This window comes from Panicum virgatum, chromosome 2N, assembly GCF_016808335.1.
Source record: "Panicum virgatum strain AP13 chromosome 2N, P.virgatum_v5, whole genome shotgun sequence".
NCBI classification, from domain to species: domain Eukaryota; kingdom Viridiplantae; phylum Streptophyta; class Magnoliopsida; order Poales; family Poaceae; genus Panicum; species Panicum virgatum.
This window is the reverse complement of record NC_053146.1, coordinates 48,191,286-48,263,225: the sequence shown is the minus strand read 5'-3', so window position 1 is coordinate 48,263,225 and position 71,940 is coordinate 48,191,286. Positions and strand designations below refer to the sequence as shown.

The following is a 71,940-nucleotide window of genomic DNA, read 5'->3' as shown; positions in this document are numbered from 1 at the left end:
CGGATGCTGGAAGGCACCGTGTCCCCACCGGAGCCGCGCGTCGAGGCGCTCGGGTTCCTCCGCCTCTACGGCAGAGGCTACGCCGCCGGAAGAAGCGCGCCGACCTCATCCCTGCTCGCCATGGCCGGAACGTCGGGCTCAGCGGGCACGCCGTCGTCGACGGCTGGCGCGTCGCAGCTGACCGACTCGCTGCAGGGCGTGTGAGCGCAAAGATAGCAGCACTAGACGATTCAGCTCCTGCCACGTGGCACGGATCACCGATCATGGCGCCGCGCCGGACTAGTGTGCGTGGTCACGGTGATGACATACCAACTGATTTTTTAGACGGGAGGGACACGACAGGTACAACAGCACAGAATAATGGTCGTAGCAGAGAATAAACTAGTTGACAGTGGGGTTAAACTAAGATTAGGTATGTTGGTGGCTTGCGGTGTGCCGACCTCCAATTATTGTATGCTTTGCTTTGCTTGCATTTGCTCAGTACACTTGATTGGCGAGATGGAGAAGGTCGGTCGATGTAGAGATGTATATAATCGGTTGAAAAAACAAACAAAGAAACATGGGGAAAAACCATGGGAGCTGTGCATCGTCGATCACAGGATACGACTGCTCAGGCTCTTGTATTCTGGGACGGCGCGGTATGGGGCATGCTTTGTCAGCTTTGGACAATGGGCGTTCAGCCCTCTGTTGTGACATATGACTTTCAAGATCCAACATGTGAAGCAGGTTCCAACTTGACATCTGCCATGAATGTGAACGAGCCATACCATAAAAATGGACTCACAATCTAGTTTGGCTTTTGCTGATTCAATGATGTTTTCTGTGCTCCTATATTTTTTTCTGAATAATTTGTTAAGGATGCACTGCCTGCAATACTTTCTCCTTTTCCTTGACTTGGGAATAATTTAGCAACCTTCTGTATATCTGTGTGATTGGTCGAGGGACCCATGGCCAAGCGGGCCCACTTAAATAATTAACCCGAACAGAGCCTGAACTCTCTTTGGAAAACTTTCTCACTCCTGAGCTTGTAACTCTCAATCCTTTGAGCACTGGGCTCAAGCAATACAGCCTACCTAACCCCAACAGGATGTAGGATATTTAAGTCTGAACCGGCATAAATCTTGAGTCATTGTGTGCTAGATCATATCCGATCTAACACACAACAACACATTTACGAGTAGTTTGGTAGTCGGCCATTTCTAGAACCGACACTGTGGTTCTCAGATACTCCCTCCGTCTTGAAATGCAAGGTATTTTTGTTTGTCCTAGATCAAAATATTCTAAATTTGACTAAGTTTACAGAAAAGTTTAATAATAGAAAAAATTAATAATATTTTGAATGTTAAATAAGAATAATTAGATTTATTATAAAATATATTTTTATAGTTTACTTATTTGATGTGTTTGATGTTAATATTCTTCTCAAATTTAATCAGACTTATATTACTTTGACTTAGGACAAAGAAAAATATCTTATACTTCAGGACGAGGGAGTAGATTTAATAAAGTGCACAGGCAGTTTCTAAACTTGTATGGCATGTTATTATATACATTCTTGAACTATTAATTACAAATTTATGTCAAGTGTTTCCCTTGAGGTCTAAACCTTATTGATCAACACCTAATCACTTAGTACTATGTCATACGCTGACTGTGCCGTCATGAACAACAACTAAATGCCCCCTCTCGTCGAGTTTTTTTTGGAAAAAGTCTAATTTACTCCTCTGAACTATAGCCAAAGTTCAGATAACCCCCTAAACTATTATTTAGTTCATTTTATCCTCCAAACTATGCTCTTAGCTTCAAACTACCCCTAATACAATTTGTCTTTTTCATTTCTTCATGCATAGACAGAGTTTTAAGTTAAAACTTTACAAGATGTTAATACACATCATAACACATGTTAGAAAAAAACATCACAATTTTGATAGGTTAGAATATTTAATAATAAATTAATCATTAAAATTTAAAATTATATGAAAAATAATGATGAAAAAATTATAATAATTTTTTTAGTATGCATTGTGATGTCCACTACTACCATGTAATTTTGAAATTAAACTTCAACTTGTGCATGGAGAAACAAAAAGACAAATTGCATTATGAGGTAAAATGAACTAAATTGCATAGTTTATGGGATAAATTGTACAAAGTTATAGTTTAGCGGGTTATTCACACTTTGGCTATACTTGAAGGGAGTATTGAACTTTTTACTTTTTATATTGTCTTTTCACGTGGGCCTAGTAGTGATATGGATGCTGATTTGGGAACCCTTGAACCACTTACCATGTTTAGGCTGAAAAAATCTAAGTACCTTCGGTGCATTTTACTTATCTAACACTGTCAACCTTAGTAAGTTTCAACCATCAACATGGAGAATGTATACCTGATAATATAATTTTTTTATAACTCTGAAGATTTGCTATATATCTATGTAAATGCCCCCATAATGGAAGATTTGTCATCCAAATTTGTAGCAAAACCTGAACCGTTGAAAAAATTGCCATCAATTTGCACCAAAACTAGAATAGTTGAAATCCACGCATTGAACTAGCTCTTGCTGCAACACATTGTTTTCAGCTCTTTTCAGATTAATCTTTTGACACACCAAATCAACAACCTTTTCCGAAATGAACATTAATCTATACGATATTGTCGTGGTGTACAAACCCACAGCCGGGTGGCGTAGTGCACCCGCCTAAACCCAGAGGGTGAGTACTCGGGGGTTAACTACGATTAGTCCAATCTCAGAGGAAGAACACGATGAACACAGTTGGTTTAGAGTGGTTCGGGCCGCCGGAGCGTAATACCCTACGTCCACTGTGTGTTGTATTGCTTGCGCTCTCCAGCTGAGTCTCGAGAGAGTCTGAGGATCTGTGTGTATGCTCGAGGGAGCTTGTCCTGTGCAGCGAGCGCCTCCCTTTTATATCTCAAGGGAGGCGCGTACATGGCCGTTGGGTCCCCGACAGGTGGGCCCCAAACAATGTAGTATAAGATAACGTACTGTTCATACATTATGGCGTTGCAGATTAAGGAGATCTCATTCCCGGATTTCCCTGGTTTGTCCGTGGGAATCTTCCGACCGGAGTGCTTTGCCCTGTCTTATCGAAATGGCGCCAGGGTGTAGCGTGCGGCGTTGCCTGCAGCGTAGCTGAACGGCCGTGTAGCTTGCGGCGTAGGCGGCATGATGGAAAAGTGTCGTGCCGTCGTATCCATTTAATGCGGCAGACAGGCTCTGCGCGGATGCGGCGCAGGCGGCTGCACTGTGTACCTCGGTAATACGCGGTCTACAGTGTCGACTGACAAAAGCTGCCCCGTGCCCAGAGGCAGCAGAGCCTGCCTCAACCACTCGCACTTAATGCGGGTGGGTGAGGGAGCTTCCAGCGGAAGGCTTGCGCCCGCGTCTGCGTGACACGTGACGGCTCCGGACCCCTCCCGAGCAGCTAGCTGAGCCGAGAGATCACGGGGGTCCGGATAGGCACGTGGAGGTCCCGGACCCACCTGCGGGGGTCCGGGTCCACGGTCACAGGTGCTGAGCATTTCCACCTCTGGAACACGTGGTGACACCGTACCCGTCCCCGAGCGGGAAGCGGGTCCGGGACCGTTGGTCCGGTGAGATGGAGTCGGACCCCAGGAGTCCGGCTGCTCAGCTCCTTAGGGCGTAGTTACGGATAATTACGCGAGTCTTGGCACAGTAGGAGTAGGTACCCCAGCCGCAGGGTATTCTATACGAAAAGGTTGTTAATATTTGATCGGGGTCATGTTACAATATGATATATTATACATAATTCTATACGAGTACATTTACATTAGAGCACAAACTTTAGTGCCATCAAATGACCATACGAGGGCCAATTAAGTACAGCCCAAACAAGTTGCATCCAATACGATTTATCAACTTTATTATGACTTGTAACTTCTATCTTTCCTATTCTGACCTCATAACAGACAGTAGTAACTATTTTGTTCAAAATTACAATCCTTTGGGGGGAAATCTTTATAGTCACCAATGCAATATGGTACCGATGAAAGAAGTACATTTTCTGTTGAAGTTTTGGACCTTTAAGCAGAGGCTTTCAGCTCTGCCAGCCCTTCCATTGGGACAGTAGTTGGAGCAGGCGCTCCACCTGTCGTTGGCCTGCAAAATTTTACCAGTTGTTACAGCGGTCTTGACAAGGCTGGTTAGCCTATAGAAAAGATCGTAGTCAGAAACAGGATCAGATATCTACTTACAGTCCAATCATAACTTTGAAGGAATCATAGATCACCCACTGGGCTCCTGTCAGGGTACCGACCATCAGAATGCGAAGAGGAAGGCCGCGCGTGAAAAGCCCCACTAGGCCAAGGTTCTTGACAGCCTGAGGAATCGAGATGAACAACACAAAGTGATTATCACATCACATATCGCCGGCAGAAGAGCAGTTACAGTGGGTGGGCTTCATCTGCGCTCTGCAATGTGGGCTTACATCTCCGACAGTGGCTCCCTTGGAGTTGTTCAGGAAGGAGACCAAGTTGTCGGCGGGGTGCGAGACGGCGGCGCAGAAGACTCCGGCGACGTAGCCGCTCCCGAAGCTGACTCCGAGCTGGAGCGGTTTGCTGCACTGGTCCTTCGGCGTGGGGATGAGGTGCTTGTAGGTCATCTCCACGATGTTCTCGTATGTCGCGAACTTCATCATGGTGTCTGTGCACGGAGGATGGAGAAGCTCAGTTCGGAAAGACCATATGCAGAGTATGGATGCTGTCTGAAACTGAAAATGCATGTACTTACAAGGAATCTGTCGCCCCCAAAGAGGAACAAGTCCTCTGAACAGCCTGAAAGTTGGCAACTTCATCGATCAGTTTGTCAGCACAGCCCACTCTTTCAAGTTTCAATCAAAGCTCAGAACAACATAAAACAGGCAGCCAGAGCCCTGAGCTGTGGTGTCCGATCCTACTCGTACATACCCTGCATATCCCTCGGACCTGACGATCTTGGGGAAGCCGTCGCGGAGCCCCCTGGCGTACCCGGGCTGCGTCTGCACCCTGACCTTGACGGCCTCCATGGGGCAGAGCGCGACGTCGGCGAACACCTCGGCGGTGGCCGAGCCGGCGAGGTAGATGAGGGTCTTGTACTTGGCGGCGTACTCCGGGCCGGCGAGGTCGGAGTACTTCTTCTTCAAGACCTCGTAGATGCCGTACTTGAACGCGCCCTGCGCGCTGTACCCCAGGAGCGTGGGCGCCCAGCCCCTGAAGAAGCCCCGGAGGCCCTGCTCCCTCATCACCACGCCGAACGCGGACGAGGTGCTCTTGTACTTGGCAGGGTCGATCTGCATACGAGACCATGTTGCATTTCGCCACCTTAGGAATCAGAAGGCTGCTCTCGTTCAAAAAAGGAAAAGGTAAAAAAAAAGATCGAGCAGCAGGGTGTTTAAGCTGCTGTGTTTTTTTAGATGAGATCAGCTAAGCTGCTGTATGTTGCTTAAGGATGTTCAAGCGGGCCGGGCCGGGCAAAGAAACCAATAGGAGAAGCCATTTCGGCCGTGTTCAGCTGGGCCAACTAATGCAAGCAAATTGCCAATCAAGGTCTTGTAACCTCGGCCCAGCGATACTAAACAGTCTCCACCAAATGGGGAGGGAAAGTTTCGCGCACGCACTGACGTCAACTCCTCTATGATGAGGTCCAAGCAAAAACCGTGCAGAACACAACTATTCCTACGCACCTGGATGTTGCACTTGATGACGTCGAGCGGCGTCACGGCGGTGTGCGTGAACCCGCAGGCTGCGGCCCCGCTGACGGCGCACGCCGTGTAGTAGGCCGGCGAGAACATCTCGATCTTCCCGAAGGGAGGCTCGCTCGGCGCCCCCGCCACCACCGCCGGCGCGGGCGGCGCCTCCCTGCCGCCGGTCGCGCCGGACGGCGGCGGCGCGTAGAGGAAGCTCGGGAGCAGCGGCTGCTGCTGCTGCTGGCACGGCGCCATGGCCATGAGCGATGCTGTCGCGTCACGTCGGCGTTGGAGGAGGCTTGGGCGGAGCTCGAGGCAGGCGCGGCGATTTCACGGATGGCTCGTGGCCTCGTGGGTCTCTCCCGGGCGGTTGGAGCGGCCGGCTGCCTGCGCGCCCAGCTGCCATTTTATATGGGGAAGCTCGCGCGACGTTGCGTCCTGAGGTTTGACCCGCGCGACGGCTTGGAAGGCAAGGCGGCCGGCCGGCCGGCGGCGAGGCGTGTGGAACTGGGGCAGCTTGCTGGGTTCTTTCCTTTTTGTTTCTTTTCTTTGTTTAGCGAAATGCTGGGTTCTTTCCTGGAACAGGCCGCATGTACCTGCTCCACTGGGTGCGCACTTGGTTGCATGTTTTTTCAAGTTGTAAACTCTCAACAATCCTTTTGTTTGAAACGGGAAACAACGATTTAGATTCTAGAATCTGGTAACTAATAGTACCTGTTCCTGAATGCGAGGTTTGTTTTGGCTTTTGTCACGTGTGCCTTTGATTCTTCTCGTTGCAAAGCGACCCAAAATACCGGCGAACCATCTATGTTTATAATGGTCTCCAAGCTAAAGGTAGAAACACCCGGCATATTGGACTCTGTCTAGCTACTTTGAAGATGCACGTCTAAATATCTGTTCTATTCGGTCAGCCCGATCGTCATGTTCTGATGTACAAGGTCAACCCAATTGGTTGGGCCACGTAGAAGTGAGGCGGCTGGGCTCAACTCGACTGACCTAGCTATCAACGGATGTTCACATGAAAAGTCCAAACTATGCTGAGGAATTCACTACGTCATGGTATAATTCGATCTATTTGTTAGGGCTCCGGTTTCTTCTATATTGTAGTTGTGGCTCCAACTGTGAAATGATTTTTTAGAGGCTGGATCCTTTTCGAGAAATGTTTGAAAAAAAACTCTTTTACAATGATTGTAAAGTACCAATGGATACTTTCAGGTACTTTTACCTTAAACTTTTTTTCTAGCAATTGATCTACGAAAAATATTTATAAAAATTAAATTAAATTAGTATTCGGTCCCATTTTTTGGTACTTGGTCCCACATTTGAAAGTACCAGGTACTTTCTACCTTCACCACCGTAGGATTTTATCAGTGGCTCCTATTTTTTAATCATTGTAAAATTTCTCTTAAAAAATAGGTTCTCAGTGCATTTTAAGAACAATACTCTAATGATTGGGGGGCAGGGGGGCTGCTTTCACTTTTGTCACGTGTGCCTTTGATTCTTCTCGTTGCAAAACGACCCAAAATACCGCCAAACCATCTGTCCTACTGTTAATAATTGGAGGCTCCTTTTTAAGCTTCCACGTAAAGTTATCTAGAATCCTAAGTGCACACTCTAAAAAAAAAGAGAAATCAATCCGACAACTCTAATCGTAATAATCATTGTATCTATCATCTTTTCTAATAAATTGTTAACCATCTCTGGTATTATGAAAATAGACTAAAGTAACACCCTAAATATGTATCTAAACTACCAACCTCTACCATTATATAAAAAAATTGTAAGTAACCCCTAATCTTCGTATAAATCACCCACCTATGCTGTTATAACAATAATGCAAATAACCCCTAAACTTTCATATAAATTATCCAACTATATTATTATTAAAATTTAAAGTATTCCCTAAATCTGAATCTAAATTATATAATCATAACAAAATATTAAAGTGCACCAACATAAAATTTTAAATTACTATTTCTATCATTATTAATATATTATTTATATTATTGTTTATATAAAAATACTACCCACAATATGTATCACATATGTGTTTCCATTTTTTATATCCCAAAAAAATTCATGAATTTTGTAGGTGATTTGATAGTTGTTAGCCATGAAAAGAGAGAAGGAAGTCCACAAGTTATTGTTTATGTGAGATAACTGACAAAATTGACGTAACTTTCACATAGGGAATGAAAGTTCAACTTAGAGTTAAATAGGGAAGTTAAAAAAAATTCTAGTGCTAAATAAGGAAGCAATATAGGTATTAATGCAAATAAGATATTTTCTCTTTTATCTACCGTGGCCAAATTTTTCATCATGAGTTATATATGACTGCTTTTATCTACGTGCACTTGCGATTGTAGAATATATTGAGTTTTAGGAGTTACTTCCTTTCACAAATGAAAAGATTTTTAGGAGTTTTAGGCAACTTAAGCATGGACGATAAAAATCGTAATAAGCATCTATAAAAGGATACTTTATCATTTTAAATTTTAGATTGTTTTAATTTTTAAATACATAGAATTTGTTATGCATCTAGATATACGCTATGTCTAGATACGTAGCAAAAAATTATCTAGAAAAGCTAAAACAATATATAGAAAGTAATTAATTCCTGCCTATTCACACCATAAAAAAGATACTTTATCCATTTTAAATTGTAGGTTGTTTTGATTTTTCTAAATTGATGAATTTGTTATGCATCTAGATATACGCTATGTCAAGATACGTAGCAAATAATAATCTAGAAAAGTCAAAACAATCTATAGAAAGTAATTAATTCCTGCCTATTCACACAAAGAAAATACCAGTGTTGATAAATCATGCCTATTTAGGCATATTATACATAGATGTACTCGAGTAATTTCAGCCAGCAGTATATAAGTAGGTAAAGGATATATGAATTCGACAAATATCCAGGACACTTTCTGATTTTCTATAGTATATCCATCCCCAGTTACCAATCGAATGGATATGATGAAGATGGGCAAAACAAGGGTTGTGAAGACGATCCTGTCGCTCCTCCTGGTGATCATCCTCATCGCCTGTCGTAAGTCGTGTGTTTGTCCCTCTTGCCTGTTATGACTTTAGGCCCGCGCAACTGACTGACTATCGACCGGGATGGACTTCTATGTTGCAGAGGAGAACATGGGGATGAGCGTTGTGCAAGCGTCATGCCAAATTAATCCAGGTGTTGGAAAATGCATTGCAGCGTGCCTCACACCGGGCCATTGCGATACCTGTTGCAAGAACCTGGGCCACCCCAGAGGCAAGTGCCAGCCGATTTTGGCCTGCGCCTGCTGCAGCTCATAGAATGCTACTATTTGATACTATATATATATGCAGCTAGCGCGCAATTTCTATCACGAGTATATGCAGCACAATGAAAAGACTAAAGGATACTTAGTAGCATGCATGTAATAATGGAGCTGCATGATTGGCTGGAAGATTTTAATATAATTCATGGATGATTCACTCTTGTGTCCTGTACCGTGAGAGCATGACTAATAAGTTGGATAGCTAAAATTAGTACTCCCTCCGTTTTTTTATATGACACCCCTGATTTTTTCTTCAACTTTGACAAACATTATTTAATTAATCGGTTAGTTAAATGAAGTGAAATGATTAACTTTACGTCTATTATCAAGAGTCTCTTGAATCTAACTTGAAGATTTGGCTATTTGCATAAATATTTGTAGAAAAGACGAATACTCAAACGAAGAAAAAAAGTCAATAGTGTCATATATTTAAGAACGGAGGGAGTAAAATTAGAATAAAATCCGCATCTAACCATCTTTGTACCAACTGTCTCTGTATAGTGCTTTCACTTGGTATCCCGCGAGCTATCTTAGCCTCCCCGCTCAGTATCTACTAGGAAGGTTGGCGCGCTAACGCCGCGCCTGATGGGAAAGCGTGGATGGTCTGTGTTGTCACCATATATAATGCCTTATCCGTTTTAAACACACGTCAATTCAAGCAAAAAGAAAAAGAAAAGGCACACGTCAATCTCCATCCAATAGTGATGACACTACCTTTCGGGGAAACACTATGCGCTATATGGACGTCGCGAATCGGTTGGTCGTATCACCAGCACTTCCAATTGATACGAAGACAGCATTTGACGCAGTCAGCGTGGCCGTTGTTGCACTGGGAGCATATCAATGAGCACGCTGCCTGTGCCTAGTGCTGTGTTCCTATTAACCAGAAATGTTGGTGTTGCGACTGGCCGATTGGTGACATCCTTGTACCGCACCGTGTCCCCCCGAAAGGCATTGTCATCACCGCAGGGTCGAGGTTACCGACATATACATTTTCCGAAATAAAGTTTTTTTCTTCTTCTAGATGGTTTCTGGATATTGAAAAGAGTGTTCTCCTAGAACTGAAGGGTGTCAAAATAATTAGGAGTCATCATCCTCTCTTGTTTGATGGTATTTATTATTTGTTTCATGCTCTGTAGTTTGAAATATTTGTGATTTTTAGAAATATATAGAATGAGCGCGATTTCTTTGATTTATGCATGGATTTGAGATGTATAGAATCCATTACTTGAATTTGAAGAAGGTGTATTGGATAGTTTCAATGTGGATAATTTATAGGGATTTTTTTAATTTTTTTCAAGTGGCATGGTTAATTAGTTTGGTATTTGTTATGTATTTAGTTGCATTATTTTAGCACTCTAATGATGTATTTATTCGGGCTCATATGGAAACCATCGAGAAGTTTAAAAAATATATGTTTTGGATCATGAATATGTCGTTAACCTTGATCCTGCAGTGAAAACACTGCTATTCGGGGCTAGCATCGATATCTACGATACGGTGCGGTATATATGAGGACGCGATGAAGGAGTACGATCTTGGTCTCAATTATGAAATCTACACCTTATGAGCCAGTTAAGAATGAAATTATCCAGACCAAGGCCGTACTCCTTCATCTGGTCCTATTGTACCGCACTGTGTCTTGGATGTCAATAGTAGCCCCGAATGTCAGTGTTATCACTGCAGGGTCAAGGTTGACGACATAGACATGTTTTGAAACAAATATTTTTTCTTCTCGATGGTTTTAGAGAAAGTGAGCCTGAAACAAAACTGCGAATATTGATTGCGCATCCCTTATGGCGTGGAACGACGTGTTCGCGTTGAACTGAAGAGTGTCAAAATAATTATAGTTTATAATTTATGTTTTCATTTTAATTCTAATAATTTGTTCAGATTTTTTCAATTTTTTTCAAGTGGCATGGTTAATTAGTTTGGTATTTGTTATGCATTTAGTTGCATTATTTTGTTACTCTAATGATGTATTTATTGGGGCTCATATTGAAAACATCGAGAAGTTTAAAAAATATATGTTTCGGATCATGAATATGTCGTTAACCTTGATCCTTCAGTGAAAACTCTGCTATTTGGGGCTAGCATCGATATCCACGATGCGGTGCGGTATATATGAGGACGCGATGAAGGAGTACGGTCTTGGTCCCAATAATGAAATCCTTCATCGGGTCCTATTGTACCGCACTGTGTCGTGGATGTCAATACTAGCCCCGAATGTCAGTGTCATCACCGCAGGGTCAAGGTTAACGACATAGACATGTTTCGAAACAAACATTTTTTCTTCTCGATGGTTTTAGAGAAAGTGAGTCTGAAACAAAGCCGCGAACATTGATTGCGCATCCCTTATGGTGTGGAACGACGTGTTCGCATTGAACTGAAGAGTGTCAAAATAATTATAGTTTACAATTTATGTTTTCATTTTAATTCTAATAATTTGTTCAGATTTTTATATTTATTTGATTAGTTTACTAAAATTAGTTTTGTTTCTTAATGAGACATATAATTGACATGTTATTAATATTACTTATTAGAAATGACTTTGCAACATGATGCCTTTGAGCGCTGAGCTGCGGCTCAGGCGGCGGTACGCAATCAATTGGAGTGCACCGGTCATTCGCTTGAGTTCCACCCTGCAGAGCATGTTGGTCTTGTTAGCGGTCGTATTCGTCGTTTGATTAAGAAAGCTTTTTATATATTCTCCCTTGGCAAAGAAAGCCGTAAATTTTTTCGTGAATTTAATGTCGAGTTACGTGGTACTGATGATGATCGTGAGTTGATGGCTCTATATAATGCAAGACGTGAAGAGTCGGGGCTGGCGGAATATGACCGTTCCGTGTCAAGACTTCGCGAGGCAGTTCACGAGGCATTGGTCCAAAGATCTCATGATGAGTAGTTTGTATTAGGTAGCTAGCATGTAGTGTAATGTATATATTAATTTGGACTTCTATTTATCATGTTCTATAATTTCAGGATGTAGTGTAATGTATCTATTAATTTGAACTTCTATTAATTTTGTATTTCAATGTTAAATTCGCAAAAATGGCTTTTGTATTTCATTATGTTATGTGCCAATTTAAATGATATGAATACAAGTAAAATAATGTTGTTACTTAATTCAAAATTGTAGATCGATGGACCGACAATGGATGTACGGTGACCGGTGCACCATGACGTGGATTAATGGTCTAAAGTCTTTTCTCGATGCGGCGGAGAACCACAAGTCATCGAAAGGTTTTATGTGTTGTCCGTGCCGCGTTTGCCAAAATAAAAAGGAATACTCTAAGAAGAGCACTCTACACGCCCACATTTATGAAAAGGGTTTCATGGATAACTATACTCTTTGGACCAAGCACGGTGAACCTGGAGTTGTGATGCAAGATGGTGAAGAAGATGATGATCATAATATTGCAGACTGGACTCATCTATTTGAAGCAGGAGCCTTTGAAGATGAACCCATGGACGATGCTGAAGAAATGGACGAGGCTGGAGAAAATGCAGCAGAATACCAACCACCTGATGAATTAGGTCAGGTTCTAGTGGATTCACAAAGAGACTGTGAAACTTTAAAGGAGTCAAAGAAGTTTGAGAAGATGTTGGAGGATCACAAAAAATTATTGTATCCAGATTGCAAGCAGGGGATTAAAAAGTTGGGTACCACATTTGAAATGCTGCAGTGGAAGGCAGCTAATGGTGTCACCGATAAGGGATTTGAGGAGCTACTTGGAATCGTAACGAACATGCTTCCAGAGGGAAATAAACTGCCCTCTACAACATACGAAGCAAAGAAGGTTGTTTGCCCTCTTGGATTGGAGGTACAGAAAATCCACGCATGTCCTAGCGATTGTATTCTCTATCGAGGCGAAGAATATGAGAAACTGGATGCTTGTCCTGTCTGTGATTCAAAACAGTACAAGATCAGGCAAAATGATCCTGGTGAGGTCGACGGGGAGCCCGTCAAGAAAAAAGTTCCCGCTAAGGTGATGTGGTATTTCCCAGTAATACCACGTTTGAAGCGCTTTTTTAGAAATAAATCCAATGCTAAATTGATGCGGTGGCACAAAGAAGAGCGTAAGCAAGATCAGATGCTGAGACACCCTGTGGATGGGTCCCAGTGGAGAAACATGGATAGAGATTTCCCAGATTTTGATAACGACCCAAGGAACATAAGGTTCGGTTTAAGTACGGACGGAATGAATCCATTCGGCGAGTGGGTCAGCAGTCACAGTACACGGCCTGTGACCCTCTGTATGTTCGATCTTCCTTCTTGGCAATGCATGAAGCGGAAGTACATGATGATGCCGGTGCTTATCCAAGGCCCAGAACAACCGGGCAATGATATTGACGTGTACCTAAGACCGTTGGTTGATGAACTTTTGCTGCTGTGGAAGGAGGAAGGTGTACGTGTTTGGAACGAGTACAAATAGGAGAATTTTGACCTGCGAGCATTGCTTTTTGTTACCATAAACGATTGGCCTGCACTTAGCAATCTGTCCGGACAGTCGAATAAGGGATACCAGGCATGCACTCATTGTCTAGAAGAAACCGACAGCTTGTATCTTAAAAATTGTAGGAGGGTCGTGTACATGGGTCATCGTCGATTCCTTCCCCTCAACCACCCCTTAAGAAGAAAATGAAAACATTTCAAAGGGGAACCAGAAACTCGTGCTAAGCCTATATTCCGAAACGGGAAGCGTGTTTTCTTGATGGTGAAGGATGTCCATGTCGTGTTTGGAAAGGGCCGTGGAAGCAAACAAGTTCCGAATGATGAAAATGGCCATGCCCCAATGTGGAAGAAGAAGTCCATACTATGGGAGCTCCCATATTGGGATGTCCTGGAGGTCCGCAACACAATCGATGTGATGCACTTGATGAAGAATCTTTGCGTGAACCTGCTAGGATTCTTTGGTACGTATGGGTAGTCAAAAGATACACTAGAAGTAAGACGTGATTTGAAAGAAACAAAACAACGAGAAGACCTACATCCTGAGAAGACAGAAAATGGACAGCACTACTTACGTCCTGCTAGCTACACTCTCAGCAAAGAGGAGAAGGAAAGCATGTTTGATTGCTTGAATAGTATGAAGGTACCGTCCGGTTACTCCTCGAATATGCAGGGAAGAATTAATATGAAAGAGAAAAAGTTCACAAACCTAAAGTCTCATGATTGCCACATTTTGATGATCCAATTGCTTCCAGTCGCGTTGAGGGGTATTCTACCAGAAAATGTAAGATTAGCAGTGGTGAAGCTATGTGCCTTTCTTAATGAAATTTCGCAGAAGGCAATCGATCCAAATAAGCTCACAAGGCTACAGAATGATGTGGTCCAATATCTTGTCAGTTTTGAGATGGTATTTCCACCTTCGTTCTTTAATATTATGACCCACCTCCTGGTTCATATTGTGAAAGAGATAAACATTTTAGGCCCTATATTCCTACACAATATGTTCCCTTTCGAGAGATACATGGCAGTCTTAAAGAAGTACGTTCGGAATCGTTCTCGGCCAGAAGGATGTATCGCCAAGGGCTATGGAATAGAGGAGGTCATTGAGTTTTGTGTTGATTTCATTGATGAACTTAGTCCGATTGGGTCCCCATGTCACGCTATGATGGACGATTGGAAGGAAAGGGCACAATAGGTAAGAAATCTAATATGCACATCCCTGAAAGTGAAATCCGCAAAGCAAATTTCACCTTTCTACAGAATTCATCCCTCGTGGCCCCATATATGGATGAGCACATCAATATTGTCCGATATGAAAACATAGGGAAGTCTGAGGCATGGATTACATGTCATCACATAGATAGCTTTGCGGTTTGGCTGAGAAGAAAGCTCATAGGTGACAGCACGATTGATGTACAACTATAATGGCTTGCTAGGGGACCATCGGCCACAATCATGCAATACCAAGGATACGAGATCAATGGATATACGTTTTACACAAGAGCCCAAGATGAAAAGAGCACAAACCAAAATAGTGGTGTGCGTATTGATGCAATAGGCCATGATGGAAATAAGGACAGCTACTTTGGTATCATAGAGAAAATATGGGAGCTTGACTATGGCCCCTTGAAGATTCCTTTGTTTCGATGCCAATGGGTGAACCGAGCAGGTGGCGGTGTAACGATAGACCGGTATGGAATGACAATAGTGGACTACAAAAAGATTGGATATAAAGACGAACCATTCGTCCTCGCCAAGGATGTGACGCAGGTTTTCTTTGTGAAGGACATGGCAAGCAAACCTAAGAAAAATCAAGGCAAGTCCGACGACGAGCCAAAACACCACATAGTTCTTCCAGGAAAAAGAAAAATCGTTGGAGTTGAAGACATTTCAGACAAGTCAGAAGACTTTGATCAGTTTTACGACCGTCCTCCATTCTCTGTCGATGTTGACCCTAGCATCCTGTTGTCTAAAGAGGACGCTCCTTACTTACGCCTCGATCATGATCAAGGGACATTCGTAAAAAGAAAGGTTGTCAACATTCCATTAAATAATGATGTGTAATCATTATGTTGTACTTTCATGTTCATGTAACCAAGTGATTGATGTAATATATGGTGTATGAAATAACTTATATTTTAATTTTTATGCATTTATATAATAGTTTGCACAGAAAACACAATTGAAACAGATATAAAAAAATTTAGACTCAATATGATAAATTAATTAAGTGCATACTCAATGTGATAAACATAATTAAAATAGAAAATCTATTTAATTAAGTGCATGCACATATATGATAAAACACCCAAAAAAACAGAAAATCTATTTAATTAAGTGCATGCACATATATGATAAAACACCCAAAAAATAGAAAATATATTTAATTAACTGTTTAATTAACATGTATGAAATAATTGAGATTTAAATTTTTTATGCATTTATATAATAGATTGCACAGAAAACACAATGGAAACAGATATATTAAATTTGGACATAATATGATAAATTAAGTGCATACACATTAAATATATCCAACATAGTGACCTATAATACAGAAATAAAATTTTGCATGGTGAAAACAACATATATTTGTATTTATAATTAATTTATTATGAATAAATAATATGTAAAACACTCAAAAAGAAAACAGAAGAGCTATCTAATTAGCTGTTTAGTACCGGGCTGAATCTTAGCCCGATACTAAAGAGCTACGTGAAAATTTTCCCGCCAGATGGGGCAAGTTAGTACCGGGCGATGCCCTTGACCGGTACTAAATTTTTAATCATTTATTGAATTCATTGCACATAAAACATATTTAAACGAATTGAAATTTGAAATTTAGTGTCAATACTTTGAATTTAGTGCAAAGACTAATACTATTAGGATTAACGTATGTTTAACAATAATAATATAATTTTGCATGGTGAAAATAGTACATATATATATTTTAATCATTTATTAAATTTTATTGCACATAAAACATATTATGAAGAATTACAAAATAATTACAAAACAATTACAAAAGTGAAAAAGACAGAATCATTTTGGGAGTTTAGTACCGGGCCATGATTGTAGCCGGTACTAAACTGCCGCCCAAAATTTTCCCGGCTGTTGGGGACGTTTAGTACCGGCTGTTGCCACGGCCCGGTACTAAACGGGGCAGTTTAGTACCGGCTGGTGCCACCAGCCGGTACTGAACATCGCAGTAGTCAGTTTAGTACTGGGCGCAGCCATGGCCCGGTACTAAATTGCCTCTTCTATATAACCGGGGGGACTTGGCGTTCGTCGCCATCCCCCCACCCCCCGTCGACGCGAGAGACCGAACTGCTGCCGCCCGTCGCCGTCGCCGCCACCGCCGTCCGGCCCCCCGCATGGCGCCTTAGGTCCTCCGCACCGCACTGCACTGCTCGTGTCGGCCCCGCGCCGGCCCCTCCGGAGCCCTCGCGCGCGCGCCGCCACCGCCCGTCGTCGCGTCGTCCCCTCCGGCGCCGGCCTCCTCCGCGCTGCGCCGCCACCCGTGCCTCCGCCGCGCCGCCGCCGGTGCCTCCTCCGGCGCCGAGCCGCCTCCTCCGCCCGCGCTTCCCTCCGTCCTGCCTCGTCCCCGCCGCCGCACCGAACCGGCGCCGCCGCCTCGCGCCTCCACGACGTGAGGCCTCAGGCTGACGTCAGCACGACTATGTGCTGACGTTAGCCATTTTTTTAATTAGTTTAAAGCAGTATTCTATTTTGTAAAAATTTGAAGAAAAGTTGTAGAAATTTTAGAAAATTTGTAGAAATTATATATATTTTTTCAAATTATAGTAAATTTGTTGAATTTTTTTGAAAATTTGTAAGAAATTGGTTGATATATACGTAGAAATAATGAAAATAGTATGAAAATATTAGGAATTGATACGCACTAGTGAAAATTGTAGAAATTTGTAGAAATTTATAGATATTTGTTCAAAATGTAGTAAATTTGTTGAAATTTGTAGAAAATGTATGGAAAATTATGGAAAATGTAGAGGAATTATGAAAAATTATGGAAAATGTAGAGAAATTTTTGAAAATTTTGGAAAATGTATGTAAAATTATGAAAAATGTATGGAAAATTATGGAAAATGTAGAGAAATTAAGGAAAATGTATGGAAAATTATTGCTTAGGTATATTGTACAGAAGTATGTCTTTATATCTTGTAGTAATTTTGGATATTGTACAAAAATATTATGTATTGTAGAAAACTTCATGTCTTTACGAGCTTCACATTTATTGTTTTATTTGGTATTTTTGAATTGTGTATGTTATGAAATGTATATGATGTAAATTTTGTCTTGTACATCTTTATCTATTGAACTTCTAATTTTCTTTGTAAATTTTAGTTTGCTATACTATAAACAGGTGTAATTAGTAGAAAATTCAGGGCACATTTTATAAAATTCCAGGCCACATTGTATATAAGATGTATATGATGTAAATTTTAGAAATTTTGTCCATGTATGCGTTGTGCAGCTTTATCGAAGGTGCACTTGTAATTTTTTTATACATTATTAATTAGTACAAAATTGCATATCAAACATATGTGATTCACATAGGAAACGAAATGGAACCCTTTCGCCGTGATGACGACGAGGCCTTTCTTGCGGACATGATTGGTACGGGCACGCACCACAATGAAGAGGATGCTGCCGAGGACGATGGCAGCCAATACCTTAACGATACTGGCGATGGCAATGATAACCAGACAGAACAAACGACTGTGCAAGATGATAGCGCAGAGGTATATACAATTCATGCTTATATATATAAACATACGCATTAATTTTGTATGTAAGTACAATGCGTACTAAATACATATTTTTTAGGCATCCGGATCGACTAGGAAACCAAAACGGAAACGAGGGTCGAAGAAAATCATGGAGGGGCACACTATTATCACTTCATTGCATCCTGACGGTGAACCAAAGTCTCCGAAGGGTGTGAAGACGACGGTGGTGAATCAATGTGGATGTTATGTCAGGGACCACATTCCCATTAGCTTCAAGCTATGGAAGAAAAATAAAGCCACAGATATCGATGCTAACGTCGTTCCCGAGACCGAGAAAGAAATGTTATGGGCAGATGTCAAACGACACTTCACCTTTCCGGAGGACAAAGAACAGCTGTTTAAGGATTGGGTCATGAAGAAGATGGCTATTGCTTTTCAGACGTTCAAGAAAAATTTGAACAAAGATTATGTTAAAAAGGGACTCACGCCAGACTTCGAGAAAAACTTCAAGAATCAACGTCCTTATTGGGAGGCATTCGTGCAGTACAAGTCGTCCGAGGATAGCGAGAAGAAGACAGCCCAAGCCAAGGAGAATGCGAGCAAAAAGAAGCATTTCCATCATCTTGGGCAAGGAGGATATGCGTCGGCGATTCCGACATGGCAGAAGATGGAAGATGATCTCATTGCCAGAGGAATCGTACCGGCGACTTTCAACTGGCCGTTGCGAGCAAAACATTACTTCTACGCTCATGGAGGCTCATTGAATATGGAAGATGGGTCGTTCATCACTAGCGATGCCATAAGGGAAGTGGCCGACAGGCTCGATGTGGCACTAAAGGCCGTGTCTGAAGGCAGCTTCAAGTCAGACAGAGAGAAAGACGAGTTGACGTATGCTCTTGGCACATCGGAACACACAGGATGTGTACGAGGCATGGGCGTAGTTCCATGGAAGCATGGCTTCAGTGGCGACATAGAGACATATCGAAGCCGACAGAGAAGAAAGGCTGAAGTAGCAGAGAAGGTGCGTGCCCTAGAAGAACGTGTTGCTTAGATCGAAAGTGCACTTACAGCTAGCCAACAGCAGCCACCAGAAGCCAGATCAATGGCTCAGCTGGAGACTAGCCCCGTCGGCTCGCATCGTCGTAGCAGCGTCGCTTCAACGGAACACCCAGCCGCAGATCGAGAGGAAACGGTTGCGGAACATTACCCCGTGGACGACATCGCCGTGAGGACCCCCTGTGAGCTTCTATTTCCGCTAAGGAAAAAACTGAAAGTAGTCGCTCACAGGGTTGCTGAAGTCCCTGTTCAAGGTGGGACAATCCATGGCATGACGATTCGAGAAGGATATGCTAGAGTCATGGTTGACCGTGTCGAGAAAGGATGGGAAGACCTCGACCTCGAGATCCCTGGAGGCGATGGAGAAGAGGAACTAGGACAGGCCCTCCACACTTGGATCTGTTGGAAAAAACAGACATAAAAATTGCAGGAAGGGATCCTAGCCCGTCTCCGAGGTCACCGCCAGCTGGTCAAGGGTCTCCGAGGCCCCGTGTGGATCCATCGTCACCGCCCGCAGCCCAGGACCCCAGCGTTAGTCCATCGCCGTCACCGGCCGCTTCCGGGGTGCCTAGTGTTAGTCCGCCTCCGCCATCTCCTCGCCCTGCAAAGAAGAAGAAATCTGATTGGGTGCCGCCACCGCCACCTCCAAGATATAAGAAGACCCAAGAACGAAAGAAGAAAGAGAAGCCCGCGCCAGAGAAGTCAGGTTACGAAATGACTCCAGAGGAATTGGATGCTTGGGTGCAAGAAGACGTGCGCAAGCAGTTGAAGCCAAAGAAGCCTCCGCCAAAGGAACCAGTGGATCCGGCAGCGAAGAAATTCTATCTATCCATGATGTGCCAACCAAAGCCTCCACTGATGTCGGACTACGACCGCTTGATTACAAAATCATGGGAGAAGAAGAGTAATCGGAGGTACAACCAAGTCCCCCCCCAGCTCGGCGAACAACCCAAACAAAGCGTACCCCCTCTAATAGTGCTTTCAAAAGAGGATGAAGCTACTGCTGAGTTTGTCAAGGAAATGAACCTCATAAAAGCTCAGCTCCTAGGTCAAGAAAAAATCCCGGTTCACCAAGGGGCAGAAAGAAAGCCATTTGTACTGGGGGAACCTCTGATGTGGCCAGAGTTGATTGACACCCTACCAACAAGAATGCGTGAGTTACATCAGTGGTACTTGAAAGCATGTGCAGAGGGGTATATAATGCTAGCTGCTCGAATTAAACATACCCATTTCTATCGGGGAATGGATGACATTTGGATTGATTTTGACCATTTTTTGTTTCTATTCCATCAAGACGCCCTAGACAAGTCCCTCGTCAGTGTATGGTCTATGTAAGTGCTTTTTGTCAATTGTATACTCTAGCTCTACTAAGTTGTTTAGATTTCTCATTCACTTCTTTTATTTGTAATCGTGCAGGATGAAAATGTAAGAATGCCGGAAGAGCGGGATTTACAATGTTGGCTTCATAGATCCGAATGTTATACATGAGGAGTGTGTACACAAATATCCTAATCGGACCGAGAATAATTTAGTCATGTCCTTGGAAGGGCAGCACGATCGCACATTCATTATGTTGCCGTACAACTTCAAGTGAGTCCTTTCACTTTTTGAGTCACTTCAACTAGCCAATAAGTGTATATATCTAACATTTCTTGTATCCATATGTATGTATCAACAATTTCCACTGGATCCTACTTGTGATCGAAATCGATCGGTCCCGAGTTACTGTGTGGGACTCCTTGAATAAGCCACCAGAATTATATCAAAATCAGGTAGACATCATGCAAAGGGCATGGTCTCGGTTCCTCAAAACACAATTAGGAGTCGCGTCAACACCGACTGAGCTTATACAAGCTGGTACGAATATCGCACATCTACTTTCATTTATTCAAACAGCATGAATATTTCATAACATGTATATATGTATATAGTGTTTGAGACAGAAACAAGGAACCAACCTCTGCGGATACTACGTATGTGAGCATATGCACTTTTTTTTTTGCAGAGATACCAAGAGGGAGACACAAGAAAACTTCGAAGTACGTATAACATTAGTAATAATTTCTTGTATCTAATTCCATGCAGGTACTAAATTAAACTATTGGTGTTTATTTGTTGTTGACAGATTTGGAGACTGAAAGAGAACCTCATCGAACCGGAAAGAATCAGGGCAATTCAAGAAGCACTCTGTGGATTCCTGTTGGATGATGTGATAAATCTAAAAGGTGAATTTTATACCGACAACTCTAATCGTAATAGTCATTGTATCTATCATCTTTTCTAATAAATTATTAACCATCTCTGGTATTTTGAAAATAGACTAAAGTAACACCCTAAATATGTATCTAAACTACCAACCTCTACCATTATATAAAAAAATTGTAAGTAACCCCTAATCTTCGTATAAATCACCCACCTATGCTGTTATAACAATAATGCAAATAACCCCTAAACTTTCATATAAATTATCCAACTATATTATTATTAAAATTTAAAGTATTCCCTAAATCTGAATCTAAATTATATAATCATAACAAAATATTAAAGTGCACCAACATAAAATTTTAAATTACTATTTCTATCATTATTAATATATTATTTATATTATTGTTTATATAAAAATACTACCCACAATATGTATCACATATGTGTTTCCATTTTTTATATCCCAAAAAAATTCATGAATTTTACAGGTGATTTGATAGTTGTTAGCCATGAAAAGAGAGAAGGAAGTCCACAAGTTATTGTTTATGTGAGATAACTGACAAAATTGACGTAACTTTCACATAGGGAATGAAAGTTCAACTTAGAGTTAAATAGGGAAGTTAAAAAAATTCTAGTGCTAAATAAGGAAGCAATATAGGTATTAATGCAAATAAGATATTTTCTCTTTTATCTGCCGTGGCCAAATTCTTCATCATGAGTTATATATGACTGCTTTTATCTACGTGCACTTGCGATTGTAGAATATATTGAGTTTTACGGCTAGTTACTTCCTTTCACAAATGAAAAGATTTTCAGGAGTTTTAGGCAACTTAAGCATGGACGATAAAAATCTTAATAAGCATCTATAAAAGGATACTTTATCATTTTAAATTGTAGATTGTTTTAATTTTTTTAAATACATAGAATTTCTTATGCATCTAGATATACGTTATGTCTAGATACGTAGCAAAAAATTATCTAGAAAAGCTAAAACAATATATAGAAAGTAATTAATTCCTGCCTATTCACACCATAAAAAAGATACTTTATCCATTTTAAATTGTAGGTTGTTTTGATTTTTCTAAATTCATGAATTTGTTATGCATCTAGATATACGCTATGTCTAGATACGTAGCAAATAATAATCCAGAAAAGTCAAAAATAATATATAGAAAGTAATTAATTCCTGCCTATTCACACAAAAAATACCAGTGTTGATAAATCATGCCTATTTAGGCATATTATACATAGATGTACTCGAGTAATTTCAGCCAGCAGTATATAAGTAGGTAAAGGATATATGAATTCGACAAATATCCAGGACACTTTCTGATTTTCTATAGTATATCCATCCCCAGTTACCAATCGAATGGATATGATGAAGATGGGCAAAACAAGGGTTGTGAAGACGATCCTGTCGCTCCTCCTGGTGATCATCCTCATCGCCTGTCGTAAGTCGTGTGTTTGTCCCTCTTGCCTGTTATGACTTTAGGCCCGCGCAACTGACTGACTATCGACCAGGATGGACTTCTATGTTGCAGAGGAGAACATGGGGATGAGCGTTGTGCAAGCGTCATGCCAAATTAATCCAGGTGTTGGAAAATGCATTGCAGCGTGCCTCACACCGGGCCATTGCGATACCTGTTGCAAGAACCTGGGCCACCCCAGAGGCAAGTGCCAGCCGATTTTGGCCTGCGCCTGCTGCAGCTCATAGAATGCTACTATTTGATACTATATATATATGCAGCTAGCGCGCAATTTCTATCACGAGTATATGCAGCACAATGAAAAGACTAAAGGATACTTAGTAGCATGCATGTAATAATGGAGCTGCATGATTGGCTGGAAGATTTTAATATAATGCATGGATGATTCACTCTTGTGTCCTGTACCGTGAGAGCATGACTAATAAGTTGGATAGCTAAAATTAGTACTCCCTCCGTTTTTTTATATGACACCCCTGATTTTTTTTCTTCAACTTTGACCAACATTATTTAATTAATCGGTTAGTTAAATGAAGTGAAATGATTAACTTTACGTCTATTATCAAGAGTCTCTTGAATCTAACTTGAAGATTTGGCTATTTGCATAAATATTTGTAGAAAAGACGAATACTCAAACGAAGAAAAAAAATCAATAGTGTCATATATTTAAGAACGGAGGGAGTAAAATTAGAATAAAATCCGCATCTAACCATCTTTGTACCAACTGTCTCTGTATAGTGCTTTCACTTGGTATCCCGCGAGCTATCTTAGCCTCCCCGCTCAGTATCTACTAGGAAGGTTGGCGCGCTAACGCCGCGCCTGATGGGAAAGCGTGGATGGTCTGTGTTGTCACCATATATAATGCCTTATCCGTTTTAAACACACGTCAATTCAAGCAAAAAGAAAAAGAAAAGGCAAGGCCAGCCATTATGAAACAGTCTTATATATAACCATAATGATGCCCAAATTGCCACTTATTCAGATCAGCAAAGGCTATAGAAAGATGTATCAGTTGAGTAAATTGTAATGAGTTATGTGATTACAAAGTATAGACAGAATGTTATGTAGAACATGAAATATTAGCATCTCGTGTTGGCAAGCAAGAGGTTGTAACATATTACAGCCTTCTTTGTGATAATACAATTGAATGTTCACTTCAACCGCACAGTTTCTGCATAATGCAAATGACATCTTACACCTCTTTAAAATCTAATCATATATGAAAGGGTTTCAGTTCACCACAGCTGCAAAAATCAAACAACTAAAAACTAACAATAGCTCCCATATGTGGAAGGTCGAGATGAAGAAGTTTCACTGTACGGCTGCTTCATGAAATTCCTGTATACGGCTGCTTCATGCAATTCCCGTATGTGCCTTCATGTTCTTTTATCGACATCAGTAGCTTGAGCAGGACCTTGAGCACGTCGAACATCTGTAGCTGTCTTGCCTCCTTACATTGTAAAATAATGTCTTAAAATTCAGTCCAGGCCAAAGGTACCAGCTGTTGTTGCAGCCGGTACCGATGGGGTCCATCGGTACCGGCTGCAACAGCAGCTGGTACCTTTGGCCTTGGACCAACCTAGTGGAGGACAATTGGCACGGGTGGTGGTTCCAACCGGTTCCAATGCATCAGCATAGACACCGGTTTGAACCACCACCCGGTACCAAATGATGGCGGCGCTATAGGCACCAGTTGATGGTAATAATCGGTTCCTATGGTGATGAAACGTGGCAGCTGCCAGGAGCTCGGGCCTAAGGCACCGATTGGTGCCTTGACCCGGTGCTATTGAACAAAATTTAGCACCGGGTCAAGGCACCAACTAGTGCCTTTGGCCCGAGCCTATAAATACCCCAGCCCCTCCCCCCCTCAAACTGCCGTGAACTCACTGTTCATGGCAGCTGAGTGAGGTGAGGGGAGGGGAATTTTTGCTTTTTTTTTGAAAAAAGGTTAGTTATTTTTCTTTATAACTTAGCAATTAATTTTTAGAAACAGTTATTACTTGATTTAGTTTATACATGTGATAATTATTTTTATTTGTAGCATCTTATTGTAGTTATATGTGTTATCAATTTATTTGATATTTGAATACTATCAAATTATTGTATTTATATGTTTTATCCATTTATTTGATAAGTGAATAGTATCTATTTATTATAGTTATATGCATTATCAATTATATAAATGTATTGTTATAAATTGGTAGTATGAATGAACTACTTGTACAATACAATGATGTATATAAATGTATTGTGGACCCAGATGAGTCGGCAATGGATGTACATGGCCGACCGGCGTTCAAAGGAGTTCATGGATGGCGTGCATGAATTCATAGAAGCGGCCGAGAAACACAAGTATGGCGGTTTCATTCGTTGTCCATGCAAATTCTGTAAGAATGAGAAGGATTACTCATCATCAAGAACCATCCATAGTCACTTGTTCAATAGTGGTTTCATGCCGAACTACTATGTTTGGACCAAGCATGGCGAAAGAGGAATTGTGCTGGATAATAATGTAGAAGAAGAGGACAGGATTCCTGACATTGCAGCCAATTATAATTCCTTTTTCAATGACACTGCAATGGGTGAGCCTGAAGAAGATACTGAAGGATACGTTGTAGAAGATGATCTTGGTTAGATGCTGCGCGAAGCTGAGGAAGGTTGCGAAATAGAAAATGAATCGAGAGATCTGAAGCGTATGTTGGAGGACTACAGAACATTGTTGTACCCTGATTGCAAACAAGACCAAAAGAAGTTGGGTACCACATTGGATTTATTGCAATGGAAGGCATCAAATGGTTTGTCTGACAAGGGATTCGAGGAGTTGCTGAAACTTATAAAAAACTTACTCCCCGAGGGTAACACCTTGCCGGAGACAACATACGAGGCAAAAAAAGTTGTTTGTCCTTTAGGATTAGAGGCACAGAAGATACATGCTTGTCCTAATGACTGCATCCTATATCAAGGTGAGTATGAAAATTTGGATTCATGCCCTGTATGCAACGCATGCCGGTATAAGATCCCTCGAGATGATCTAGGCGACGTTGAGGGGATGCGTGTCAAGAAGAGGGTGCCTGCCAAGGTGATGTGGTATTTTCCTCTAATACCACGTCTGAAACGTTTGTTCGTGAACAAAACAAATGCTAAATTGATGCGATAGCACAAAGAAGAACGTAAGCAAGACAATATGTTGAGACACCCCGCTGATGGGTCGCAGTGGAGAAAAGTGGACAGAATATTCCCAACATTTGCAAATGATGCGAGGAATATAAGATTCGGCTTAAGTACGGATGGCATGAATCATTTCGGTGAGCAGAGCAGTGGCCATAGTAGCTGGCCTGTGACACTCTGTATATACAACCTTCCTCCCTGGTTGTGTATGAAGCGGAAATTCATTATGATGTCGGTGCTTATCCCCGGCCCGAAGCAACCCGGTAACGATATAGATGTGTATCTGAAACCACTGATTGAGGATCTTCTATTGTTGTGGAAAGAGGAGGGTGTTCGTATGTGGGATGCGCACACAGAGGATCATTTTAACCTTCGTGCATTGCTTTTCGTAACCACCAATGATTGGCCAGCACTAAGTAACCTCTCTGGACGATCCAATAAGGGTTATAGGGCATGAACCCATTATTTAGAAGAAACCGACAGCATGTACCTCAAGCACTGTAGGAAGATCGTGTATATGGGTCATCGTCGATTTCTTCCGATCAAGCACCCATTAAGGAGGAGGCATGCTCACTACGATGGAAAGGTAGATCATCGTACCAAGCCTAGGCACCGTTGTGGGAAAATGGTGTTTGAAATGGTCAAAGTTATAAAAGTAGTATTCGGAAAAGGACCCAACAACAAATCAGTCCAGAGTGATAACGGACGTGCACCTATGTGGAAGAAGAAGAGTATTTTTTGGGAGTTACCTTATTGGGAAGTCTTAGACGTCCGCCACGCAATTGATGTGATGCACCTAATAAAAAATCTTTGTGTGAACCTTCTAGGTTTCCTTGGTGTCTACGGTAAGGCAAAGGATACATTGGAAGCATGGCAAGATCTTCAACGTATGAAACAATGGGCCGCCCTACATCCAGAAAAAAGGGATAAAGGACGTCATTATCTAGGTCCTGCGTGCTACACTCTTAGTAAGGAAGGGAAGCAAAGTATGTTTGATTGTTTGAACAGTATCAAGGTCCCATCAGGCTACTCTTCGAATATAAAGAGGCTACTGAACTTGAAAGAGAAGAAATTCGCACACGTAAAGTCCCATGACTGTCACGTGTTGATGACGCAATTGATTCCAGTTGCACTTAGAGGTATTCTACCACCTAATGTTCGAGCAACAATCATAAAGCTATGCGCCTTTCTCAACACAATTTCTCAGAAGGCAATCGATCCATCGAGTTTAAGCAGGCTACAAGAGGATGTTGTCCAAAGTTTAGTCAGTCTTGAAATGATATTTCCTCCATCATTCTTCAATATTATGACGCATCTTCTAGTTCACCTGGTCAAAGAGATTGGTATTCTCGGTCCTGTTTTCCTTCATAATATGTTCCCTTTTGAACGATACTTTGCAGTCATAAAGAAATACATTAGTAATCGGGCTCGTCCAGAAGGAAGCATTGCGAAGGGTTACGTCACAGAGGAGGTCATTGAGTTTTGTGTTGACTATGTGGAAGAACTCTGCCCAATTGGGATTCCAGTATCACATCATGAGGGGCGGCTGATTGGAAAGGGCACACTTGGAAGAAAATCAGTAAATGCCACAGATCATGCCACGTTGAGCAAAGCACATCTCACAGTTCTGCAACAATCAGCCTTGGTGGCTCCATACATGGAGGAGCACATGCAAATTGTGCGAAACATATACCCTTTGAAGTCTGAGACATGGATTACAAAACATCATAACGATACATTCGCCACCTGGTTGCAGAAGAAAGTCATGGCTAACGATCAAATTCATGAGCAGCTAGCTTGGCTGGCCAGGGGTTCGGCAAATTCAATCTTGATGTACCAAGGATATGAAATTAATGGTTACACATTTTATACAAGAGTCCAAGATAACAAGAGCACCAATCAAAATAGTGGTGTCCGTATAGATGCCACTGACTCTAGTGGCCAAACAAACTCATATTTTGGTTACATTGAAGAGATCTGGGAACTCGATTATGGGCTGTTGAAAATACCTCTATTTCGTTGTCAATGGGTTAAACTCACAGGAAAAGGTGTCGATATCGACGAGTACGGAATGACAATGGTAGACCTCAAAGAGCTTGGCTATCGAGACGAACCATTTGTCCTAGCTAAAGATGTCACTCAAATTTTCTATGTGCAGGACATGTCTAGCAAACCGAGAAAGGACAAGTCCAGGAATAAATCAAGTTTTGTAGGTGCCGGAGATGAACCAAAGCGCCATATTGTTCTGGCAGGAAAAAGGAAAATTGTGGCAGTCGACGATGTCATAGATGAAGAAGAATACAATAAGGTTGAAGATATGACTCCGTTCGCAGTGGAGGTTGACACAAGTATTCTTTTAGCGAAGAGGAGGCTCCGTACGTACGTCATGATCATAATGAAGAGACGATTGTAAAGCGAACCATCGTTAATATTCCCTTAGTTGAATGATTATGTTTTGTAATATTTTCTGTGAACATTATTAGATTTATTGGGCAATTAAATGAGTTTCTAGGCATTTATCAGATTTATTATTCAATTAACTAATTTATTAGATGATCAAATGATAAATTTGATAAATAATATAATTATTGGGAAACTAAATGATTTTCAAGCTGTTTATCAGATTTATTAGGCAATTAAATGATTTATTAGGTAGTTAATAGATTTATTAAGCAATTAACAAATTTATTAAGCATTAATCAGATGTATTATTGAATTAACTAATTTATTAGATCATTAAATGATTTTCTAGGCAATTATCAGATTTATTATGAATTATCAGCCAATTAACAGATTTATAGGGAAAAAATACAAGATTAAGGTACCGGGTTGATTATCCAACTGGTACCAAAATGCAACCTTTGGTACCGGTTGGAAAGTCCACCCGGTGCCTTAAGGTAATTTGGTTTAAAAAATGTGGGGCGCCGCGCAGGAGTCGAACCGTGGCCGCGGCGCCCAAATAACTGCGCGTTACCACTAAGCTAATGAGGAATTCAGTTCAAAGAGGGGGAAAAAAAGCAAGAAAAGCAAAGTTTAAAAAGCCTTAGGTACCGGTTTCCCTAAGCCACCCGGTACCTTAGGGGCTTTTCATTTCCCGCCCGTTGGGACCTAAGGCACTGGGTGGGATGCGACCCGGTACCTTTGGCTGGCGAAGGGTACCGAGTGGATCAGGAACCGGTACCTTTGGCTGGCCTTAGGTACCGGTTTTGTTTTTCACCCGGTACCTTAGGCCCTTCCTATATAACTAGAACCCCTATTCTTCTTCCTCCAGTTCCTCCCCTCCTCGCGATTGCCGGGGACTCTCCACCGCCTCTCCGATCGTCCGCCGCCCCGGCCTGCACCCACCCCGCTGCGCGCCGCCGCCAACTCTTTCACGAGGCCCGCGCCACCGGTCTCCTTCGTCCAGTGGCCCGCGCCCGTGCCCGCACTCCCTCCTCCGTGGCCGCACCGCCCCCTCCGTCGTCGTCGTCGACTGCGGCCCCCGGTGCGCCACGCCGACGTCCCACGCCGACTCCAGCACGCTGTGATCGTCCCCACGCCGACTCCAGCGCCCCCGGCCACCGCCGACTCCAGCGCCCCCGTCCCTACGTCGACTCCAGCGGCCCACGTCGCCGCCGCCGCCGCCGCTTCATCTCCAGGCCGCACCGTACATTGCCCACGCTCCACATTCCTTGCAGGACGTCGCCGCATGCCAGCGCCGCCCCCTGCTCTGCCTGGCCGGCGGCGCCGAGATGATTTTTTTTCATTAATTTTTTAAGTAATTTACCATTTAGTTTACAAATTTAGTTTTTTTCTCATGTGAATTAGATTTTTAGGTAATTTAGCATTTAGTTTACAAATTTCAATTTTTTCTCATGAGAATTAGATATTTATATAATTTAACATTTAGTTTAAAAATTTAGTTAACAAATTTAGATTTTTTATGTAATTGCCCAATAACTTTTAGATTGCAATTATGGAATACATTACCAAGAATATAAATTCTCATCTCTAGGGTTTAGAAAATTTAATATAAATTACCAATTTTGATATTTAAACTTTATATTTAGTTTGTTTTTTCTAGTTGAGTTAATTATTCCTAAGCAGTATTTCTTATCATTTATGTACATGTATAAATTCCAAAGTAGTATTTCTTATCATTTTGTTGGAAAGTAGTATAATTTCTTATCATTTACCATTTATGTACATGTATAAATTCCAAAGTAGTATTTCTTATTATTTTGTAAGTGTATTATAATTTTTCTCAAGAATTACATGTACATGTATTATGTTGAAATACTTTGTACTATTAAATTTCATAAAATTTTAAATGTACATGTTACACACACTCACACACACTAACACACTAACACTTTTACTCACACACACACTAACACTCACACACACATTTATTGTATTCAAAGACTTCAATTTATTGTAAATATTATGTAGGTGCATAACTAATTATTTAATGTATTATGCAATTAAAATGATTAGTTATGCACCTCTAACTCACTAACACACTAACACTTTTACTCACACACACACTAACACACTAACACGACGACGAGTAATGACGACGAGTAATAATTTTATGTACAATTCTTGATTACATGTATTGCATTTGTAATTTTGATTGATTTAAATTAATTCTCGAGCTCGGACCCGTTCGTATTCGCTCTCTAACTCACTCACGCATTCGCCGTCCCTCGACTCTCGACCTCGACCCCGACTCTCAACCCCATCCCTCGACTCTCGACCTCGACCCTCAACCCTAGACCTCGACCCTCAACCCTGAACCCCGTTCCTCGACCCGGTTCCTCGACCCCGTTCCACGACACACACACACACACACACACACACACCCACTAACACACACACAGACACACTCCCACTAACACACCCACACACACACTAACTCACACACACACACACTCACTAACACTCTCTCTCTTTCTATGTCCCTCTAACATACACACACACTCTCTCTCTCTTTCAAACACACATATTCGTTCAAAGAATTGAATTCTCCTGCTTCATTTAAGGATGGACACATACTCTAACATAGTTTTACAGTTTCAGTTAAGGATGGACCCCCTCGGTGATGACGAGGCCGCCAGGCAATACATGTTGGATGCAATAAACGAAGATACAAGGGCCAACACCACCCAGCCAATCGGTGAAGAAGATGCTCGGACAGCTGATTCGTTCCTGAATATGTCTGGAGATGCCGATGAAGAAGATGATGACTTTGCGCTACCGCCCAATCAACAGCAGCATGTTCCAGTACGAATCTTAAAACTATATGCATGGTGACTTCGGTAGATTAGTTTTGCGATTAACATATATATCCGCAGTTATCATTGGATTTTAATCATACTTTCCGTAGAGACCGGCAATCTTATAGTCTTTGACTCAATGAGAAATCCAATGTCCGCAATCCAACATATCATAGACCCCTTGAACAGGTAAGTTCAGTTTGCACAATCAAATCTTTTTTCTGTTAATAACAATTTCTGAATATCAAACTTAACTTTGAGCGCAGGGTTTGGAAAAAATTTGTGAAAAATAACAAAGGACGTGGTCAATGAAGGCCCGAACTGAACGTTAACATGGATTATCCGGTATGTTGATTCATAAAGATTTGTCTAGTTAAGTATATAATCCCAAATTATTCTAAATTGAGTAATTTATTTGTTTATCCTTAAGTGTGCGAGACAACAACAAAAAACTGATTGGTGCTAGTACTACGTATGCGACTACTTGCACATCATGACTCCATGCGGGAAGGTTACTGATGAAGACACGAGAGTACGTCCAAACCATTCACTAGTATATTTTCATAATTGTACTAACGCACATGATGTTAATCCTTTTTTTCTAAATGATAGATGTTTCAAATGGGGGATGAATGTTACTCTACTGATCGAATCAATGCTGTTATAACAATTGTATCTAAATGGGGGATGTATCTAAACTACCAACCTCTACCATTATATAAAAAAATTGTAAGTAACCCCTAATCTTCGTATAAATCACCCACCTATGCTGTTATAACAATAATGCAAATAACCCCTAAACTTTCATATAAATTATCCAACTATATTATTATTAAAATTTAAAGTATTCCCTAAATCTGAATCTAAATTATATAATCATAACAAAATATTAAAGTGCACCAACATAAAATTTTAAATTACTATTTCTATCATTATTAATATATTATTTATATTATTGTTTATATAAAAATACTACCCACAATATGTATCACATATGTGTTTCCATTTTTTATATCCCAAAAAAAATTCATGAATTTTGCAGGTGATTTGATAGTTGTTAGCCATGAAAAGAGAGAAGGAAGTCCACAAGTTATTGTTTATGTGAGATAACTGACAAAATTGACGTAACTTTCACATAGGGAATGAAAGTTCAACTTAGAGTTAAATAGGGAAGTTAAAAAAATTCTAGTGCTAAATAAGGAAGCAATATAGGTATTAATGCAAATAAGATATTTTCTCTTTTATCTGCCGTGGCCAAATTCTTCATCATGAGTTATATATGACTGCTTTTATCTACGTGCACTTGCGATTGTAGAATATATTGAGTTTTACGGCTAGTTACTTCCTTTCACAAATGAAAAGATTTTCAGGAGTTTTAGGCAACTTAAGCATGGACGATAAAAATCTTAATAAGCATCTATAAAAGGATACTTTATCATTTTAAATTGTAGATTGTTTTAATTTTTTTAAATACATAGAATTTCTTATGCATCTAGATATACGTTATGTCTAGATACGTAGCAAAAAATTATCTAGAAAAGCTAAAACAATATATAGAAAGTAATTAATTCCTGCCTATTCACACCATAAAAAAGATACTTTATCCATTTTAAATTGTAGGTTGTTTTGATTTTTCTAAATTCATGAATTTGTTATGCATCTAGATATACGCTATGTCTAGATACGTAGCAAATAATAATCTAGAAAAGTCAAAAATAATATATAGAAAGTAATTAATTCCTGCCTATTCACACAAAAAATACCAGTGTTGATAAATCATGCCTATTTAGGCATATTATACATAGATGTACTCGAGTAATTTCAGCCAGCAGTATATAAGTAGGTAAAGGATATATGAATTCGACAAATATCCAGGACACTTTCTGATTTTCTATAGTATATCCATCCCCAGTTACCAATCGAATGGATATGATGAAGATGGGCAAAACAAGGGTTGTGAAGACGATCCTGTCGCTCCTCCTGGTGATCATCCTCATCGCCTGTCGTAAGTCGTGTGTTTGTCCCTCTTGCCTGTTATGACTTTAGGCCCGCGCAACTGACTGACTATCGACCGGGATGGACTTCTATGTTGCAGAGGAGAACATGGGGATGAGCGTTGTGCAAGCGTCATGCCAAATTAATCCAGGTGTTGGAAAATGCATTGCAGCGTGCCTCACACCGGGCCATTGCGATACCTGTTGCAAGAACCTGGGCCACCCCAGAGGCAAGTGCCAGCCGATTTTGGCCTGCGCCTGCTGCAGCTCATAGAATGCTACTATTTGATACTATATATATATGCAGCTAGCGCGCAATTTCTATCACGAGTATATGCAGCACAATGAAAAGACTAAAGGATACTTAGTAGCATGCATGTAATAATGGAGCTGCATGATTGGCTGGAAGATTTTAATATAATTCATGGATGATTCACTCTTGTGTCCTGTACCGTGAGAGCATGACTAATAAGTTGGATAGCTAAAATTAGTACTCCCTCCGTTTTTTTATATGACACCCCTGATTTTTTCTTCAACTTTGACAAACATTATTTAATTAATCGGTTAGTTAAATGAAGTGAAATGATTAACTTTACGTCTATTATCAAGAGTCTCTTGAATCTAACTTGAAGATTTGGCTATTTGCATAAATATTTGTAGAAAAGACGAATACTCAAACGAAGAAAAAAAGTCAATAGTGTCATATATTTAAGAACGGAGGGAGTAAAATTAGAATAAAATCCGCATCTAACCATCTTTGTACCAACTGTCTCTGTATAGTGCTTTCACTTGGTATCCCGCGAGCTATCTTAGCCTCCCCGCTCAGTATCTACTAGGAAGGTTGGCGCGCTAACGCCGCGCCTGATGGGAAAGCGTGGATGGTCTGTGTTGTCACCATATATAATGCCTTATCCGTTTTAAACACACGTCAATTCAAGCAAAAAGAAAAAGAAAAGGCAAGGCCAGCCATTATGAAACAGTCTTATATATAACCATAATGATGCCCAAATTGCCACTTATTCAGATTAGCAAAGGCTATAGAAAGATGTATCAGTTGAGTAAATTGTAATGAGTTATGTGATTACAAAGTATAGACAGAATGTTATGTAGAACATGAAATATTAGCATCTCGTGTTGGCAAGCAAGAGGTTGTAACATATTACAGCCTTCTTTGTGATAATACAATTGAATGTTCACTTCAACCGCACAGTTTCTGCATAATGCAAATGACATCTTACACCTCTTTAAAATCTAATCATATATGAAAGGGTTTCAGTTCACCACAGCTGCAAAAATCAAACAACCAAAAACTAACAATAGCTCCCATATGTGGAAGGTCGAGATGAAGAAGTTTCACTGTACGGCTGCTTCATGAAATTCCTGTATACGGCTGCTTCATGCAATTCCCGTATGTGCCTTCATGTTCTTTTATCGACAACCTATAGAGTCAGCAGCTTGAGCAGGACCTTGAGCACATCGAACATCTGTAGCTGTCTTGCCTCCTTGCATTGTAAAATAATGTCTTAAAATTCAGTTACCTAATCAGCTTTTTTTATGAGTCACCACATTATACTTCACTTAGGTCCATACCTAAAACCCTGAAACTGAATACCTAGGAGGCAACATATCTGGAGTCTGGACTGTTGACTCCCATCTATGATGTCATCTCCCATCCCAGCAACAATGACCAAACAAAAACAAAGAAAATTAAATATGAAGCAATATAGGAATGCATTAACTGATAAAATAATTATAGTTTAATATGCTGATTAGGCTACCAAATTTGATTAGATAGTGGTGTCGTCAAACTTTTAGAAACACCAGGGACAACTTACCTTCTAACTTCCATTTTTTGAACAATGCTCCCCGGAAAGTTCTCCAGCAAAAACCTAAGAACAGATGCAAACTCTGAGCCCTTGTTGCTCTGTAGTCATATAAATAGAGACATTACATTATAATGGTGGATGACTATTCCCGTACATATTTTGTTCTCAGTTTGTAGAAGAATAAAACTATACTGAACCAGACATCTGATTATGCAAGAAACAATTTATAACTTTGTGTGAACCACAACGCTTGTGAGGCATACAAATATAGAATACAAAGTATCACAGAGTATTGAACTGAAACATTCTAAGCAACTAATCGTAGGAGATCGAGCAAAGTCCTCATTCTGGTATTTTTCAATGTAAACATACTATTTTTAGGCAACTAAATTAATGGTAGAAAAAGTTTCTCAATGGTAAGAAAGAAAAGTTGGAAGAAATCATATGAATAATGGTGAACATATAACAAAGTAATCAGCTATATTGTAGGATGCTAGAAATAATATCTGACATATTTATATAGCTTGTTAACATGCATATGGGATTTGGTCATGTTTCATTTGCTTGCTCCACCAACACCATCTCTGAGTTGAGTCATTCATGCAGTTTGGGTTTCAATACAACCTGACATACAAAAATACTAAAAACTCACTTTATCAACAGGAGAAGAGAAAGTGCTTAAAAGCAATATAAAGTGTAGAAAATGCAGCATCAATATTAGGCAACCTGTTAGGCACTTGGTTGGAGCAAAAAAAGGTAGCAGAAAAAAAAGATTGTATTCTTGGCACTTGGCATGGAGCAAAAAAAAAGGGAAAAGTCCTATTTTCAACTCTAAACTTTCACGAGTGTCCAATTTTCAACCTCGAACTCCAAAACCAGACATCATGCACCCTTGAACTAACAAAACCAGGCAAATTTACCCCCTGAACTGAATCCACCCCGGTTTCCAGCCACGTCACCCGTCCGACATGGACATCTTCGCCCAGTCAGCCACTTGAATGGGCATTTGACCCCGCGCTGGCCAGGCTACTCGTGCTCCCCTCCCCCCTCTGAAATTCCCCACCCGCTCAAGAACCCTAACCCTAGGCGTCGACGGCAGCGACCACCACCGCGGCGGCGCCCCCGGCGGCGAGCACGGCGACGGTGGCCCTGATGGTTAGATCAGGTAGAGCACTGGTATATCAACTGACCCGTGCAAAGAAGCACTTTAGGTACCTTCGTCCTGGATTCTCGTCACTCCATAAAATCCACCTTGCCGCCTTGGCTCCGCACTTGCAGTTCACCGCCGGCTCATACTCCAGAGGTCGCTCGCGGTAAGGGATGGGCGAGGAGTAATCCTCGATGTTGTAGCCGCTCCATGCTCGGGAGGAGCTGCGTGAGTTCCTCGAGCTCCTGGATGTCACCATCAGGGCCGCCGTCGCCGTGCTCACCGCCGGGGGCGCCACCGCGGTGGTGGTCGCCGCCGCCTAGGGTTAGGGTTCTTGAGCGGGTGGGGAATTTCAGAGGGGGGAGGGGAGCACGAGTGGCCAGGCCAGCGCGGGGTCAAATGGCCATTCAAGTGGCTGACTGGGCGAAGATGTCCACGTCGAACGGGTGACGTGGCTGGAAACCGGGGTGGATTCGGCTCAGGGGGTAAATTTGCTCGGTTTCGTTAGTTCAAGGGTGCATGATGTCTGGTTTTGGAGTTCGAGGTTGAAAATCGGACACTCGTGAAAGTTTAGGGTTGAAAATAGGACTTTTCCCAAAAAAAACAGAGAGAAGAGATTGCCTTCAAGTTTGGTCAGTCCGGACTCCAGAGTGGCAGAACAAAAAAGATTGCATCCTCGACTTTCCCCTTCCCCCCAGACAGAGGCCAGCGGTGGCAGCCCACAACTCCGGCAAGGGCATCCACGGTGGCCAGCTGCTGCAGTGCTTCCCCTTGCCAGTCATCAGCTCGGGGAGAAGCAGCACAACCCCAGTAACAGGCCACAGGCCCCAGCCGGGCCTCGGGACCCCGGAGCAAGGAGCTCCGCGATGGCCCCCTCGACCACGGCACGACCACAGTGGCACGCCGCGTTCCGACCACTCCGGCCATGGAACGACGTCACAAACTGCTTATACCCCTCCTCACATCTTGTAGGCCACACAACACCGATCCTCACAGCCACAAAGACCTTGCCCACCAGCGTGCTTGACGGCTCGGCTCGACGGCGCCCAAGAAGGAAGAACACGGTGAGAAGGTGACTGCGGTGAAAGCTTAGCTCACAAGCGACTCAAATGTGCTGTTCAGGTGCTGTCCATGTAAAGGAATTGAAGAAAGAGTGAACGATGGTGAGGAATTTTTGACCGGAGAAGGAGCTCGACGGCCCCAGCGCGGCGGCTTGCCTGCGGTGGCGTAGCCTGCGTCGGCGCGCTCGACAGTGGAGGCGGCCTACGAGCCCGCGGCGGGGAGGACCGGTGGCCGCGGCGGCTCCTCCTCGCCGTCTTCCTCAGCTCCCTCAACCCCGGCACCTCGCCGTCCTCCCCTCTCCCTCCCGAGCTCCCTCCGGCGGTGGTTGGCCGGATCCGCGCCCTCCCGCACGGGGCCACTATGACGCCGACGGCCGCAGCGCGTGCCAGGAACCCCGCGGGAAGGAGCGGCCACGAGTCCTCGCGCAGGGGCCATAGGAACGGCGCGCCGGAGGACTCCAGCTCGGCCACCGTGCCGAAGCTCACGTACGCCACGGAGCGCGTCGGGTGGGTGTCCATGGCCATCGCCGCGCCCTGCGGGAGGGGGCCTGTGCAAGACATGGGCGACGATGGCCGTTGACGGCGCGGGAAGCGAGAGTGGGAGCCGATGGAGAAGGCTGTCGAAGCAAGGCTAATCAGACGGAGGCGATTTGATCGGTGCACAAGGATGATGCGTAGGCCTCTCGTGTGGGCATCTAGACGGCGCGGAGACGATGACACAAGAAGCGAGGCGAAACAGGCAAAGTCGATTTGTTTGATAGGCAATAACGACAGGTTGGGCATCGGTGCTTAGGATCGACGCAACTAACAGATAGACGCTAGCACGACACGGGAGCCACGTGCCCAGGAAACATGCGCCGAACCCCGGATGGCCACCCTTTCTTCCAGCGATATAGAGCTACATATACCAAGCGCGAAGTGAAATTTGGATGGACGTCACGTCGCCCATATCTCAGTTTCATTTTTCGTTTCGACACAATACATATATTTTTTTACAGATATACGATACCTATACGGCCCACCCATCTACATGACTACACCCTCTCTCTGTCTGTCTCTTCTATCTATGTTATGAGAAATTTGCCTATTTGATACTAGAAAAAATCAGGTTTGCTCATTTGACACCAAAACTTCAGATCTTACCCATATATCCTCAAGTCAAAATTTTGTTGCCTATTCGACATTCTCCTGACTTATGTTAGCTTCCACCGTTAGATGTGTGGGCCAGGTAGCGGAAAATTACTAAAATACCCTTATGTGAACATGGAAAGTCTGAGACAGTTCTTCCCTGGCCGGCTGCTCCCTGGCCGCGCAGAGGGCCAGCAAGGCGCCTCCCCTGCTGCCTGCTCCTTAGCCGCGCGGAGGGCCAGCAAGGCCGCACCGCCCGCCTCCCATGCCGCCCGCTCCCTGGCCGCGCGGAGGGCCGACAATGCCGCACTGCCCGCCTCCCCTGCCGCCTACTCCTTGGCCGCCTGCACCGAGGCCGCGCCCGCCTCCCCTGCCCACACGGGCCGCCATTGTGCCGGCACCGCCGCATCTCGTCGCCACGAAGCCTGCCTCACTGGTCGCGCTGCCCACCTGCGGGGCCGCTTCCATGGCCGGGCAGACCGCCACTGTGGTGGCGCGGCCAGGTCCAGTTGCTGCACCACCCGCCTTCATGCTCGCGCCGCGCCGCCGCTAGGGTTCAACGACCTACCCATCCGAGCGCGAGGGAGATGAGGTGAGATCGAGCGGCCTCCACTGTGAAAAACTGTGCGGTCTAATTTTTCCTCAAAAGGCATTTTGGTCTTTTCCCGCTGCCTGGCCTACGCGTCTAACGATGGAAGCTAACAGAAGTGACGGGAGTGTCAATAGGCAATAAAATTTTGACTTAGAGACATATAGATAAGATCTGAAGTTTCGGTGTCAAATCAGCAAATCTCATTTTTTTTTCTAGCATCAAATAGACAAATTTATTCAATGTACAATAAAGCGGAATCCAATATACAATAGTTTATTCAAGCAAAGCTACCAACAAATCAATTTAACAAAGCATGCGATGATTTAACAGTGATTAGTAGAGCTCAAAATAAGCGGAAGCAAAATAAACAGAAGCAAAGTTCAACAAAAAACGATCGATAGCCTGACCAAAAGATTAGAACTATTCTAGCTTTAGGAAGAGTGAGTACTAATCAAACACATGTTAAATAAGCATGTAAAGATGTACAAGCAATTAGCATTATCAAATACTAATTAACTGAATTAACTAAGGACGCGAATCACCTCAGCATCAGTAGCAGCACCAAAAGCTAATAATTTAATTTAAGCAAGAGAGCAGCAATTAAATAGTATGAGCAAAGATAAATTGCGAACCAAATTAATCTAGCTGCTCTTGGCCTGCTCCTTGTGCTACTGCTGGTTGGCCCACGTGCCTCTGTTGCAGCTGGAGCGCGGGCACGTTCGGACAGGCCAGGGCAACACACGGAGTAGGATGTGTGGTGTCCTGGGCCGGCATGGAATCAGTCACCGAGACGCAAGAGCCCACCAGGGTCGTTGGAGGAGCTGGAGGTGCCGTAGCCCGGCAGAGAAGAATTTTTTTTATTTCTATATTTTTTTTTTCGATTTATCAAAAATATATGTGGCTATATTTTTTTTCAAAAATGTCACCCTGCCGCCGGTTGGTTTGGGGGTAAGGAATTACCGCCGGATTAACCGGCGGTAAGATCCTTGGCCCTCGGCCCATGGAAGCTACCGCCGGATCAAACGGCGGTAGCTCCTTACCGCCAAACCAACCGGCGGTAAGTGCTACCGCCGCGCTGTAGCCCGGCTATAGCCGGCTGCTACAGCCGGCTGTAGCTGTCCTGTAGACGGCAGCACCCTACCGCCGTTTGAAACGGCGGTAGGTGTTCCCACAATTTATTTTTTATTTTTAATTGTTTTATAAGCTTTCACTGCTATAATTAATTGTATAATTATTTTAAAGACTGTCTGAACTGTAATTATTTTCTTTACGTTTAGAGATATTTCAGAAAATAATAGAGATAGCGGAGGTTAGGGAAATTTTTTAAAAAAATTTATACAAATTAGATTTAACTCTAATAGTCTGTGAAAATATATTTTCATGAGATATTCATGAGTTTCAATTACGATTTCGATGTCCTGTCACCTTGCATCAGATTCTTCTGCACCCCCACTATAATTAAATATGTGGGAGTACTTACCGCCGTTTGAAACAGCGATAGACATGCGTGAACTATGCCTATAGACCAAATAGCTCCATCTATAAATAAAACATCGCCCCATCTCATATGAAGTCAGTAGCCATCTCATACGAAGTCTTTAGCCATCCACGCACGGCCACCATGTCTTCCTCTGGTTCTACCTACATCCCGTGGAACAAGATTAGAGAACCTGTGCCTCAAGGAGTGCAGGTTCCAATGTGCTTCTGCGGTTCGTTGTGCAAGCTGATGGAGTCCAAAGTTTTGGGCGATGACTTCGGCAGGAGGTTCTTCATGTGTGAGAACTACGAGTACGATCCGCCAAAGCGCTACGGCAAGGACAAAGCGAAGGTATCACCTCGCACTATCTAGTTTGCGCCTTCGGAGTTCAGTATGTTAATTCTAACTCGGCTTGGAAATAGAGTCCACCACCTCTTTGTGATTTCATACAGTGGCTGGACACGGAGCAATCGACCGAAGCTAAGGAACACGTTGAGCGCCAAGCAAGGTGGGCTGCGGAAAGGTGGCAGCGAATGCTGTAAGAGGAAAAAATGGAGGAGAAGCGCAAGAAAGATAAAGAAGAGATCGAGAAGAGGTTCGCAGAAGTGGAACGTCGGCAGGCAGAGGAGCGTGAAGCTGATAGGGAGAGGAAGCGAGAGAGGGCCCGTCGTGCGAAGGAGGCGGGACCTGAGGCTATTAGGAAGGGGAAGTATCCTCGGTGCACTCAGTAGATGACTATCATGTAATGTTCGAATTTCATATTCCCTAAGGCATGTTAGGTCTAGATGGAACACGACGTTAGCGTGTTCCATGTACATGCCAGTGCAATTGTTATTGTAATTTCAATGTCAAATTAATCGACATTGTGTAATTTGTACTAGCTGCAACTAAATTATTCAGAAGCATTGCCCTACAAATAAACTTTTCAGACCGACACGATGACAACTCCATTGGCATATATCGGCCAGTACACACAATAAAAACAATGAAAACAATTACCGTTCAAACATTGAACAAAAATTAAATAGTGGTCCACACAATTCAACGCACAGAACGCATGACATGGCATGTCAAGACCTGTTGCAAACTACGGTAACGAGGTCCAATACTAAACCTAACATGCCTTAGGTAATTCGAACAAACGTTACATTATTTATTCTGACGGAGCAGTAAAACATAAATCATTCACGGGCAGTAGCCTTATCACGTCCCGCGATGTCTGGTTTTGCACGCTCGCCTTTGCGTAAATCTTCATTCACCTTCTTTAACCACTCCATATATTGCTTATCACGATGAGTGATCCACGTGTCAATCCACTCATGGAAATGACACCAATGAGTATGCGTGTCATCACCAGCGTACTTTAAAAACAAGAAACGATTCAAAATTAATAAAAATAATAAAAGCATATTTACAAATTAATCTATACCTGGGATGTTGCACCTCTTTTTTGGACTTCCTCGATATTCTTGCAACACCAATACCTCTGGCCAAAAGTCTCGTAATCACGAGATATGTTCGGAACACAACGCATTTGGCAATAGCAATCGGGTGGCTCTACACCTTTCGGCCATACCTTGCAATCTGTAATACATCTATTGGGATCATTAGGAGAGGGTCCTAAATTAGCCTCCATTTCCCGACGGAAAGCTGCCCGGGAGAATGAGGAGCTCATAGCTGTTTGGTTGGGCTAATTAAAAAAGTGGAAACTGAATTGCAAGTCTGTGCTCTCAGGAACCACAAGGTGCTCTTTTATAGACGCAGGGCTGCTTGCATGTCCAAGCACTCGCACGCTCCACAGTGTTCACTACTACAAATTTAAACACGGATTATTGCATCGACCTACTCATCGCATCGCCCACTTTAAACTCGTCGTACTGTCACTGCATCGACCTACTCGTGATTATTGCACTGCCCTGACACATCCCATCGCCCGGAACACCACACGGTACCGGCGTAATCGTCACAATGTTAACCATAGGAATTACATCATAATACAATGTTAATGAAACACACAGCAGAAATGCAGTGGCATGGCAGAACCCGTTGCCTTAGGTAATTTAAAAAACCCAACAAATACAACGATGCAACATGTCACTTGGACTAGGTAAACTAATAGCCGTACCCCCACGTAGCAAACTGCGTTGAGCCTTCTCCGCAGTATCCACCCATTGCAGGTTGCGCAGGCGGTGGTGCCGGAGGGCCAGGGCCCTTGTTCTTGTGACAAGGGCAGTTGCAGTAAGGAATAGTGCATGGTTTATCTTTTGAAGTGGCAGCATTGCTGGTATCATCATCTTCGTCGTCTTTGTTACCCTCGCTCACTTCCTCGTAATGGTTCACCTTGCACTCCAGATCAAATATCTTAATCTGGAGGTACTCGATGAACTCCTGAACTGAATCAATTAGTGCAGGATCGACCCACCTGGTAAACCCACAGTTTTCTGGAGCATCTGAAGACTGCAAAACAAATTTCATGTAAGGTGTCTCAATGAAGATAAAGAAATAAAACAACCGAGCATTACCCATGCGTGAGGGCATTTGAAGAAACGCCGACCACCATCCATCCCGTCGGTGCACATCTGCACTAAGCAGTCCTCACCATGTCTGCATTTTGGCCACGTTTCTCTACGGTTATCGTATTGTCGAAGAGGAGTTTCATTGGTAAATTCACTCTTGTGCTGTGGCGGAAACTCAAACACTGGTTCCGGAAAGGAATCAGGTCCAAGAGGCCCCTCCCATATTATGGGGTCTCCCTTTCTTCCCCCTTTTCCTTTCCCAAAACCGTAGTAATTCTTCCCGCTAGACCCACTTCCAGACATTGGGTATACAATGAGCTTTGGTGTTTGAGTGGTGCTGGGAGTTCACAAGCTTGTGAGTATTTATAGGCGCACAAAGGTCTGATACCCGGAGTGTGGAGTGTAAATGCACATGAAAAGCCTACTGTATTCGCACGCTCCACAGCGCTCACTCGTACCACTTTAAACACGGACACGACCTCTCATTGCTCTTGATTTGTACCCTCGCACGCTCAACACCGCTCACTCCTCCCACTTTAAACAACGACACGACGTCTCACTGCTCATGACTTCAGCACTTGCACGCTCCACAGCGCTCACTCTTGATTATTGCACTGCCCCGACATATCCAATCGCCCGAAACACTGCACGGCACCGGCCTAATCGTTATAATTTCACTGCACGGACATATACCATCGCCCGAAACATTGCACTGGCCTACTCATCATAATGGTACGTAATGGACACATCGAATCATAGTCTGCACATGCATACATAAGATAGTATGACGGAATTAATTAACAAGCTACAACCTGTAAACTAGATGTGTCCGCGCTTGCCCCCTCTCCTCCTACCACGTCGCTCTGCAGCCTGGACCGCCCTAGTGTGGTGCTGCGAGTACGTCAGTGGCTCCGGCGGGATGGTCTGGCGAGTGGACCGACGACCCTGCTCAGGAACAGGCGTCTGCTCCACCTGACTGTAGTCCTGCGTCGCGAGTGGGGCACCCCCCAGCTGTGAAGTGCCGACGACCTCCTGCGTCGGTGCAGAAGAGAAGAACGTGTTCACCCACTCCATCTGCGCGAGGTCGTCCACCTCCTGAATCTCCTCATCGTCGTCTGTCCCTCTCACCTGCCGGTACTCTGATTCACAAACTTCAATCCATCAATATTCAATTAAAAATGCACTTGTTTCCGCAAATTAACAACTGGTCTTACACGTACCTAAATCGTGTATTGGACGACGAAGAGACGAAGATCCAGCGCCGTAGGGATCCATCGACGGAAACAGCGACGAGCCGGGCGCTACACGAATAAGAAGTACAAGTTAATGAATAAAGTTTTACATGATACGGTATTGTAAGTGACACGAGGTTAGAGTACGATTTACCTGCCGAGTACAAATGTGCCGGTCGCGGCACGTACGTGGGCCGAACTGCAGAACCCGAAGGTGTCGCCATCGTGTCAGGTGGCGGTGGCGATGGCGGTGGACCTGACTGTGCCGCGGGTGCAGACCGTCGTGACGATGGACCGGTCACAGGAACCGGCCCCGAACTGCGAGGTGGGAGGAAGGTGTCGTCCTCACGACAGGTCACGGCTCGTCGGAATCGCTTGCACATATCGACGATCTTCTGCAGCGTGCTTTGGTGCTGGGCGGGCGTCATGTCATGGTAATGGCCCATACTCGACGAAGCCTCGGACTCAATCGCTCGTATGACATCGTACTGTACCAAGAAAGTAGTAACATCATATGCAACCAGTTTTTTTACTGCAAAATCAATCAGAGAAACGTACCGCTATGGCGAAGTTCTGGTCTCGAACTACGGGGTACGTCTCCGACACCCTTGCGGCCTCGATCGGAGCCTCTGGTGGAACGTGCACAACACGTGTGCGCGTCCTCGGCAGGTACCACCGTAGGTAGTCCACGAACGCCTCGTCGCTGTGCGGCCGATCCTCGAAAACAACGTCGTCGAGGGCCGCGGCCCAAGAGTCGACGTAAGGACGGATCTTGTCGGCCCACCGCGAGCCTGGTGGCTGACCTTGCCGTGTCCACCTATAATAGAAAGCTTGAGCGATTCAATGCTAAATGGTAGGTTAAAAAATGATGAATTATTAACAGAACTATTTATTCGGTACCTGTGGACGTGAGCCTCCACTGAGTGCACAATCGGGACCGGGGTCTGCTGGTAGAGACCGAACTGCCTCATAACCCGGTGAACGTGGTACTCCTCAACGTGGATGTCGTAAAGGATCGGCTTCGTCGTCATCCAGTACTCGTGATCTCGCAGGCATAAGGACGAAAGACCGCTCGGTGCCCGGGCGTAAATGTCAGCTGCAGTGTACGGAGTCCACCTCACGTCCGTGTCCACAAGAGCGTCAAACTGTCCAACGAAGCCGTGGTACGACTTCCTCGTCTGCACGCCGACCCAAGAAGGCTGCATAATGAAAAAATAAGTTAACCGCTAAATCGTACATTTGTGCACGCATGTAACAATAAGTAAAACAAACGATGTAACGTACCCTCCTGAGGCACCACAACGAACCCATCGTAGGTCTGTCGACATCGTCGTGGTCTGCGGACAGCTGGACGTACGGCTCGAAGTCCATCTCTGGCCTACCGACGGGAAAACGCTCGTAAGACCAGAGCTGTAACAGTAGAGGACACCCAACAAAAATGGGCTCCTCTGCTGAGACCTTCGTCACGCCCGTGCAAAGACCCCTATAACTCGCAGCCAAAATAGCAGAACCCCAGCTGAACTGTGGCATCTCGTGAAGTGGAGCGTCAGCTATCGACCTCGCCAAAGGAATGAGCTGTTTGGGGCACGAGTCACCCTGCGAGCTGCAGAACATGACCCAGCCGAACAGCCACAGTAAGTAGGCCTCGAAGTGCCTGGCAACCGTAAAGTCGTCTGCGTCTGCCCTCATGTAGTCCGCCTTCAAAAAGGTACGAGTCGTCAATGCAAATACGTATCAATATAAGTACAGAAAGAATCAACATTTTTGTACTCACACTAAACTGTAGAAGCCACCTCTTTGTAGGTCCGTGTGCGTGGTTCGCAGGCAAGGGCTGGTACGGCAACGCTAGCTCATTGCGCTGAACACCGGTGAACCGAGCCAAAAGGTCGTCGCGCCACGAGAGTCCCACGTCCTCTGCACCCACAGCTCATCCAGCACACGGCAAGCCTAGAAGCATCGCCACGTCCTGAAGAGTAGGGGTCGTCTCACCAACCGGGAGGTGAAACGTGTGCGTCTCCGGACGCCAACGGTCGAGAAGTGCCGCGAGGAGGGACATGTCGAACTGGAACCATGGAGCCCTGTCCCTAGGTCGACGTGCAGGGTCCGCCATATCTCCCTCCACAAGTCGCGCAATCGGGAGAAGACCTGAAGCGCGTAACCTGCATCGCGAAAATGTAAATCAAGTTAGAACAAAAGGTTAAGGAAACAATTAAAATATGTGACAAATGTAACCCGTACCTAGGAACCCAACGACGGTGAATCGGCATCGTCGACATGGGCACACGAGCCCGAAACGTCCCTAAGCTGATGCCACGGACCGCAGACATGTACGACCGGTGGCGCTTGTCGACGAGAGCATCTAGCAACTCAGGGGTAGCTCCTTCCTCGTTCGCCATACCTGTATAATGAGATTTATTACAAATAATTTCATAACATAAATAACAATATTAAGCATAATAACATTAACGTAAAACAATACTAAATAAAATTTCATAACATAAATTAAGTAATACAACAAATTTTTAATAAAATACTAAATAAAACATAATGTAATAAACTTATAAATGATGCACAACAAATTACATATTATATAACTTCAATTTCCAATTACAGCAATAAAGTTGAACATACATTTGCGCCACATATTACAACAAATATTCGTACGCCAAGACGAAATCAGTTTACGACATATTAGTTCTTAATATTACATAATTTAACATCGAACATGATTCAATAGCGAATGACACAAATGACAATCGTCATCGATCACATAAGGCCATCGTTGTTAGGACGGCGGCCACGACGACCCGTTGCCTGCGGTGCCGGATTTGGAGCAGCTTCTGATGGGCCCGCTCCATCTGTGCGGCCACCATAACTCAATGCCGTACAATACTTGTACGTATGACCCGTCTCATGGCACTTCGAGCAGAGGCGGACATCTCGACCAGCCTCCGATCGATCCATGTTACTTCTAATGCGTTTCTTCTTGCGTCGGCCCACCCCTTGAAACATTTCTAAATCTGGATCCGGAATGTAAGTTGCATTGTGTCCAGGATCAGTTATGAAGTCTCCAAGGATGCGAAACCCATATATCTCGTGCCTCCAAGTCATCCAAATAGTTTCCTTCATGAAGTAATTTGAGACATACATACGAGCCTGTAGTCCACCAGCTTCAAAACAGGCAGCAATGACATGTGTGCACGGCAGGTGCAGCAGCTTTGGCTTATGACATGAGCAAATACAAGCATCAGGACGAAGAACACACTCCTGCACATGCTTCTCACGCCGGCCCCCCATTCGGCCTTTGTCCCTACACATCACCTCGTACCGACGTTCCATAGAGCCAACTGGAGTCACCCGATGTAAACGGGCATTTTTGAAAGCTTCCTCCATATGCTCCGTAACCTTGTATCCGTAAACTTTGCTATTATCGACCATATCTTTCTGTGCCACAGCGTAACGGTCCCTGAAGTACTCGCAAGTGCGATACAAGAAGAACTCCACGATCCCAACAAGTGGCAATGATCTTACACCACGCAGCACCCAATTGTATACCTCCGCTAGGTTCGTAGTCATTAAACCGTACCTAGCACCTCCTTCATCAAACAGTAAAGCCCTTTTCTCTTTTGGTTCGTGCTCAATCCACTCAGAGAATGTCTTAATTACCCTTCTCCTTTTTCGCCTGACATTCGGACCGTCCAAGCCCACATCTTCAAGCGAGACCTGGTCGTCGTCCTCTGTATTGACATATCTCTTCGCTAGCTCCGCCGTTTGCTTTTTTGTTAGCTCATCCAATTTTTTCCATAGGAATTTGAATTTCCTTTCCTGATTCTGGCTGCATAACAGCTTGAATAGCTTCATAAGGATTTTGTTCTTGAAATGGGTATGAAAGTTTGCACCCATATGCCTCATGCACCACCTACTCTTTAGGTCCGGCCAAAGTGCAGTCCTACTACGCTCAGTAGAACCATTCTGTATGTCATCGATTGCTTGTAATATACCCTTGTGCCGATCATGAATCAAACACACGTTCTCTACATCTTTGACAATCATCTGCTTCACCCTCTGCAAAAACCAATACCAAGTATCCCCTGATTCTTTCTCCACAAAGGCAATTGCCAAAGGCAATAATTGTCTGTTACCATCAGCTGCAACAGCTGTGAGGATTGTGCCTTTATACCTTCCTGTCAAAAATGTCCCATCTATACAAATGACTGGCCGGCAGTGCGGAAACGCCTCAATGCAAGCGCCCAAGGCCAAGAACGACCGTTGGAGTACCTGCTTTCCAGGCTTCTAGGCACATGGATACGTTTTCAAGTCGTAGTAGCTACCAGGATTTCTAAGACATATAGTGTGCAGCAATGCCGGCATATTGTGATACGAAGCTTCATACGTCCCCCACCTCATCTGCAGTGCTTTCTGTTTCGCTCTGTAAGCTTTGTTGTAACTAATTTTATATTTAAACTCCTCCTCAACAGCACAAATGATTGACTTAGGTTCATAACTAGGATTGTCCACGATCAAAGGGTACATGTAGTTAGCTATGAAACCTGCACTGAGGTTGCGGTGCTGTGGTTCTAATTGTTCAAGCAGGCATGTGTGCTCCACAAATTTTTTGACCTCCCAGAAATCCTGCCACTTGCCCATAGAAGTATACACCCTGAAAGGACATTCGCTTCTCACACAACGCACGTCATATGTTCTCGGACTGCTCTTGACAACTTTGAACTGTCTTTGCAAAGAGAGAGTCGACCAACGTTTTATAGCTTCCTTCATATTGTCACTGTTGGCATACACAGAACCGATGCATACCTCATTTTGCCTGTACTCCCAAGGCACCGCTTCACCTTCATTTACACTTAATTTTGAAAAATCATAACCGGACCAGTTGTGTGGGACATGATAATCTCCGTCATCATCATCATCATCATCATCATCATCATCATCATCATCATCATCATCATCATCCGAGGAGTCATCATTCATTGCATTGTGCTGTTCTTCACCCTCCCTCTGAAACTCTTCAACTATCTCTGGAATGTTTTCCCCTTCATCAGCCTGACCAGTTGCTTGATGAGGTTCGTGTGCAGCATGTCTATCATCTTCTAAAATCTCGAGTTCACCACCTTCTTCATGAGATTCATGCATCGTCTCAGTTTCTTTCGATACTATATCTCCCTGGCCTTCATGATCCCCGCCCGCTTCGGTTCTAAAACTAATCTTCTCGAATGCTTGAACAAACAACACAAGCGGTAAGCCTCGGCTACTACTTATATTGACATAGTTCCTCCAGTTTTGCGTCCCTTCAAGCGGCAATAGCTCCCAAAATACTGGTTCCCTTCGACTGACCACTGCCATGACAGAGATCTCATGTTCATCTCGACTAAGGCCGAAAGCTTTAAATAGCCAATTGGATATTGAAATCCAAGTCCTCTCTCTAGCTCGGGGTATTTTTTTGTGATCGAGCTAAACTCTGACAAATCTACCCCTTCAGGACCATATCTAACTTCTCCTGACCCATAGAACACTTGAAAATACAAATCATCTGACATGCCTGCCAATATTTCCGACAATAATTACTCTTCCTTAGAATTTAATCAACGCTAAAAAATAATTCTGCTATTTTTGCATATATCTTAATTATTTCTCTACAATTTTTATTACTGACAACAATTTCTATTTTTCTGTAATATAATATTAATTAATACTTTTTTTATGCGACAAAAATGTCTGTTTGAACTCATTAATATTTTCAATTATATTCGTTTGTAAACTAATATTTTCAATTACATGTGCTACGATTTTGTATCGTAATAATTTATTTTCGAATCACTAATATTTCTACACATAACAAAATAATTTTTACACATGAAACTATATTCAAATAATTACACGCTAAAAACTATTTCTACACATAAAACTATATTCAAAAACACTAATATTTGGTCGGGATCTTTTGCATATAGGTGATATGTTGTTGTAGTAGATTGGATCTATTACTTTTGCACGGTTTGATTAGATCAATTGGTCATAAGGGGTTAAAACTGGAGCGAGTTGATTGCGCGGCATGTGACAAAAGATTAGTTTGTGTTCTTTCTCTATTATGCATACGACATGTCCCTACCGGCTGGAATCACCATCGGGACTAACTGTGTGCATAGTCAGCAGATTGAACCAACAGATCGAGGTCATGTGTAGATGTAGTCTTCTCAAGTGCAAAGTTTGCACGGTCAATGTGATTGACCTAGTGAAAATTGAGGCATTATGAATGGCTCGGATTTGAGGTGATGCGATCGCTCTGATGAGATTTTCATAGGGATTTTCATCGGGACCGCCGTTGCTTTCTCGCTGTAGCGGCTTCCTAAGCGCTACTTTGGTAGAACACGTCATACGCCTAACTTGTTTTTGCAAGGTGTGATGTGAATGGTATGGCCTCAATGTCATGTGATGATGTATGTGATGATTTGTGCGGCCTACGTGTCGCAAGTTAACACAACCGGGTTGAGGTTGCACCATTATTGTATAACGACCTGCGTGTCGACTTGTGATGTTTGAATCCTCATGTAATTATTTCACTAGCTATTAGATGTAGTAGCTTAGTATCTTTTCATGGAGGCTTCAATCATGATGGCGATGATGATCACCACAAGACAGGACGGATGGCAATGGAGGTCACCTTGGAGCCATGGCGATGGAGCCCATTGTGATGCAAGAGGCCATACTATTCACAATATAATATGATTATATGCCTGTGATGTTTATTTTCCTGTCATACTATTCTTTCATGCTTTTACATATGGTGGATGCTTTAATCATGATAGAATAGCTTCCCTCAGAAAAGGTTGAGTTTTTGATGCCTTTTACCAATAGCTGCACCTATAAATTTTGATCGTTGTGTGGTAGGTTTACCAAAGTAGAGTACCCTCAGCTATCACTTTTGTATAGGGTGGATGTCAGACATTCACAAGCATAGTATTGGTTTACTCAGCAAAGCTATCAAAACAGTTTTGGGCTTTAAGGCATAGGGTTGGGGCCGGGGCATTGGATGCCACCCAACAAACAAGAGTCGCATAGAGATGTGATTAGTAATTTATTACTTACCTATATCACTACTTTTCTAGCCGTGATGCTAAAGCTCACTAGAATTTTAGTGATTATGGATCTTGAACCACTATATGTCATTAGAGGGAAGATGACATTGATATAGTAGGTTGTCTTTTGTTAAATCAGTTAATGAAAGTCTGTACATAAACTTAGTGCTGAAATCTTGCTTTACTTTAATGTTGTAGATCATGTCTGCCAGTAACAATTCCGCTTTCAATTTGCGTTCTGTTCTTGAGAAAGAAAAGTTGAATGGAACAAACTTTATTGATTGGTACCGCAACCTGAGAATTGTTCTCAGGCAAGAGAAAAAGGAGTATGTTCTTGAGCAGCCATATCCAGATGATCTCCCTGACAATGCAACTGCTGCTGATCGCAGAGCTTATGAGAAGCACTGCAATGACTCACTTAATGTCAGCTGTCTGATGCTCGCCACCATGTCCCCTGATCTGCAGAAGCAGTATGAGCATGCGGATGCTCATACCATGATCGAGGGGCTGCGTGGGATGTTTCAGAACCAAGTCAGGACTGAGAGGTTCAATATCTCAAAGTCCTTGTTTGCGTGCAAGCTGCAAGAAGGTAGCCCAGTCAGTCCTCATGTGATCAAAATGATTGGTTACATTGAGACTTTGGACAGACTTGGTTCTAAACTTCACCAAGACTTGGCTACTGATGTTATTCTCCAGTCGCTCCCGGCGAGCTATGAGCCTTTTATCATGAACTTTCAGATGAATGGCTTGGATAAAACAATGAGTGAGTTGCATGGGATGCTAAAGACAGCATAGGAGAGCATTAAGAAGAATCCCAATCATGTGATGATGATTCAGAAGGGGAACAAAAAGAGGAAGTGTTGGACGCCTCCTAATCCCAAAGGTAAAGGCAAGGAAAAGAGTTCCAGTGGTGAGTCCTCGGGCTCTAAGCTAAAGCCAGCACCTAAGGTCAAATCTGGCCCTACTTCTGAGGATGAATGCTTCCACTGTCATGAAAAAGGACATTGGTCTAGGAACTGCAAGAAGTACTTGGAAGAAAAGAAGAAGAAGAAGGGAAGTGAGACTTCCACTTCAGGTATAAATGTTATAGAAATAAATATTGCATTATCTTCTAGTGAATCATGGGTATTTGATACTGGATCGATGATTCACACTTGCAAATCGTTGCAGGGTCTAAGTGAGACTAGAACATTTGCAAGAGGCGAGTTGGACGTTCGTGTCGGCAATGGCGCAAAGTGTTTGTCGCTCGCAATGGTGTTTTCTTAGAAAAGGAGTTTCTCTCAAAAAGATTTAGTGGGAGCAAGGTGCAACTTGAAGAAATTCAGGAAACACCCGAAACTGTTTCAGCACCCACTGAAGATCCACGGGATGTGCAAGATGTTGCACAACCCGTAGTTGAGGCACCAGCCCCACGAAGGTCTATAAGGGCACGTCGCGCTACTGACAAGCTCAACCTCCTGATTACGGAGGAGCGCCACGTATTATTGATGGAAAATGATGAGCCCTTGACCTACAAAGAAGCAATGATGGGACCCGACTCCGACAAATGGCTTGAAGCCATGGAATCCGAGTTAAAATCCATGCATGATAATCAAGTTTGGAACTTGGTCGATCAAATTGACAGTATGAGACCTATCAACTATAAGTGGATTTTTAAGAAAAAATTAGACATGGATGGAAATGTTCACATCTATAAGGCACGATTGGTGGCGAAAGGTTTCCGACAAATTCAAGGTGTTGACTATGAGGAAACCTTTTCACCCGTCGCAATGCTAAAGTCTGTTCGGATTCTCCTAGCAATTGCCGCATATTATGACTATGAGATATGGCAAATGGATGTCAAAACCGCTTTCCTTAATGGACATCTAAGTGAGGATGTGTATATGACACAGCCTGAAGGTTTTGTCGATCCTAAAAATGCTGGGAAAATATGTAAGCTTCAGAGGTCCATCTATGGATTGAAGCAAGCATCTCGGAGTTGGAATATTCGTTTTGATGAAGTAGTCAAAGGGTTTGGCTTCATCAAGAATGAAGATGAGCCTTGTGTTTACAAAAAAACTAGTGGGAGCGCACTTGTGTTTCTGGTCCTATATGTGGATGACATATTACTGATCGGAAATGATATTCCAATGCTTGAAGCCGTTAAAACCTCATTGAAAAAGAGTTTTTCGATGAAGGATTTAGGAGAGGCGGCTTATATTCTGGGTATTAGGATCTATAGAGATAGATCAAAAATGCTAATTGGATTAAGCCAAGACACGTACATTGACAAGATATTGAATCGGTTCAATATGCAAGATTCCAAGAAAGGTTTCTTGCCAATGTCACATGGCATTACTCTAAGCAAGAGTCAGTGTGCTACGACACCTGATGAGCAAAAGAGGATGAGTACGATTCCTTATGCTTCAGCCATAGGGTCGATCATGTATGCTATGCTTTGCACGCGCCCAGATGTTTCCTTTGCTCTAAGTGTTACGAGCAGGTATCAGTCAGATTTCGGTGAAGCTCACTGGACAATTGTAAAGAGTATCCTTAAGTACTTGAGAAGAACTAAGGATATGTTCCTAATATTTGGAGGCGAAGATGAGCTCCTTGTAAAGGGTTACACCGATGCTAGTTTTCAAACAGACAAAGATGACTCCAAATCGCAATCCGGTTTTGTTTTCTGCCTCAATGGTGGGGCAGTGAGCTGGAAGAGTTCCAAGCAAGATACGGTGGCTGATTTGACGACAGAGGCCGAGTATATTGCAGCTTCCGAAGCTGCAAAAGAAGCTGTTTGGATCAGAAAGTTTGTTTCTGACTTGGGTGTTGTTCCTAGTGCGTCCAGTCCAGTGGACCTCTATTGTGATAATAGTGGTGCCGTTGCACTAGCAAAGGAGCCTAGAACAACTAAGAAGTCCAGACATATACTGCGGAAGTATCACCTCATCCGTAACTTTGTTGAGAGAGGTGATGTGAAGGTTTGCAAGGTGCACATGGATTCAAACGTTGCTGATCCGTTGACGAAACCTCTCCCACAACCAAAGCATGAGGCGCACATGAGATCTATGGGTATTAGATACTTACATCAGTAATTCTAGTGTGCGTTGGAGATTTTTGTGTCATGAGTATGTTTATGTAATGATAAATAATTGTTATTTGTTCCATGGATGATTATTTTTTACATTGATTATCAAGTATGTGACTTGTTCGTGAAACTCTTTATTGACAATGATATGATTCTAAATTATCCCTAGTTTATGTCGTTGTGTGGGACAACAACGACGTTGAGACTAGCACATGCATTAATTGATGATCATGCTTCACGGATCATGGATATGGAGATATCGGATTAATGATGTGGACACATGTTGGTGAACATGGTGTTGGATTGACCCACTCCAAGACAATGTTGGGATTGTTATTTTGTATGTGCCATCAGTTGTTCTTGAGTGTTATACCTACTGGATCCTTAGATTTGAGATCGCCATTGTTTCTCACTGTGTGTAGTGGTGCATCTTGGGGCTGCTAAACGCTACTCCGTGACTGGGTAGTTACAAAAGTAGCTTACATGTGTGTCATGAAATATGGAATGGGATGTGAGCGGATCAAGATGAAATTTGCCCCTCCTAGATAACGGGAGAGATATCTCTGGGCCCCTCGAGATAGTTGGATTTGCAAGTGTATGGCCATGCCAAAGTGATTAAAGAGTTAATCATGATGACTAAATGTTAGTTATGAATAGAATCCACTATTAGATAGAGAGAATGGTCGAGCTATCACAAAGGTGGCACGCATCTCGCTTTGAGCTTGACTGGTATCGTGTGGCAAAGGGATCGGTTTATGAGTATATCTAAGGTTCGGCCGATATGATCTTTATGTGTATTTGTGAGTCACTATGCCCTGCTAGGTGCCGCTATTGACTTGTGATTCGGAAATGATTTCTGATCACGACCACCTACACATGAACCTAACGGGTCACACACTTAAGGGATTTGGAATGTTGGAAAGCTTGCCTGTATGATTGTCTCTAGTGCAAGTGGGAGATTGTTGGTGATATGCCTAAGAGCCCATCATCACAATACGGTTTAAAGGCCCAAGAGAATATTGATCCAAGAGGGATTAGGATTACTAATGGGCTTATGAGATAGAAGCCCATTAGTACGCCCTATATATACGAGGGAGGGGCTAGGGGGGCGACACCCCGGTGAGCCGCGCCACCTCCTAGTCGCCGCCCCTCCCTCTCTCACGGCCGACGCCCGGCGTTTCATCCCCGTACGTGTGGACTCCGTGGAGGCGCTGCTGCGACTGCTGCGCTGATCGGCTGCTGGGATCAAGTACGAGGAGCTCGGTTCGTGGGACGTGATCGACTACTTTCTCTACATCGACGCTCGACTTCTTCCGCTACGCTGCGCGTCTATTGGTAACGATCTATGATCTTCTACTCGCAAGTATCTTGGGTATATACGGTAGTGATGCTAGCGTAGCCCACCCGTTTCCCAACAAGATGCACATGGTGCACAGCACGCTACCAAGGCGAGACTGCGAGAGCCGTCGTCTCCGTGCTGTTCAGCTCCGAAGCAGGCAAGCCCAGCAAGCTGCTCGGTGATGTACGTACGTGCCTCTCGTAATGCATCTCTTCATGGATTTAAATTTGATTAGCAACACCGCAGTTCACTGAATTGTGGCCTTTCTGCATTTACACGGCAATGGGCGCTAGCGATCCTGAATCTTTGCCATGTGAACGTGTTTTCTGAAGCAGACGGCGGAGCGAAATGCGCGCCCGACTCAGGAAAACAACAGCCGTGTTGTTCGCTACAACGAAGCTGGAACCACGGAAGCACGCCAGGGCCAAGGGCAGCTCCGAGTTGAGAGAATTTCATGAGCATTTCAATCGTGGGAGATGGAATGGCTGCTCGTCTTTTTTTTTCTAGAGTAGGCAGAACATATTGCTTTGTTAAGTTTTCTACTACTCATTAATCCATTACTCTGTATTTACAACCTTGAGAGTGTTCGGATCAAAGTGCTAAACTTTAGCACTAGCTCATCCAAACAGGAGTGCTAATAGGTGAGATAAACTTTAGCCAAGACTAAAAAACTTTAGCATAAGGTATGACTGATAATATAGATGCTAAAATTTAGCGCTCAACTTTAGCCAAGACTAAAAAAAACTTTAGCATAGGGTATGAATGCTAATATAGATGATAGAATTTAGCACTCAACGTTAGCAAATGCAAACAGACCTACAGTTGATTCGAACAATATCTTGATTTGTTGAAGTCCAAGAAATGGGTGCAGTGTAAAATGAAAGACCTGGGTTGTAAAAACTAACAAATATACCTTTTATTATAGTTAACATGCAAATATACTTCCACGACAAAATTGAAAAATCGTGTGACAGCATGGTGGCAAAACCTCTGCACCTTCAGTGAGCAAACACTAAGCTAGGTCAATAGGACTGGTCAAAAAGGTTAAAAAGAGTTCATGGAATGAACTGATAGTCATAATCACATCGGCATTCACCATAAAAGCACTCAAATGTTGTGAATCAGCTGCAGAACAAATTATCTCAGTTCTCCGATGTATAGATCTAAATCAACACATCTTTAGCAAAGGTTGGTGAACAGTAACAATATTGATGTTCGTGCTTGAAAATGTTCATAAGATAATGAAATGTTTGCTAAGGCAATATAGCCGATTACAACAATGGTTTGCAAGCTCAACACTCAATCGAAATTGTTTCAACAACACCCTCTAGTATTCAATTTATGGACTAGATTAAAACAAACAAACAAAAACACAACTTAAATAAACTACTTAGGAGGGTTGAAAATGGACGACCCTCCATCAATAGTTCAATACTGACAAAAAAAATTATTCTGGAATACAAGAAAAAATCAAGTCCTCAATCAAATTAACTTGGGAATCAAAACAGCATCTCCATTTATTCAATTCGCACTTTCTTGTAGTTCATGTACTTGAACTTACATATCTCCTCAAAGAAATCATCGGCAGCTTCATGGCAATTCTTCATCTGTGAGATCCTGATGACCATTGTCTGCAGCTTCGCACTGTACTTCACAAGCGACTCAAGAGTGTTCAGCTTCTGTTCAGCATTGAGTGGCGAGCGCACAGTGATCAGAACCTCTTCCAAGCAAGGGATGATGAATCTTGAATCCAACTGCATGCACAATTCAAACAAATTAGCCGTATGGCACATGAGTATGACATACCAATCAAATTAGGAACAAGCCATGACAGCTCACTCACGTTTTTCAGGCTATTTTTCTGGCACATGGCGGCGAACATGGCACCATGAATCTCAAACTTGCTGAGCTTGGGGTGGCTGTTGAAGAAGTCGACCAAATCAACCTCCGGGAACGGCTGGAGCGCGTCCAAATCGCCGCAGAACTCTATCTTCATCACCAGGTGCTTCACCTCGCTCGCGCACTGCAGCACCGAGCTCACTGCGGCCCAGTTCCACTGAACGCCGCGCAGGGAAAGGTGATCCAGATCTGGGAGCCTCCCAGTGTCCACCTTGTGCACCCTCCCTGCATCGTTTCACCGCAAAATTGCTCATCCAACCCGTCAAAATCGAGCTGACTACTAAGTAATTAAGGATTCGTGATGCGTGGCTTACCGGTGCTCTTGGCAATTGAGAGGCGACGGAGGCTGTGCCCCCGCAGAGTGATCCAGGTGAAGCCCTGAACCTCGAGCGACTCGAGGCGAGGTGCGGTAAGCAGGAGTGAGCAGTTGCCGGCGCCGAGGATGTCGAGCCTGCAGCGCTCGAGCAGGTGAAGATCCACAGCCACCGTGCCGGAGCAGTCGCAGCCAAGCATCGACAGGTCGGTGAGGTTGGGGCACGCGGCGATGGCGTCCCTCACGGCGCTGTCGCGCAGCGGCGCGCCGACGACCTCCAGCACGCGGAGGCGCTCCATCCGGCCCCACGCCGGCGCGGCCGTGAGCGACACGCCCCAGAGCCTGAGCTCCTCGAGGTTCGCCGCCAGGCCGATGCAGTCGAGGTGGCCGTCCGCCTTGTCGGCGGCGGCGTCCATCCGCAGCTCGAGCACCCGCAGCGTGGCGCTCCGCGCGCCGAGCCAGGCGGGGAGGCGCGCCATGGAGAAGGGGCAGTAGATGACGAGCTCCCTGAGGCGCGCGACGGAGGCGACCATCCGGCCGATGGCGTCGTCCGCGGCGCCCCTGGCCGCCGCGGCCGCGTCGAAGGCGTTCCGCGGGAAGAAGAGCGCGGGCAGGTAGGGGACGCAGTCGCGCCAGCGGCGGCAGACGCAGGCGCAGGCGGCCACGTCGCGGACGTTGCTGAGCATCGACAGGATGTGCTGCACGACGCCGTCGGGGACGGCGTTCATGCCTGTCTCGCCGCCCCATTCCATCCACTCGCACGGCGCTCGACGGAATGCCCCCCTTCGGACAGGCGAGAGAGGCCGGCTCGATGCGACGGGATGGGGTAGCTAGATCGGGCACGCCTCGTGGGTGGAAATAAGGGATGGGAGAGTGGGAGTGGGGTGTTTGAAATTCGAAACTGGGGAGGATCCCGCTCGTTGTGATGGGGAATTTTGAATTTTCGCGACCGTTCGCTGAGATTCGGCGAGTTTGAAACGTGGGAGGGACGAGGGAGACGGCCGGCTCTGGCCTCCGAGGGTTTCCTTTGCTCCGCCGCTCCGCGTTGGCGGCGGCGGCGCAGCGCAGCAGCAATGATGCGGGCAAGCAGGGGGGATCATGGAGCTGGGCCGTGGGCCTGGCCGTCTGGATTGGTTGTCGCTTGTCGGAAAGTTACGTTTCCGTAGGCTTGGCGCTCATGGATTTCTGCGCTGATTTGATGGGTGTAGCCACAGGTGTTCCCGTCACATAAAAAGAATTTTATACTATTTAAAAGTATTAAATAAAATCTATTTATAAAATTCATACAAACAGGTAAGATATCTAGTGATATATAGATGGCGATATTTTATAGCTAATATAGAACAATCTTTGCTTAATAAATGGCCAATTCTCATATGATGATGATGCTTCTTTTAAGAATTCACGGTCCCTTCTTTGGCCTTCCCTTCAATTCTCGAATTCTCTGCACCCTTCTTCATGTTGGTGATGTATCTTTCTCTCCTAAGTACGTCCAGGATACGTGTATAAGCGTTGGTGGACTTGTTTAAGAAGATAACAATAACAAATCAATTTTCTGAAAGAATCTTGGTGATGCCTAGAGGTAGGTGAATAGTCGAATATGAAAACCTGAAAAATTCTTCGCAGCGGATCAGTCTGTCAGAACTTTCCACCCTTGTAAAGAAAGTTCCGACGAGGATAATAATTTAAACGAATTACAAGTTTTCAGAGGAACCTGGAAACTGTGTTTGAATAAATAATTCACAGGAATGTCCTAGAGCAACCTGCAAGTAATCTCACAAAAAGAAACAACGCACAAACGTAGATCGTGACAAAACAAGCAATAGGTCATCTAGAACAAGATATGAATGTGAAGACAAGTGACACAAGACTTGCTATAATTCACTTTTAAGCCAGTAGTCACTGAGTATACTTCCAAGATATTCTTTAGCACTTGTAATTGTCTCAAGCAGCCTTCCATGATTATTAAAGGGTCGTCTGCATGCATACTGTATCCGCTCTTACCCAAGGGATCGCACACACGCATGTGCCACTAGAGTAGAGGTTGAAATGCAAAGCCACCGTGAAATATCTCACATCTAGGCTTCAGACATCTATTACAAGAAGAAAGCAATGGATTGGACAAGTTTACCATATGGCCGTGTGGATCAATTTGTTGACCCAATTTCAAGTCCCGTGGCTGTCGAGCAAAAAACTAAATTGCATTAGCCAAAAGATCAAAATCTCATTTGTCTGTGTCTGCTATGCATTGGTATACATGATTTATAAATTTGCCTACATCTATTATGCACATAAGGTGTTTGTGATATTGTTAAAGTGTGAATTTCAGGTCCCGTTTGTTATGGCTCCAACTCCAAACTCCAGCTAGAGATGAGTGGAGCCAGCCAAACACCCCAACTTCAAAAATTTGTTGAGAAGCCTAGCTCCATGGAGTTGGTGGAACTGTAGTTCATTTTTTAGCACCTCATTTGCAATTCGAGGATCCAACATGGAGTTTAGAAAAAAAATACCCACCACTACCACTAATTACACCGCCCGACCCCCAAGCCTCCCTACCCTACCCACCCCCTTCCTCCCTCGTCACCTGCCGTTCAGGCTGTCCTGGCCGCTCCACCTCATCCTCCCCTCCTCGCAGCTTGCCACCACCACTGCCGGCAACTCCTTCCTCCCCAGTTGTGCCACCCCACCCTCCCCTCCCCGCAGCTCGCCGCCACCACCGCCGGCAACCCTTTTCTCCCGAGCTGCACCACCCGTCCTCATCTCCCCGCAGGTCGCCGCCACCCGGGGTCCAAGCTGCTTCACACCACCCCGGGCCCATGTGCTTCACATGAGGCCGAGCACTGTCGTGCCTCATCCATGCCATGGTACCGTGATCAGTGCCGCAATCACGTTGCCATCCTGCGCGACCGCGACCTAGGCACATTGTGGTCCCATGGACTGCTCGTCCCTAGTAGCTCAACCGGGGCTAGCGGTGGCGCAAGGAGACCTCATCTCGCATGAGTCCCATCAGCATCCTGAGGAAGAAGAAGATGCAAATAAAGATGATGACATGCGGGGCCATGAGTTGGGGCTAATAATGGCAATCCACCCTGGAACCCTCTCTTTTGGAGCTGGGTACTCTCCTAGCCAAACACCCCATCTAGACAGTTCCAACTCTATGCAGAGTTAGCTCCGGCTGGAGTTGTAGAGTGGAGCTGCAAAACCTGGAGTTGGAACCATGTCGAATAGACGCTTAGTCATGATTCTCACATGCTTCTACGAGGATGTCTACTCTTTTTTGTGTTCTAAAGAAATGTTTACATAATGAGCACTGGGCACCAGGGGCGGAGATTAGTTAACGCCAGGGAGAGAATTCTCTCCCTCCCACACCCCGCATCACTCACTTTAAAAACTACTTAAGAAACAAACTATATGTTGGCACCATTTGTTTACTATCAAAGACTTCAAAATAAGCATGCGCCTCAAAGATTTGGTCCCCTCTAACATTTGTCCGAGCTCCGTCACTGGTGGTTAGAATAATGTTCGTAGTTTAGCAACAAACGTGGATGCAAGGTACATGTGTTGTGGGCGACGGCTAATGAAAAGGTAAATTTTGCTCCATCCAAATGGATAGCACGTTTGATCATATCTTCAATTAACAAGTAAATATGATCGCTTATATATAAAACTTTGCAATAAAATTGTACATTGAGTGGGAAGATTTCATCCTAGTGTTCAGTGTAGCGTGCTTTGTTTTGAAAAGAAAATTATAAAGCTTTTTAATTGTCGGTACCCCGGGACCGGGTACCCCCTCCTACTGCGTCTGGGCAAGGACTCGCGTAGTTATCCTAAACTACGCGCTGAAGAGCAGAGCAGTCGGACCCCTGCGGTCCGGAGTCCACCTTGCCGGGCCAGCGGCCCCGGACCTGCTCTCTGCTCGGGGGAGGGTCCGGTGATGCCACGTGTCCCAGATAGCCGAGGGTCCCCGGACCCCCGATGCCATCCAGACCCCCCGGCGCGCGGGGAACCAGCATTTCACCCAGGAGGGGTCCGGAGCCGCCACGTGTCCGCGGGCGCGGGCACGAGTCTTCCGCCGTCCGGAGCCGCCACGTGTCCGCGGGCGCGGGCACGAGTCTTCCGCCGGAAGACTCGCCCACCCACCGCATTTAATGCGAGAGGCTGAGGCGTGCTCTGTCGCCGCAGAGCCCGGGGCAGCCTTTGCCAGACTCCACTATTGGCCGCGTATTACCAAGGTGCACAGTGCAGCCGCAGGCGCCGCGCGCGCGGTGCACGTTAGTCTACCGCATTAAATGGATCCGACGGCACGGCCCTTTCCATCATGCCGCCTACGCCGCAAGAACCGCGGCATGAACCGCATGGCGCAGCCTGCCCGGCTAGCTGCAAGCGCCACACCAACATGACAGGGCAAGACCACGCCGATCGGAGGGTCTGCGCCGGTCAGTACATCCATGCAGACGAGGCAGGAAAATCCCGGAATAAGATCTTCCCCAGGCGTAGCACCATAATAGTGCTAGGCGTTATGTTATTTAAATACATCCATGTTGGGCCCACCTGTCGGGGTCCCAACGGCTATGTACGTGTCTCCCTTTGACTATGAAAGGGGAGCACACGCTTGTCTCCGAACAAGTGGACTCAGACTCTCTCCCTCACACTCTCAGCTCACCAGCTAGAACCACTCTCGAGCAATCTCTTGTGAGCACAGGCAATACAACACACAGTGGATGTAGGGTATTACACTCCGGCGGCCCGAACCACTCTAAACCTTCTGTGTTCATCATGTTCTTGATCTAGATCGGACTAATCCTAGCTACCCCCCGAGTTCATTCTCCCTCAGGGCTTAGGCGGGTGCATTCTGCCACCTGGCTGGGTTTACCACCCGACATTTGGCGCGCCAGGTAGGGGAGAGCGAGATTAGCTAGTTTTAGTTTATCTCTTGCTCGTCTCCATGGTTCGGGTGGTTGAGCACTCCCACCACGACGACGACGTGGAGATGGTGGAGGGTGTGGCGTCATCCGCGCCACGCGCCTCTCGCCTTCCTGCCCCAGGGGCAATCGTGCCTGTGGAGCAGCCACCGATGGCAGCGGCGCACGTTGCACGCTAGCGAGAATCAGGGCGCCCGTCAAAGGCCCCCTCACATGCTGCGAGCAGCGGGGTGCTGGCGGCAGCTAGGGAGTTGCTTCGCAACCCTCCGGCTGCTGCAGCCTCGCCAGACGCCCTGAGGCAGTGCCGGGACGACATTGACCGTCTCCTCCATCTGGCTCAGGCCTCCCCCAGATCCACAAGGACTGGGCAATGGCCTCCGCTGGTAATGCGGTGGTACCCTACCACCGGCGCCAGGGCGGCGCGTCGGCATCTGTGCTCTCCCCCACGGTGAGGGGTACGCGAACAGAAGACCTGCGGGCGGAGCTCAACCGCAGGCGCACGGGTGAGGATGCCCGCATCTCTGTGGAAAGGGCGTGAGAACGCCGCCACAACATCGAGGGCCGCAATATCAACGCCGACTTGGATGCAGCGGCACCCAAGCTCCCGGGAAACGCCCGGGCACCAGCAGCTGCCCCGGTTGCTGGGGTGGGCTGTGCCGCGCTCGCGGATCATCTCTGCGCGGTGGCCTGGCCGTCCAAGTTTCGTCCACAACTGCCGGAGAAGTACGACGGTACCACTAATCTGTCGGAATTCCTGCAAGTGTACGTCACTGCCATCACAGCAGCTGGTGGCAACGACGCTGTCATGGCGAGCTACTTTCATGTAGCCTTGACTGGGCCAGCCCGGACTTGGCTCATGAACCTTACTCCTGGGATGATTCAGTCCTGGGAGGGGCTCTGCGCCAGATTTACGGCAAACTTTGCCAGTGCTTATCAGCAGCATGGTGTGGAGGCTCACCTCCACACCGTGAGGCAGAAACCCAGAGAGTCGCTCCAGGCATTCATCTCACGCTTCACCAAGGTACGAGGTACTATTCCTCATATCTCTGACACAATCTATCATTACTGCTTTCCGTCAGGGAGTACGTGATGAGAAGATGCTCGATAAACTGGCGACGCACGAGGTGGAAGGCGTCACCACGCTTTTCTCCCTGGCCGACAAGTGTGCCAGGGCCGCTGAGGGCCGCGCATGGCACTCAGCCCCCCAAGACAGAGTCGCTGAGGCTAGTGGCTCCAGAGCTACCGTCCAGGGCGGTGGCAAGAAAAAGAAGAACAAGAACCGCGGTCGCGGGGGGGCCCAGGCTGGAGCCCCAGTTGCTGCGGCAGCAGCACCAGCTGCAGCAGCGGCAGCTGGGGGCCAGAATGCGAACGGCAAGCGCCCGCGCCCGCAGGGTGGCAATGGTGGTTCATGCCCAGTTCATCCCACCGCTCGCCACAGTGCCGCTGACTGTCGTGAGATCCAGAAACTCGTGAAGCGGGTCAGTGGGCGACGTGAGCAGGCCTCCAAGGACGGCTCACCGCCTCCTTGCCAGCGGCCTGGCAAGGAGAAAGCCTCCGACAGTGAGGCCGCTGCCGTGGAGAAGCGGCTGGGGTACCAATCCCCTGCTCGAGAACTAAAATGACTCTACAGCCATGGCGACACCGACTCTGGCGAGGACGAGCGCCGCAAGAAGCTGTACGTGATGTACGACGGAAGCTCGGAACTCGTCTCCGGGAGAGATGTCTAGACCCTTCGCCGAGAGGTCCTCTCGGTGAAGCCGCGGATCCCGAGGGCGGCGCCTCACCACAGGTGGAGGAACAACACCATCTCCTTCAGGCCATCTGACTGCCCGGAGAACATGGCCGGGGCTGGTGTACTACATCTAGTCACCGCCCCTGTCATAGCCAACATCAGGCTCTATCACGTGCTGATCGACGGCGGGGCTGGCCTCAACGTCATCAGCTATGCGGCGTTCAAGCAGCTGCAGATCCCGGAGTCCAAGTTGGCTCCCTCTCGCCCATTCTCAGGAGTGGACCCACACCCGGTGTTCCCTCTGGGGAGCATCACTCTACCGGTCATGTTCGGGACTGAGGAGAACTTCTGCACGGAGAACATCTAGTTCGACGTCGCGGAGGTAAACCTCCCGTTCAATACCATCATTGGCAGGCCGGCGCTCTACTGCTTTATGGCCATTGACCACTACGGGTACTTGGTCTTGAAGATGCCTTCCCCTGCCGGTGTCCTCATCGTGCGGGGTGACCGCACCGCTGCCGTCGCTGAGTTGAGAAACTGCATGCTCTGGCGGTGGAGGCTGCACGCTCCGAGGAGGATACCCCCTCCACCTCGCGAGCCAGGGCCCCCGCAAGGGCACCTAAGGTTCAGCCGTCTGATCTGGATAATGTACCCGTGAAGACCGTGCAGGTCGGAGCGGACTCCTCCAGGACCACCCGCATCGCGGGAAACCTGGAGGAGAAATAGGAAGACGCGCTCATCAGTTTCCTCCGGGCAAATGTGGACGTGTTCGCCTGGGAACCGTCACAGATGCCCGGGATCCCTAGGGAAGTGATCGAGCATCATCTGAGGATCTACCCCGATGCCAAACCGGTACGCCAGAAACCTCGGAAGCAGTCCGTGGAGCGGCAGAACTTCATCCGTGAAGAAGTCTGCAAGCTGCTACACGCTGGCTTCATCGAGGAGGTCCACCACCCCGAGTGGTTGGCCAATCTGGTCGTCATCCCAAAGGCCAACAGGAAGCTTCGGATGTGCATCGACTATACCAGCCTCAACAAGGCATGTCCCAGAGACCCCTATCCTCTTCCACGTATCGATCAGATTGTGGACTCCACCTCCAGGTGTGACCTTTTGTCTTTTTTAGATGCTTACTCTGGTTTCCACCAGATACAGATGTCTAGGGAGGATAGGAAACATACTGCTTTTGTAATGGTGGATGAACTTTATTGCTATATTGTCATGCCATATGGACAGCGGAATGCCTTACCCATGTTTGTGCGAGCTATGAACAAAACTTTCTGTAATTTAATTAGAGATATAGTTGAGGTATATGTCGATGACATCGTAGTCAAAACTAAGGTAGGGTCAACCCTAGTCGAGGACCTATCCCTCGTCTTCGACCGACTGCGCACCACGCGCACGAAGCTGAATCCCGAGAAGTGTGTTTTTGGCATCTCGGCAGGGAAGTTGCTGGGTTTCCTGGTCTCGCATCGAGGCATCGAGGCAAACCCAACCAAGATCAAGGCGATCGAAGCGATGAGGCCTCCTGGCCGCATCAAGGACGTACAGAAGCTCACCGGGTCCTTGGCTACTCTTAGCCGCTTCATTTCAAGGCTGGCAGAGAGGGCTCTCCCCTTCTTCAAGCTGTTGAGGTCCGGACCATTGTGACGGCCCAGGTTTTTAAATAGCCAATTTAGGGTAATTAGAACCAAATCATGCATCATTAAATAGGAAACCTTGAATGAATGCATGAGTGTGCATGTGTATGTATGTGTATTTATGTGTATATGAAATTTTGCACATAAAATGACAGGTCAAATGAACCATAGAATTCGAGGTTTTAAACAATCTTTCAAATTTTAAACAAATATGCTTTGAAAATAATTTCTAAAATATAGCTCAAATGAATTTTTTGCCCAAAACAAATGTTATAGGTTTTTGAGTTACGAACAACTTTTGTGTTCAAAGTTTTTCGAGTCGCCACACAAAAATGGGAGAAAAATTTTAATTTCGAAGCGTCTAGGACCTTTTCACATGCACTCAAGTTTTAAATTTTATTTTTTTCAAACGAACCCTCAAATGAACTTTTGCCTAAAACGAAAGTTGTAGATCTCGAAATTTTGAACAACTTTAGTATTCAAAAGTTTTTCGTTTGAGGCCATGAAGAAGGAGAAAAACTGGGTTTATAAACTGGACTTTGGAAATTCGAGCTAATTACAGAAATGCCATCGCCTCCATCTCCTGCTCTGCTCGTGCCACCGCAGCTTCTCGACGTCGGTGCCAACATGCGTCGCCATGCCTTTGCCTCGCTGCCGTTCTAGTCGTCTCACGAAGCGAACTCCAATTTCCCCTCAGCCTCCTCCTCGCGCTAGAGACGAGCTCGCCCAGAACCGCACCATGGGCGCCGCCGCCTCTGCTCCCGCGGAGCTCACCCCTCCGGCCTCCCTCCGCCCCAAACGACCCCCCAGCGAGCTCCCCGTCGCCGCTCTGAAGCTCCTGCACTCGGCCTCGCCTTGCTTCTTCCACCAGAACGCCGCCACCACGAAGCAGGGCCGCCGCCGCCCCTAGGCCACCGTCGAGCTCCCACCTCCGCCCTCTCAGTCCCCTCTACCTTTTCCCCCACATCTCCCTTGCCGCCGGCGAGCAAAAACACCGGAAATCTAGCCTCCCGACCCTCCTCTGTGATGTCCCGTCTGCCAAGGACCTCCCCTGAGAAGAAACAGAAATCCAGGGGCCTAGATGCAAAAGTTCGTTTTCTTTTTCTTTTGTTTTCCAAAACAGCAAACTTTGAAAATGTCTAGAAATTCGTAGAAAAATCAGAAAAATGAAAATCCAAATGTTCTGAAATCCTTGCAACAAGATCTACAACTTTCATTATATGCACATATTTATTTTCTGTCTATATTTTAATATAGGAAAAATATTAAATTATATAGACTATAATTATTCTAGGAGTTCTACTTAGCATCTATGGGTGATTTTTTGCTGGTAGCTACTTCATGCTATGCTTAGCTTTGTGTAAAAATTTGAGCACTAGTTAACACATGTAGCTAGATGAAACCCTAGTCTTGGCTAGATCTAGTAGATTAATATATTCTTTTATTTATGGATGTGTTGACTTAGATATATGTATAAAACTTTTTCTGTGTATTCACAATACTAAATGAACACCACTGTCCAAATTTCATTAATTATAGATTTGTGTAGCTATTTATTTTATTTAATCCTTGTTTAGTAGACTTTAATTATGATAAGTAAGTTATGTTGTTTTTAAATCATGAAAATATTTCTGAGTGTTCTTTTTAAATAGTTTAGCTTGCCCATGAAGTTTGAGTCCCAATTCATGACTAGAACAGGAGCTAAAAATGAATCTTGTAGATATGATGTCTGTTTTGTTTATTTTCTCAGAATTAATTATTTGTAAATAAAATCATGAAAAATTCACAGTAGCTAATTCATCCCTTTTTAGACCTACTGTTAAAGTTTGAACTTCTTTTAAACTCTGGTCTAACCTGTATAATTCAATCTTGTTCTAGGAATTGTCTGATTGCATGAATTGTTCTGGATAATTGTCTACAAGTTTTGGGATGAATTTTTCAGGATAGCTAGTTCTGTTTACCTTCTGTTTGATGTAATTTTGTTGAATTTACTACTATATGTGTGCTGAGTTGTTGATTTATTAATACACCATGATTTACTTGTTATAGGAAACCACTTCAACTTGCTTGGTGAAGTTAGTATAGTTCTTTTGTGCTGTTGATCATGATGCCTTGTGTAGTTAGAAATGTTAGATACTACTCTATAAACGACTGCCCAAGAAATGTTAATTAAGAAGTTTCACATCCAATTCATTTTATGTTAGACTACAACTTTATCGTGAAGGAAAAATAATAACACCTAAATCGCTAAACAACTCGAAACTGTGCATTCTTACATATGCATTGCTGCATTTCATTTAGGTACGATAGATGAACCACGTGAAGGATGTGACGTTGAAGCCGAGCCAGAAGACGGTGAATGGTGGACACATCTAGAAGATGGACGAATGGATCCCGATGTGCACAACCGAAGGAAGATGTTCGCCGAGCGAGTTTTCTCTAACTAACACTGACCTAGTGTTATTTCCAGGCAAGCCCCGGAGCATGTCCTATCTATTTTAAATTTATGCAACTTATTATTGTTTCTATCTACTTGCACATTTAAGTTTACAGGAGTTGCTTGAAACCTTAGCTGCATAATCCTAGGTACCTATGCTTGAACACTAGTATGTGTAGGTCGCTAGATGGCTAGGCTAATGGTTCGGTAGAAGTCGAGTGATTTCCTGTCACTCGCGAGAATTATAGGAGTTGAATGTTTACTACATACTACAACTATAAGTCTCACGGGCGGGGTTGTGGTACTTGTGATACCCCGTCTGTTTAGTGAAAATGGATAAGGTCGCAGTGTGTGGTAGTGGTGGTTAAGCTTTTGAACGTACTAACCACATGCTGAGAAATATGGTAATCGGTAAGCTTAAGTACTGGATTGAACCGCAGCCAGAACATAACTTCCCACCGTCTTTGAACATTGTTTCTCATGCGGCCACATGCGGGTGCAAGAAGGCTCACGACCCGGCGTCATACCGTGGCGTGGATTCTTGTAGTCGAGGGCGGTGGGCCTGTTCCGTGCAGCGGGAATTGAAGGGAAAAGTCGCGTGGGCGAAGCGAGACGTCGATCCCCATGCGTGTGTGTTAGGTCTGCCTGGCCAGGTTAACAAATTTGATTCGAATCATCCGCTTCTCACGGTTTGGGACTGCTTAACCCTTTTGCCACATAGAGTAAGAAGCGGAACTTGATGATGATGATGAATATGGTTGAATGATGAAAGATAATTGTTTCCCACCATATATGCTATTGGATAGATGCTCACCTAGAATAGTTAATTGAACTAGAATTTGGAAGCTAAAACCTGAAATTAAGGATCTACTCTTTACTGCTTTTCGGCAAACAAACCCCTCAAGCCAAAAGCCTTGCATGTCTAGATAAAGGGCTAAGTATACCCTTAGTCGGGTAAGCCTTGCTGAGTATTAGTATACTCAGTCTTGCTTGTGGCTTTGTTTTTCAGGTGGTACATCGGAGGTTACGGATGATATCATGTACGGGCTTCATCATGACGTCTGGTTTCGACACTAGACTATCGTTCGTTTTTCGTCAAACTTGAACTCTGTTGTCTTTTTATGAATTCAAACTTGGTTCGTAATAATAATTCAATTTCATACTTTGTGCTGTAAAATTTGTGGAATGTTGTATTCTCTGAACTGCTTTGTCGATCCTGTTTCAAGTGGTTTAATCGTGATTTTACCCGACAGCACTGTCGGATTACTCCGTTTTAAGTGCGTGTTAACCCTAGGTGCCGTTTCGGTGATGGTTAGCGCACTTAAGCCGGATTAATTTAGGCGGGACTGCCACATCCATTCTCTTGGATTGAAGAGGCTGAACAAGTCTTCCAGGAACTGAAGCAGCACCTCACCTCACTGCCAGTATTGGTGGCTCCAGAGCCAGGTGAGACGTTGTTTTTGTATCTTACTGCATCTGCAGAGGCGATCAGCATGGTGTTGGTGGCCGAGAGGACTGAGCAAGCCCGCCAGGTGGACACCAGGGTCCCCCCGGACAAGGATGATGGGCCGGACCACGGACATGGGGGTCCGGCAGCCAAACCTCTGTCTGAAGGTCCGAACCCCGGACATGGGGGTCCGGAGGAGCCTCAGCCCAGAGGGAACCCAGAACCGCTGGGGGCCCAAAGACCTGACGTGGTGGACAAGGGCGAGCCGGACCCGGTGGCCAGGGTCCGGACCATCCAGAAGTCAGTCTACTATATCAGCGAAGTCCTCCACGAGGCAAAGGCCAGGTATCTTGAGACGCATAAGCTTATCTATGCCATACTTATTGCGTCCAGGAAACTGCGCCATTATTTCCAGGCGCACAGAGTTGTCGTAGTGACCTCTTATTCACTGAGTGCGATCCTACACAACTCTAATGCCACGGGCAATATCGCCAAGTGGGCAGCAGAGTTGGCTGAGTTCCAGCTGGACTTCCAGCCCAGCCACGCTGTCAAAAGCAAAATCCTGGCTGATTTCATAGCAAAATGGACTCCTTCCCCAAGCAATTCTGGGGTCCGGACCTTAACGCCCGACCCCCGGAGCCAGAAGTCAGGACACCAGTTTTCACCAAGCCCCACTGGACACTCTTCTTCGATGAGTCCGTCCTCAAGCAGTGGGCCGGAGCTGGTGTGGTCCTCATCGATCCAAACGGAGATCAACTGAAGTACATGGTGCACCTTGAGTTCAAGGCCACCAACAACATGGTAGAGTACGAGGCTTTGATCTTTGGCCTGACAGAAGCCCTGTCTATGGGGGTCCGGCAACTCCTGGTGAAGAAAGATTCTCAGCTGATCATTAAGCAGGTCCGAGGGGAGTGCAGTTGCAACAATCTCCAGCTTGCAGCATACCTCATACATGTGAGGAAGCTCGAGAAGGACTTCGACGCCTTGGAACTGCAACATGTTCCCCGCGAATTCAACTCAGCAGCAGATGACCTCTCCACGAGAGCATCTACTTGGGCACCTGTGCCTGAGAGCGTCTTCGAAAGACAGCTACTGAAACCTACCACCCAGCCTGCCGAACTGTGTGAAGGGGATCGATCTAGCACCTCGAAGCTAGCGATCCCAGCGCCAATCCATCCGTGGATCCCGCCAGGGGTCGTGTGCACTACCGAGGATCCCGGAGACCTCATAGGGCCACCCCCAATTACTCAGGGAAGTCCCGATGCATGGATCTCTTAGATCCGGGACTACTAGACAGACAACATCCTTCCTGAAGATGATGTAGCCGTTGAGCACATAGTACGATTGGCTAAACGCTATGCGGTGGTAGAAGGGGATCTCTACCACCGTGACGCCAATGGTATCCTCATGCGGTGCATTTCCTGGGAAGAGGGCCGCGAGTTACTCACGGAGATCCATGGAGGTGAGTGTGGAAGTCATTCCTCATCTCGCACGCTTGTTGGTAAGGCCTTTCGGCATGGCTTCTACTGGCTGACAGCACTCCAGGATGCAGCTGAGCTGGTAAGATCCTGCAAAGCATGCCAGTTCCATGCAAAGCAAATACACACACCGGCTCAGGCTCTGCAAATGATCCCACCCTCATGGCCGTTCGCCGTATGGGGCGTGGATATCCTGGGGCCGTTCCCCCGG

The 71,940-nt window shown here is 44.9% G+C and overlaps 4 protein-coding genes and 1 long non-coding RNA gene across 5 annotated transcripts in view; 1 reads left to right on the top strand and 4 right to left on the bottom strand.

Annotated features, from left to right (window-relative positions):
• Positions 1-506, top strand: part of LOC120660866 (G-type lectin S-receptor-like serine/threonine-protein kinase At5g35370) — a 3,149-nt gene extending 2,643 nt beyond the window's left edge. Inside the window, exon 1 of the mRNA XM_039939511.1 lies at positions 1-506. This exon is cut by the window's left edge and continues 2,643 nt beyond it. Within this exon, the coding sequence (XP_039795445.1) occupies positions 1-204 (204 nt within the window). The 3' untranslated portion in view covers positions 205-506.
• A 3,235-nt stretch (positions 507-3,741) lies between these two features.
• LOC120660865 (mitochondrial phosphate carrier protein 3, mitochondrial-like) lies at positions 3,742-6,170 on the bottom strand. The gene is made up of 6 exons (XM_039939510.1): positions 5,700-6,170; positions 4,945-5,306; positions 4,769-4,812; positions 4,467-4,681; positions 4,234-4,358; positions 3,742-4,138 (listed from the first exon to the last, which is right to left on the bottom strand). The coding sequence occupies exons 1-6, from the start codon at positions 5,961-5,963 to the stop codon at positions 4,063-4,065; spliced, it is 1,086 nt and encodes a 361-aa protein (XP_039795444.1). The 5' UTR covers positions 5,964-6,170; the 3' UTR covers positions 3,742-4,062.
• A 28,356-nt stretch (positions 6,171-34,526) lies between these two features.
• LOC120660864 lies at positions 34,527-36,112 on the bottom strand. The gene is made up of 2 exons (XR_005669756.1): positions 34,979-36,112; positions 34,527-34,890 (listed from the first exon to the last, which is right to left on the bottom strand). It is a non-coding gene; the product is annotated as an uncharacterized LOC120660864 (long non-coding RNA).
• Positions 36,113-43,954: 7,842 nt separating this feature from the next.
• On the bottom strand, positions 43,955-46,763 carry LOC120662694. Its single transcript, XM_039941790.1, has 7 exons — positions 46,686-46,763; positions 45,652-46,065; positions 45,484-45,566; positions 44,926-45,184; positions 44,522-44,855; positions 44,356-44,436; positions 43,955-44,274 (listed from the first exon to the last, which is right to left on the bottom strand). Exons 1-7 carry the CDS (start codon positions 46,761-46,763, stop codon positions 43,955-43,957), a joined length of 1,569 nt encoding a protein of 522 aa, XP_039797724.1.
• A 10,309-nt stretch (positions 46,764-57,072) lies between these two features.
• Positions 57,073-59,148, bottom strand: LOC120660862 (F-box protein At1g10780-like). Its single transcript, XM_039939509.1, has 3 exons — positions 58,078-59,148; positions 57,708-57,988; positions 57,073-57,618 (listed from the first exon to the last, which is right to left on the bottom strand). Exons 1-3 carry the CDS (start codon positions 58,826-58,828, stop codon positions 57,382-57,384), a joined length of 1,269 nt encoding a protein of 422 aa, XP_039795443.1. The 5' UTR covers positions 58,829-59,148; the 3' UTR covers positions 57,073-57,381.
• Between the last annotated feature and the right edge of the window lie 12,792 nt (positions 59,149-71,940).

Coding starts and splice junctions, on each gene's coding strand:
- LOC120660865 (XM_039939510.1), bottom strand. CDS start 5,963: ATGGCCATGGCGCCGTGCCAGCAGCAGCAGCAGCCGCTGCTCCCGAGC. Junction 5,307..5,699: donor TCATCAAGTGCAACATCCAG/GTGCGTAGGAAT, acceptor TCTCGTATGCAG/ATCGACCCTGCCAAGTACAA. Junction 4,682..4,768: donor TTGGGGGCGACAGATTCCTT/GTAAGTACATGC, acceptor CTCCGTGCACAG/ACACCATGATGAAGTTCGCG.
- LOC120662694 (XM_039941790.1), bottom strand. CDS start 46,763: ATGGCGAACGAGGAAGGAGCTACCCCTGAGTTGCTAGATGCTCTCGTC. Junction 45,567..45,651: donor CGTTGTGGTGCCTCAGGAGG/GTACGTTACATC, acceptor TTCATTATGCAG/CCTTCTTGGGTCGGCGTGCA. Junction 44,437..44,521: donor GGCACATTTGTACTCGGCAG/GTAAATCGTACT, acceptor TTATTCGTGTAG/CGCCCGGCTCGTCGCTGTTT.
- LOC120660862 (XM_039939509.1), bottom strand. CDS start 58,828: ATGGAATGGGGCGGCGAGACAGGCATGAACGCCGTCCCCGACGGCGTC. Junction 57,989..58,077: donor CTCAATTGCCAAGAGCACCG/GTAAGCCACGCA, acceptor GAAACGATGCAG/GGAGGGTGCACAAGGTGGAC. Junction 57,619..57,707: donor AGAAAAATAGCCTGAAAAAC/GTGAGTGAGCTG, acceptor TTGTGCATGCAG/TTGGATTCAAGATTCATCAT.